This window comes from Lepisma saccharinum, chromosome 18, assembly GCF_977018435.1.
Source record: "Lepisma saccharinum chromosome 18, izLepSacc3.1, whole genome shotgun sequence".
In the NCBI taxonomy this organism is placed as follows: domain Eukaryota; kingdom Metazoa; phylum Arthropoda; class Insecta; order Zygentoma; family Lepismatidae; genus Lepisma; species Lepisma saccharinum.
In genome coordinates, this window is record NC_139246.1 from 53,695,001 (window position 1) to 53,767,089 (window position 72,089).

Here is a 72,089-nt window from a genome sequence, read left to right on the forward strand (position 1 = left end):
TTCTTCTTAAAGTTCGCTTGACTTGCTACTTGGATACTTAATTGGCTTTTTCTTTTTAAAGTTCGCTTCACTTGCTACTCGGATAATTATGTCCCTTTATACTCTAAAAGTTCGCTTGACTTGCTACTTGGATACTTCTAACCGTTTCTCTTCTTAAAGTTCCCTTGACTTGCTACTTGGATACTTAATTCGCTTTTTCTTTTTAAAGTTCGCTTGACTTGCTACTCGGATAATTATGTCCCTTTATACTCTAAAAGTTCGCTTGACTTGCTACTTGGATACTTCTAACCGTTTCTCTTCTTAAAGTTCGCTTGACTTGCTACTTGGATACTTAATTCGCTTTTTCTTTTTAAAGTTCGCTTGACTTGCTACTCGGATAATTATGTCCCTTTATACTCTAAAAGTTCGCTTGACTTGCTACTTGGATACTTCTAACCGTTTCTCTTCTTAAAGTTCGCTTGACTTGCTACTTGAATACTTCGATACGTTATTCTTCTTAAAGTTCGCTTGACTTGCTACTTGGTTACTTAATTCGCTTTTTCTTTTTAAAGTTCGCTTCACTTGCTATTGGATACTTCCATCTCTTTTCTTAAAGTTTGCTTTACCTGTTACTTAGATACTTCCATCCATTATTATTTTTAAAGTTTGCTTGTGTTGGTACCTGGATACTTCTATCACTTTCTCTTCTTAAAGTTCGCTTGAATTGGTACTTGGATACTTCCATCCATTTTTTCTTCTTAAAGTTTGTTTGACTTGCTACTTGAATACTTCCATACTCCTAATATACCCTTTGAAATAAAGATCGAATTTATTTTTATATTGTAAAGCTGTAATTTTTATTTTACCAATGTGTTTATTTAAGTTATTCAGACTGCAGCTTACTTACACAAATTCTGGTAGTTTAAATTTCACAGTGAATATGAATAGCAAACTTGTAATATGAATAGAGTCTCATTCATGCCTAATCCTTAGGTATGACTCATTGTTTTATAGATATCTATTAATACAAGCCACTGAAACATGCATATAACTATTTTGTTTACATTATTTGAATACATATTCTAGATAATCCTATTGTTAGTGTAAGTACCCACTAGCGTATGAAGGATTTTTTGGACTATGGTGTTATCTTGCATGCAAGATACATTATTCAGTATTTAACAATTACCATTTTGATATTTGGGAGGGGTTTATATTTAACAATTTGGTTTTCCCTAGTTCTCTATTGCTTAGATTTGATAATTTTCATTTTCTATCAATTACGAGAGGCATTGTATCCCCATCAGCTGCTCCTTGAGAACGCCAATGTATGACCTGTTCAAAATAGTTGTTCATTGTTATCGCAAAAAAATTTAGTACAGGTTGGAGGTATATTTTAATATTATTTACAGGGTTTTTAAATTCAAGTAATTGTATATAAATTAAATTCCTGTTGGAAAGAGGAAGTCAGGTAACCGGGGTAAATGAGTTCTGGACCTTAAATAACACATTTATCTTTTAAATCACTAGAAATTTGTCCAGCAACCTTTCTTTCTGGATGAATTTAAATTCGGTGCAGGAACCTTCTTTCATAAAACAATACACAACTTTTACCGAATTTAAATTTCGCGACAAAAATTGGAACCCAATAAAACATATTAGACTTCATGGGATCCTTGACCTTATAAACAACCTTGCCTATTTCCAATATTTAAATTTTCTTGTTAGTAATGATAACATTTGCAGAGGAAGAGATGCCGAATATTGGCTAACGAAATATCTCTTTAAAATTCAAACAATCTTGCAGAAGGTTATGTAAAAATAATAATAGATTCCTTTTGTAACGCTTGAGCATAATTGTGAACACCTATTTTTTACGACCTTACACCAAGTATCCGCAGTCTGTGTCTTACCGTCCGACCGTTCTCATTAAATTTGCGAAAACCATTCACGTCAAGTTTTTCTGGTTTATTAAAGTTGATGTTTGAATTTCTTCTTATTGCTTTCACCATGACACATGTACTTACACTTACCTACACAATTATAATATTTTGTCATTGTTCCATTATGTAACTACGTATCAGTCCTGAATACTCACTTTGAATGCATTTCATTTTCTGTATGTTTAGTAGTTCCTAAATTGGTGTTTTGCCTACCCCCTTGACATACAGCCCTCCAAAATCTTCCACGGATTTTACAAAGTATCAGCATATATGTACATGTGTCGGGGTTTACATAAATCCCATAAATACATTATTTTATTAATTGTAGAAAAACAAAAAATGTGATATCTTTCACGTGCATGCCATATGAAAGAGTAAATCAAATAGGTTTTATATTCAGCCAAAGCTCGTAGTTCCAACATATGCAGCATTTGGAATTACTTGTTAAGATGACGGTCATCGGTGTAATTCTTACCATTATATGTGTTGCAACACGACAAAAGCAGATATTCTTTCCACGGAAAAAGTAGTAAATTTACGCTTCATATGACAAATTTTTAAACTCTAATTACTAGGAAAGATATGGCTGATTTTTTTTAACTGTGTGTATATCTCCCAAGTTGATATCTGCCATGTAGAATCTTTGTGACGTGAATTGAATGGATATAAACTAATATTATCTGTTGTTTGTATGCAGCCATTTAAGGAACATATTGCTGGACTTTAGTACACCCTGTATAGCATTTTTGAGTGATACAAATGACAGTATGTGAACTGGTGAAGCAACTTCAGTGCAGAAAATTTTGCTTTGTGAAATTTTAAAATAAGTAGCATGCTTCTTTCTTTCAGCCGAAACCTTTGTTTCTTACGTGGCTACATAGAACATTGATTGAAAGGTACAGAGGGGTAAAAGTTGAGCAAGAAAATAAACTGTGAAAGACTTGCTACAAAGTACGCAAAAATATGTTGAATATCAATTAAATATTTTCTAAAATATCTTCTCCTCACACGCACACACACAAACATTGTTGTCCTAAGAAGTGGTAGTTGTCCATGAAAAATACTTTAGCTTCTCACAATTAATTAATTCATGGTATGGTGTTTAATCTTAGGATACTTACATGCTTGTCGAACTACAAACAAGGTTGTTGTGGTGGACGTTTAATCCTAAAATCTGGTCGCCTCATTCGAGATTCGAAGACCAAGATATCGAAGTACGTTTATTAAATGAAGATAATATCTGCCTGCCACACCTCCCACAAGACTATTGCCTTGCTTCACGGCAAATTTTGCGCAACGGCGACCAGAACTGGCCAGCGAGGTCACGTGGCCTGACACCCTGCGACTTCTTCCTTGTAACGAGTGCACTCCCGGTCCCCGAACTGACGTGTCAATCATACCCCGGCACGGGGCCAAACGTCGTTATGCGTACGGGAAACCGGTCGTGACTCACGGTCCAGTTATCAAGTTCGGTACTGAGACGGTCGTTTATTGTCATACTATTGCGAGGCGGAGATTACTACCTTGAAAAGTTACACTGTTTTGTTTACCTTTGGTATGTAGATTCGAACAATCATAAAACACTAATAGCATAATATCTGGTACCTGAAAAACGTCAAATAACAACACTGACGAACGGTAAAAAGTGAATATATATTGTAACAACAAAAGAATATTGCAATCAACAACTGTTTACAAAGCCTCCTCACTCTCACAACATTCACGCTATCTCTCTTTCACTCACATGAGGTATTTTTACATGTGAAGTATGGATACAAATCATGGATCTCATTAACATATCATTCCTTTTAATTTTTAAACCTTTATGTGAATTTAGGGCATTTGTCTGCCAGCTCCTGTGCTCTTTTAAATTAACTTAAGTGCCAGCCCTCGGAAAGCGGTTAACTAAGACAATTGGGTCGGCGTGGTTAAATCTTTCGTCCTAATGAACGAATGCATCCAGTCGTAAGCACGGCTTTATACTAGTTTCCCGGACGGGGGTATTACACATCAGCCTCTCTCGTCCAATGAGAACAACTACTCAATTACATAGTGATGCAAAAACTTAATTGACTCCAGCTGCCGGAATACACTAATCAATCGTCGGCGCGAGCAAAAATTACCTTAAAAACCACTATGCAACAAATAATACTATTTCACGCACACGACCTTGCAATAAAAACAACTACGCTTTCCACAATTAAAAGGACTCATCAGTCAACTATCGGCAAATTAAATGGCGCGACGGGGCGGTCGGTTACACAAGAAATGGAGCACACTTTGACAATTTATACTAAATATTAAAGAAATGAAATGGAGCTTGTAACGCTGAATGCAGACAATTAAATTAGAATATCTGAACATGAAATTACCCCTTTTTTATAACAATACCAAAAATTATCAGACGCGGGAGTTAGGTTCTGGGTTTTTCCTGAGTAACTTTGCGAATAAGTGAGACTTCGGCGTTAACTGTACGGTGTTGATACTAACGACGCACGTTTACATGTACATGAGACCCTCTGAAGTATACTGTACCAGACTCTGCTACATGGCGTGGTCATTCATCTCTCCTGGACGCGGGACTTGCACACGGTTCCTTTGTGGCGAAATTGTCCTCCAAGGTCGATCGCGACGAAGAATAATTACGACGATCTGTTGTACTTGCACCTCCTCAGAACTTCGGGCGTTCATCTCGTCACTAGCGTCGGGTGTACGTGGTCACGCGTCGGTTCGGAATCTCTCTGGTGACGGGCTTCGATTCGGCGTCGTCCTGGATGCGTCGTTCTGGAGTCGTCATTCAATCTCTCCCTCTGGCTTCGATCGGCGTCGTTCTGGAGTCGTCCTTCAATCTCTCTCTATGGTGACGGACTTCGATCGGCGTCGTTCTGAAGACGTCCTTCGGCCTTTGGTTGGGACGTCGATCTGAAAGCGTCCTTCGGGCTTTGGGCAGTGGTTGGTTTTGGCGTCGTCTGGCTGGCTTCGGCGTCGTTGCAGGCGTCAGGGGAAGCGACGTCCCCCCTTCTCTATCTTCTCTAGCCCTCCATCCTTATGTAGTCCACGCTTGGCAAAAACAAATCACCGCGTAATCTTCACCAAAATAAGGCGCACACTGGTAACTCTCTATCAGCGATTCGCTCACGGTACGTAAGGAAACGAAGTCCACGGACGCAAACAATGATCACGAGAGTGTAGCGCGGAGATGCTCTCTCTATGAAATCCGGGTAAAAACTGTCTCTGGGATGGTAGCACCGCGTATTTAAGAGAGATTCAAATTCGTCCGTTGGGAATGACGCTAAGGTGGCTTCGCTTCTCTTTCTGAGGGGGTGGAAATGACCTCTCTCCATTGTCTTGAAACGCGGTCAAGTGCGCGTCGTTGATCCTTGCAAGCTTGAGCTCCAGCTGGTTTTCCTGGTCATCCGTGAACATGGGTTCGAACGCCTGCTGCGACTCAAGCCCGGTAGCGGCGAAAATAATCCTTCCTTATCTTCGCGTTGGTGCAAATATGTCATGTCCTAAGCCGAAAAGACAGTTCCGCTGTCACTCAAGAAAAACCCGTTCCCAGCTCCCGACGTCTGCCTCGGATACAAGTTTATCCACAAAATAAGATACCTTACACTTTTATATCTGAACATAACCTGAATCAATAAACAAAAATAATTTATATCGAACTGCGTTTCACATGTCACTAGATACCGTGACATCCTTTGGTGGTATGTGAAATTGGAGGTTTATGAAAACAATCTCCGAACCCTACCAGAACTCGAGGAGGATATTCGACGTGTCATCGGTCCAATCGAGGAGCACGCCTGTGCAAGAGCCATCAGAGCAAGTCGTGGGGCACATACGACATATATTGTATTTCATACTTAACTAACAACATGTACCCTTTGTAGTAGAAATATTTTCCGTTTAAATCCGGCGTACTTGTGGGGACATCCTTTACATAATCCAAGAAATTCGATTTGAGACATACATGTTGTGGTGTCAACAATGTCACAATTTGAACCGGAAATTCTTCGAGGTGAGCAATGGATAGAAATACCCTTATGGTTGTTTGTCGGTGAAATACTGTAACTGTATTGCAGAAGTCCGAAAAGTGATTTAACGACTAAGTGTTTATCATTGTATGTTGGCAGGTGGTCGAATGACTTCACAGTAACATATCAACTGAGTTAGAGGGGCTCGGGCAACTTGATACGTGGGTCCCACCCGAAATGTCGAATCAACTTCCTTGCTCACAGACAGTCATCAACAGAGCCCGGATGTCCATGAACAAACAAACAGCAAAATATGCAGGAAAAATATAAAAAATATGCACTAAGATATGCATGAACAATATACATTTTTTTTCCCAAACATCTTACCTTAATGACCTCTGTTGCAAAGAACTATGAACGTCTTACTTAGTTTTTCTTCTGTAAACCCTCTGCGTTTATCAATGAGAAACGTTTTTAGATCGAGAAGTTCCTTTCTACATCAGCAGAAGGCACTGGTGCATGTGAGAAACACCAAACTTCCTCCTGTGTTAGGTCCTCTTCCAAGTCCACATTTTCACCATTCAGTACATTTGCAATGTCACAGACTGTTCTGTACCCGGGATTTTTTGTCTAATACTTGGCAATGTTTTTCTGACGCTATTTTGGCAACACCGTGAGTTTCACTGGACAAAGTTTGTGATAGTTCACCCAACAAGGACAGTGAATGCTGCAAAGGATTATTTCGGGACTCTGTGTAATAATTGCAGGTATACTTGAGAAGTGGTTTTGTATGTACTAAATTTCGTTCTCAATGCCACTTCCTTAGAAACGTTTCTGTGACACACAAATAGCGGCTGCATCCTCTGGTTTTAGTGAGTCTATGACTTCCTTCACTTCATTGAAATTTTCTGCATAATACGACACAGCTTCTAGCCACGAGCCCCATCGTGTTAATACCGGTTGCAGAGGTAACGGAACATTTTTCGCCAGTTCGCGAAAGAGACGTACTCGCGAAGGAGCTTTCACAAATACTTTCTTTACATTTGATACAAGTGCGTCTACTTTCGGGTATTGGTATCTGATTATTTCTGCTACGCGATGAAGACCGTGTGAAAGACAAGTCAGATGGACTAAGTTAGGATACAACACTTTCAAACCAGATGCTGCTTTGACAATGTACGGGGCCGCGTCAGTAAGAATCAGTAACACATTGTCATACTGGATGTGATCTGGCCACAAAAAGTTAACGAATCGTTAAAGAATTTGGCAATTGTGGAATAATTCACTTTCTGAAACACCTCGATATTCAGTAAGTAGGGTTTACCACTCGCCTTCATTGCACCAACAACAGCATTGCAAACACAACGTCCCGCCGCGTCAATAGTCTCATCGATAGACACTCATATTTTCTCGTGCTTCAACGCTTCCCGAATTTCTCCCATGACCTCATTAAAACAAACAGGCACATAGTTTTTACGTAGCGTTGATTCATCTGGCACCTTCTTTCCCGTGTACTTTTCAAGGAAACCTCGTAGATGGGCATTGCTCAGTTTCCACAAAGGAATATTAGCACTCACAAACGTAGAACACAGATCTACATAGAATGTATAACATACTGTGCATTCAGATGTTGAATTAGTGGACGCGGTAGTAAGCAGTTGCTGTTTACTGCGCGATCTTCTCTGAAGGGCTTCCCTGTGTCTTGCTGTATTGACATGTTGAGTAACTTGAAATTTCTTCTCTGCTGAAACTTTTTTCGCACACCACACAGAACAAAACTGACCCATCTTCTGTAAATACACTACTTCCAAATTCCTGTACTTATTTACGCAACAATACAGCCTTACTTGATTTTTCATGTGACATGTTTAACACAACACAAAATAACACTTACACGTTCTTGAACTCCTTTGATACTGACAGCAGAAACCCTTTCCACATAGTTGCCAAGTCGCGAGAAAGGCTTCGCGCTAGTTGACAGTTGTAAAAGCATCAGAAGGCGCTAGATCGCTGTTGTTTAAAAAGCGCTACATGAAATGCTGAAAAAAAAACTTTAAAAATTATAGTGTATATTAAATTGGTATGTATGCAAAATAAAATTCACTGAAAATATGCACTTATATGCGCTATCGTATGCGTCTCAAAAGATTCTTTATAAGTTCGTTGGAAGGAAAAATATATTTTCCATAAGTTTTTGAATGCTACATGAAACATGCATTTTGCATATAAATCCGGGCTCTAGTCATCAATAACCGCATCACACTTTTCGCTGTAAACTTTTAGAGTTCTGTAAATTTGATTTAAATTTCTTTTCAACTCTCCTTTTATGGACATACAGGTTAATCGGGACTGGACCTACAGTTTCAAGTGAGATTCGAACCACTGTGCAATGTGCCTTCACCGGCTATCGAAGCCAGGACCCCTTATTTACAAAGCAAGAAAGTAACCATTACGCCTTCGGTGAGGTCCAGTCACTGGAAACTACTAGAAGCGAATGTGTATTCTGAGTTATATTGATTGATTGAATGAGTTCGTTTCTTAATTCCACTTTATGCACAGAAAGGCTATTCAGGACTGGACCTACAGTTTAAAGTAGGATCCGAATCACTATGTGAATACACCGCGTATCGAACACGGGATCCCTTGATTACAAGGTGACGACGCTACCACTACGTCATCGGTGAGGCCCTGTTCTAAATTATGTTATAGTGAAGAATTTATTTAACCTTTATGTCGCATGTACTTGAATTTTTAATATTTTATCTCACATTCCTGCCACTTTTGGCTAATAGCTACGATGAGGATTAGTGAAAATTAGATGAAATTGATGAAAGAACACCCATATTCAGTCTGGAACTCGAACCCAGTAACTCAACTCGTTGTCCATAATACGTGTGTAGCAGTATTTATGGAGGATGTTACAAAATTATACCTAGATATGCCTATGTAAGAAAACCTTTATTAGAACCTTGAACATTACTTATTACTTCATTTCTTAAGGTTATTTAATGTAATATATGAAATTGTGTAAATAAAGTTGAAAGTGTGAATGTTAGTACTTTTTTTTTCGAAGTATAAAACAGGGGTTTATAATTAAACAATGATAAGTGTTTACAAGAGTTCCAATACGTATCAGTTTGGTTTAATATTCGAATATGAAATTCTACTGTCACACTAATTGCATTATTAAATAATTCGTGTATCGTGTATCAATTATTCAAAATCTGTTTCAATACACGTTTAATGACGCAATTCTTGCTTAATTAGTTGACCAATCGAAGTTGATTAGCGTTTCCCGTTAACTTGAACACGCTTTACTATCGTATTACTATTCCCTACCTTGGCATCGTTAAATGCTTCTATTCATCTGAAGTTAGAGTGTGAAGTCTGGTAGACATTTAAATAAAATTGCAATAGAAATTTAAACCTGAACTTCCTCTACTAGAAATAGGCGTGTGCACCGGCTGTAGGGCAGCAGTTCCCCGTCCTAGTACCCTCACTAGAAATTTAGTGTAGATAAATCTTATAACCATTATTAAACAATATTATTCTCTTGAAAAAATGAAGTATTTTCAAGCCGACAAAAGTTCCAAGCAACTGTGGCGGATTTATTTCCTATATAATTGGACTAGCTCACCGCGTTTTCCAGCAAATTACTTGCTATTAAAACTCACAAATTGTATTCGTTAGTACAGTTGTGTTGCACCTATATGGTCGTAGAATAAATTTGTCACACATTGGTAGCAGTTTTGAATCTGATGTACGATATCATGTTTATATATAAATTAGTCTGAATCACAGAGAAGAAAAATAAAGGTGGAGGGAAACAGGTAACTTTTGTGCCACGGAAGTTGGAATTCTTAGAGTGATTTTCGGTGGGCCCGTACACACTCTATAATATATGTCCCTGTTAAGTACCCACCAATATAATAAAACAGTGAGATTGGATGACTGAACTTTCATCAAGGCTTTTGTCTCCCTTAATCAGAGGGTCTGCGCACGCCTATGATCATAATATGATTGCCAATTTTTAACTGCAGATTCGTGATTTTGGGTCAAAATTAGTGAGTATACCAAATTTGAAAGCAATCAGAGATTCTTCCGTTATTGTGTAATTATACCAGTTTCTAACACAGAACCCTTTGATGATGCTAATGAAGAGAGATCGACTTAATTCACAAGCGAGTGATTTGCTTTTTTCACCACGTGACAATTGCTTCACAATAGCTGGGTGGCTTCCTTTTACTTTAAAACGCAGGATGCAAAGTAGCAAAAGACATGAACTCAAGCACGCAGATTTTTTGTAAATGAACACTGATTTTGTTGTTAATTCAGAATTGTGGTGCAGCACCATCTTTGAGGCCTTGTTACAGTATTGACTGACAAACACTCATGGGCGTAGTTTGGTAGGAGCTATGGAATTTAAGCCTCTCAGAACCAGACATTATTTCCTTCTAACGCGTGCATAAAATAATTAAGGAAAGATGAGCTGTACAAAAATAGAGTAACTTTCATCATGTAACTTTTATGTGTTACTTTTGTGGTGAGGTAGCCACACTTAGAAATAAATTCAAACAATGCTTTCATGCAGAATTCAAGGGAAGGTGCGATTTGTAGAGATGGATGGGGGATTTTCTCCTCCTGCCTTAAACCATAAACCTTCTGGTTATGTATAACACCGGAGTCGGACATTTTGGTGCTAGGACTGTTTGGTGCCAGGTAATATTGGGGCTACACACTTAAGCACCAGCACATTTTGGAGCAAGCAACATGTCACTTTGTGCACAGAAACAAATTTATGTTATTTTAAATTGATTGTTCTTTATTACTTTCCTTACATAGTATATAAGCAAAACTTTATCGTGTCAATAGGTGGCAGATAAGCTGGAAATCGGTAACTTTTCGCTGGCAGTGGTCTTCAGTGACTCCGGAGTTTAGTCCACAAATGTCTGGTGAATATCTATGCTCGTTTACACATTTTTCAGCTTCACCACTTACAGTGTGGGCACTTCCAGTACACTCTATCATTTCTGACCTTTTCTTCTAAGTACGAAAATCCATTATGAATTAGATTCTTACCACCATGATAGCTATTCACTAACCAAGCCATATGGGGAAGTAACTGACATTCAGTATTTATAGTCAGTGAAAGTGAATGCCAGAGGTCAGAGGTGGAAGGGTGTGTAGAGAGAAAGGTACCAAATATTAAGCACTTACATGCTCAGACACCAAAGTGTGCGGCACCAAAATGTTCTGGCAGAAAAATATTCGGCACCAAAATACCCGGCACCAAAATGTCCTGGACCTGAACAACACATCCGAACCAGGGATAATTATTTCCCACCCACTAAGTATTCCATTATTTAATAAACCATAAGATCACCAACCACTGAAGCAGTAGAGTAACCAATGACAAAACCAGAGACGGTGTTAGAATATTGGCGAGGGACTACTTTTAGATGTCGTCACCAATCACTTGGGAAACGCGATTTTCAGAAGACAGCTGATGAAATTTTAATGGTTGATTGATTGATTGATTGATTTGGTGTTTTAAGTCTACTTTGTGCACAGAAAGTCTAATCGGGACTAGACCAGCGGCGTAGTGCCCATGTAAGGCTTGTAAGTCCACCTTACAAGTTGAAATTATTGAATAAAACTTATTTCATTCCCGTATTTATCGCTTGAACGCACATAGCAATATCAGACTGCAAGTAGAACTTTTAACGAAACAATTGAGGACTTGTTTTGATTCGAGTTGTTTCTCTGTAAGGCTTCTTGAGAGGACTTACATGCGGGTGAATGGAAGAAATGATTTGGACTCGCCCATAGCGGGTGTGTTTGCTCACGTAGTATCTTCTCAACCAATGACAGGGCGCCCCGACTCTCAGGCACTGTAAGCAAACTGTAAGACGCATTACAGTGGGTGCTAACTGGCGAGAATTTCTGTCCCCGCTGCGTCTGACTCATGTTTGCGACGGTCCGAAGAGAACCAAGAAAATCGACTCCCGTGTTGTTTCAACAATGCTTGACGGGAGGTGTAGCTAACAAAACGGGTGTCATTTTAAATGTGTAAACTAACTATTAAGTTCACAAAGAGATGGTATAATGTTGGATATTACCTTCATTAGAAGCAGCGAAGTTAAATATAAAAGAGGAATGTCTGGCAATCCTAGATCCGGCAGCGCCCGCAAAGTTAGGCGCGTGCATCCCAGTTGCCCGTAATGTTAAAAGCATACGCGTAATACTTAGCGTTGTGATTTACAGAATGTGCGCAAATATCGTAACCATGATAATGAGTAATATTCTCGAATGCATTTGCAAGTTGTATCCTACGCATTTCTCACAAATGTTTTTTTAGTGAAAGAAAAATAAGAAGAAGAATAAAAATATCGGAGCTTTCCAGAAGAAGGGTTTGTGTCCTTAACTAAGCTGAAAGCGAAATTTGTCGGATCAAGTTACAGAATAAATGAGAATTTTCATTAAGTAATATATATGCTAATATTGTGAACATAGTGTGTGTGCATTTTGTGTTTGAAATTGAGTATGCCCATACATGGCTTAGATTCAAATAGATTCTATTTAGTTAAAATATCTTTGGGTTTTCTTTATCCAATATTCAGGTCAGGTGTATCTAAGGAAGTCTTACACCTTTCATACAATCACGCTACGCCACTGGACTAGACCTACAGTTTAAAGTGGAATCCGAACCACTATGTACCGGTATCGAACCCGGGACCCCTTGATTACAAGGCTACGACGCTACCACTGCGCCAGCGGGAGGCCTGGTGAAATTTGAATACAATAGTTCAATATCTTTCGGGTCTCCCCGATGGCGCAGTGGTAGCGTTGTCGCCTTGTAATCAAGGGGTCGCGGGTTCGATACCCGGTGGAGGCACAAGTGGTTCGGATCCCACTTTAAACTGTAAGTCCAGTCCCGATTAGCCTTACTGTGCATAAAGTGGACTTAAAACAACAAATCAATACAATACAATTCAATATCTTTCATCGACACATACTCGGAACTTTTCACCATCAAGAAAGGTATTCTCAGAGCCGAAATGTTGGTGGCGATTAGCTGTACATTCATTCAAATGCACATCTGTAGCTAAGGCAACATTCCCTAACCTGCACAAAATGTTGAACATTGTACAGTGTCTTCGGGCAGCGCTGAAACGACTTTTTCTTCAATGAGACGGACGTAATAATATGGCTACGGTGCAAGACAAATTTTCTTCCTAAGCACTATAGAACACAGAAAGGGTAGGGTAATTGTAGTGAACCGACAAAAAAAAACTTCATGAATTTATGCAGAAGAACTAAAGTTTATTCACGGGTAATTGCAAATGGTTGTTAGTTGTAGATAAATTACGAAAATGCAAAGTTTCATTATAAAGAAATTAAAGAGATTTAATTTCTTACTATTTGATTAGCTATGTAGATAACAAATTATAATGGTGCAAGGCATTTAAATACTAATTACCACGAACGCATTATTACTCATTCATGTTAGAACATATTAACATTACACGTTCTTTATTCTGTAGAAGAAATGTGTTCATTAATAGATTTGCAACTCCCTTTAAAAATGTATTTATTCATTTGAATAGAAATGACACTCAGGATAAACAAATTTAATTTCATTTGGATAATATGATTTGGAGATCGCCTGTTTTCCAAGGAGAATACCTGTGATGTTTTTCATAATGGATAAAACGATCTCCGTGGCTGAGTGGTTAGCACACCGAGCTACGACGACAGGGTTCCCTGGTTCGAATCCCGGCCCTGGAATGGGTATTCTTTGTCTCTTCATCAATTTCATCATATCATCACTCATCCTCATCTTCTCGATTATCCATATCAATCAATCAATCGTAATGGATAAAAGCAAGAATAGTGTTAGTCCCAGTTAGACCTACGAAACTCAGCCTATCAAACAGCGCCAAGTCTATAGGACTTTAGCACTTTATTAGGTTTTGTGTTACACCAATTATGGTGCCCATTAGCATTACATCACTTTTAGCGGCAACTATTTAGGGTATCTGCGGTGGTTCAGCCGGCAGAGCTCCAAGCATGTTACGTTTCGATGCTGGTGAAATATTTTCCATTTATGTCCCTGCATAGGCTACTCTCGAGCTCCCACAGCCTCTTATCAATGTGTATCTGGGGCCAAGCCTAAGGAGGAAAGATTTCTGGAGCGTGGTGCTGATTACAGTATTGTATATTTTTAATGGCAATTTACGTTTAGTTGTGTTATTGCTATTGAAAATCGATTGTCTCTTTAAGGTGGTTTTGTGGCAAAGACTTAAATGGAGGATATTCGCCTCATATTAGAAAATACATTTTGTTCACTTTGAATTGTATAAAGCTTCTCATAAAGTACGCAACTGTTTCAAACAAATGCTACTTAAACAGTAAATCTCAATAGGAGAAGAATTTTCTGTCAACAAACATTTTACAAGAATTCAAACAAATTATTTTTTAACTGCCATTTATCCAATTCTAGATAAATTACTGTAAAATATATCTAAAGTATACAAGTCAATTCGCACAATATTTGGAATGAAGAAATAGTATTGTGTTAAAATCAATTCACCACTATCATATATGTATCCTATTTGACTAACAAGGTAAAAAACGTTAATAAATATATGAAAAAATAAGTTCATATTGCTTAAATTATTAGATTTCCGAAGTTACACTGTTCTTCTTTGTTGTGTGATAACGTAGGTTATCAGTAAGCACCAATCGTCCAGTTTCTTACCTTCAGTAGCCGTTTCTTCACGTACTTCTTCCACTCTACATTGTGATGGCCTTCATACAGAGTTATAGCATCTTCGTTAATGATTTTTAGTTTTCTCTTGGTGTAGTAGAATGCACTATTATAGCGTTTATTGTTCATTAAGATTCAAAATAACATTTCAAGGAAATCTGCTGATATTACCATGGTTATAACGTCATCATTTATATTTAATTATTGTCATTTTCCTTGACTATAGTTTGATTTTCAGTACATGGGATTCACATAATGAAATACGTTGTCTGTTTCTTTTTTTAATTAACGCTACGAGTAAAGAACCACCACGTTAGATTCTCGTTCAATAATTTGAGATGACTTTCCCCTACTGTAACAAATAGTTTCATTATACGCGTATTTTAAAACTTAATTTTTTTGTGAGGAGAGCATCGTTTCATACGAAACCAGTTAAGTACTAGAAAGCTTCACGATATGTATTCACATTATTATCATCAGAAATATTCAAGAACAATGTGTTTGCTACTCTTGATTAAAATGTTTAATGTAAGTATTAATCATTTTATAGCTAGACATTTATTTATGAGATGAGAAAATGTCTAACATAAGTAGTTAGAAAATTGTTCTCAGTAATTTGTATATAAATAAGCAATAACTGTAAAAGTTTAAAATAAATTTAGCTTTTATAAGAACAGTTAAAAGTTCTGTACAACATGATATTAGTTAATACAGTTTAACAATTCTTGAAACTTTTTTTAAAATCCGAATATAACTTGTACCCCCGGGAAAATTATTTCTGTGAAAGAATGAACGACTCGTTATGAATTTGTATCTTAATGTTTTGTTGTACTTGTTGTCACTACTACTACCACTACTGTTAATAATAGTGAAATAATATACATTTATCTACCTTCAAATACAAAGTGCTTTTCCTTGTAAACATATTTATTTTTTGTTTACACCTGAATCTAGTTATGGACGGTCTCCTCCTCCCCAGGCGAAGCAGACATTTTAGTGGATGATATTCAGCCAACAACGTCCTCTACGGTTCGCCAGAACAATCGCGAAAGGGATTAAGTACCAAAGTGAAATTTTCGCTGTTAATCCGCTTCACGGATGTTCCTTTCGAACTTATTCCTGGGTTCAATTGTGGTTTCGGAATTAATCCGTTTCGCTGTAATTCGTTTAGCGCTTATTCCATTTCGCACTTAAATCTCTCGCGCTTATTCAGATCGCGCTCGTTTCTTTCGCGTTTAAACATTGTCATGTTTCGCGGTTATGCCCTCTAGCGATTGGTACGTTTCGCTTTTAACCCCTTTCGCGGTTATTCCACCACACCACAATTGAATGCGCGAAATGCCCGTTTGCTGCCACATTTTGGACAAACTGATCAGGTCCTGAAAAGAAAACATGCTGAGTAAGCATTGTGCGAATGGTCTTTGCCAAAGTGAATCTTATCATAATCAGATAAGGAATGTGTACATATAAAATATCGCAAATTTATTGTCGTAAAAAAGCTTCTCATACGCTTTCTTTAACATGTGCGAATCTGTTTGCTCGATTTCATGCTGTTTCTTCCCAAAGTTCAAGTAAACTACCTGATGAAGTCAAGTAGAATATCATCCATTCACACATACCCTATACTAAAACATTAAAATACTGACCAAGGCAGAATTTCCGTTTCCATCCATGTTTATATTAACATGGAAGCAAGGCTTAACAGTGATACCATATACACATACGTACATTATATTGAGCATTAATTGTTTCTCATCAACATGTGTAAGCTCGCATGGGTCAACAATAACTGTGACTATGTAAAGTAACACATAAATAATTTCTGGAATAGTAACCTACAAGTAATATATTTACTAAATGAAGGTCTCGGGTGTAAAACATGGTAAGTGACATTTTCATCATTTTTGAGTTACAAAGTAAAATGTGTCATCCTTCAATTTTCAAGTGAAATTGCTATGTCATACAATTTGCATTGGACTCTGTGAGGCTTCTGAAATTAGTAAACACAACATGAAAACAATTTATCTACAGTATAGCTTCTAATAATATTTGTTTCTTAATACGCTCAGAAATGACCAAAATGTCACTTACCATGTTTTACATCAGAGCCCATCAAATAGTACATTGTCGAAACTGTAGCCAGCTAAAAATATAATGTATGCTTTAGACATGTGTAATATTTAAACACTCTCTCTATTTTCAAACTTTGCCTTGGATATCTGTCAGCACGTGTGAATCTGTACACAATGCGATTAGTTATTAAAGAACCATGGTTAACTAAACGATTTGAGGTATGCCGATTGGGCGCTGTTAATGAAGCTTTGAAGTCCTTAGTTTTGTCTAGACAAATAATATTAATCAGATAACTGTATATTAATTGAATAATTTTACTTCCGCTCTAGTTATATTCGAAATAAATAATTTTGATGTATATTTAGTTGTAGCTACATTCTAATTGAATAATCTTGATGTTTAGTTCTAGCTGCATTCAAAATCTTGATGTACAGTTTATTTAGTTCTAACTGTCTTCGAAATAAATAATCTTTATGTATATTTAGTTGTAGCTTGATACGCACCCACTTATTGTATTATTTTAAGTGTTTAATATGTTTAATATGTTAATTGTCTATGATGACGTAATTTGTTTTGTTCAATTGGGTAGTCTGTTATGGTTATGGATTAACCTTAAAACATTTGATTGTGGGTTTGTTAGGAGAGAGATATTGTGAGAGTTGAACCTGAACTAATGCGTAATAGAGTTAGATTGAGTTTTCATGGTGGTATCGTTTGGATTTTGTGTGAATAGCGTGTTGAATTGTTTGTTTTTCTAGTTTGAGATCTAATTAATTGAAGTTTGATTTGAGAATAATAGTTCTAGAGTTACAAGATTAAATCTCTCTATACATTTTACATTTGATATGTGAAAGAGAAAAGCGAAATAAAAACGCTTGTGATTTCCCAAGATGACTCAGGATGTGAAGATTAATGAAGAAAATGTAATGCAAGCAATCCAGAGTGATATGAATGTGATTGTACCTGAACAGTTAGCGGAAATGGAAGTTAGTGATAGGACTTCTTTCAAAAGAGGTCGATCTAATGAAGAATGCTCGGAACCTGAAGTGGAGAAAAACCCAAAAAATCCGAAAGTAAGTGCAAGTACAAAGGTTGGTGTTGCTAAATATAGAAATGAGGCATATGATATGTCTTTATATTATGAGGGACATCAAGGCCCATATATCGTGTTGGTGGACAGTACATTACCTGGATCACAGAGCTTCAATACGGTAAAATTAGGTTATAATTTATGTAAGGAAAAAGGTTGATGTTGAATTCGTTAAACAAAGTGGTTTGAAGCAGGCAAAATTGATATTTCGCACAGCATATGATGCAAATAAATTTGCTAAAAATGAATTCATTAAGGAAAAATACCATTTAGAAGCCAGAATCCCTAAAAGGTCTATTAGTGAGAAAAGGATTAATATATGGTGTACCTACCGACATCCCAGTAGACGAGATAATGGAAGACATTAGAGCTGAAGTTCCAATAATAGATGTAATAAGGATGAAGAAAACTTTTTTCAATGAAGAGGGGGAAGTAAGGCAAGAACCTACTAAACTGATTAGTGTAACATTCCAATCTCAACAGTTACCAAAAGAAGTGAAGTTGTGGAGCCAAATATTTGAAGTGAAGCCGAAAGTAAGATCTGTGATTTTATGTAAGAAATGTTTCCGTTTCTCACACACACAAACACAGTGTAAATCCTCTCCCGTGTGTTATAGATGCGGTCAAGCGGAACATGGAATCTGCAATGCCAGTCCTAAATGTATTAATTGCAAGGGAAACCACTTATCTACAGATAAGTCTTGTGTAAGATGGGAACAAGAGAGAGAAATACAAAGGCTGATTGCTTATAACAACATCTCCTATCAAGATGCAAAGAAACAAGTACTTTTTGGAATTGATCCACGAAATGAACAGCGAACATATGCGATCTCTGCTACAGACTTTCCTAAATTGTTAGAGATAAGAAAGGAATCAATAAACAAGGAAAGCCCTTGCACATCAGAAAGTTCTACTACAAACAGATTTAATTCTGTTATAGATTGGGAAAATAGAAGAAATGACACATATCTAAGTAACCTCTGTTGGAATCTGACCGGTGTTATGAAAGTTTTAAAAAACAACACGGGGAAAATTTTAGACTGCATTCTGCTTCACAATTGAGGAAAACAATTAAACCTGTTTAGATGAAGGACAAAAATAAACACAAGGATCCACAAATCGCGTCAACATCATCAGCAGTGACTAATTCAAGTGAACCTGTGAGCACGACGTGTACCTCTAAGGAACAGGATAGAAAACCAGATTCGATTGGACGCCGGACAACAGCAGAGAGTCCTTCTCAGAAAGAATCGCTAGTAAATCTGCTACATCTAATAGCAGAACTAACCACAACAATTTCAGTGAGTGATGATTTATTATATATTAGGAAAATAATATTAAAATGTAACGAAATTTCTGTACAAATTTTAAAACTAATTCAAGACTTACAAGATTTCGGGGACACCCCCTAATTTAAAACAACAATGTGTTACCAGCAAAGAAAATTCTTGCCATTAATAATACAATTTAATTTAAGATCCTTTTCTGCAAGGAAACTTCAATTAATTAAATTAATAGATGAGTGTCATCCGTTAATTATTTGTGTTAGTGAGGTATGGGGTTTAAAATCAGAAAATATTCATATTGCTCACTATCATACTATATTAAATTATTATAATGTGGGAAATAAGGGTGTGGGAATTTTTGTTCATGAAAGTGTACCATTTCAACAAATTCAGTTTAATTCAACACATGATTTATTTTCTAAATATAATGTAGAAGTGGTCGGTATAAAAATGCAGTTAAACAACTTACTTTATAATATTATTAGTTTGTATATTCCATCTCATTATACTTCTCAACAAATACAGAGCTCTCATCTAAAGTCTCTTTTTACTGGCTTTCAACATCCCTTTATCATAACAGGAGATTTTAATTGTCATAATACATTGTGGGGTGATCATAGAATTGATACTTTGGGAAAGACAGTTGAAGATTGGATGGATTATAATAACTTGACAGTTATAAATGATGGATCTCCAACACATGTACCACCAAATGGAAACAGTATGATCTAACTTTAATATCTGATAATCAGTGTTTTGAATTTGTGTGGGAAATAGACTTCGATTTACGAACTAGTGATTATTTTCCATGTTTCATCACGCTAACATTATCTCAAAAATTTCCAAAATTAATAAAACAAAAACAATTCGTAAGTGGAGCGTAAAGAGGGCAGATTGGATGAAATATAATTCAGTTTTAGACTTAAAATTTTCAGCTAAAGAATATCAAAACCAATATACTGTACAATATGAAAAATTTGTGGATATAATAACTCAAGTTATGGATTATTCCTGTCCGCGACTGAAACCGCAATATGATCGAAATTTTCCTAAAATAGATTGGTGGAATGAAGAATGTTTTCAAGCAAAAAGGAAGCGATTACAAGCATTGAAACAATTTGTAAGTGCTCCTTCACCTGCAACTTTGATAAATTTAAAAAGAGCTACTGCAAAATCTAGTAAAGTATATATAAAGGCTAAGAGATTTTCATGGCAAAAATATTGCGAAGAAATAAACCCTAACACAAAATTAGACGTTATATGGCGCAAGTTCAGATCACTTAGAAAAGCACATGTAAGTCGGACTTTACCTTTGTCCACGGAATGGAAAACTGATTTTATTAATAAAGTAATTCCTACACCCTTTACATCAGCCTGCGAACCTCCTAATATATTCTACACGTTCTCATCTACATCAAAATACTCAAAGGGGTTCACATCATCTATCACAGTAAACGAAATTCATGAAATTCTTCAAGGGTCTAAAGATTCTGCTCCTGGCATTGATGGAATTACGTATTCTATGGTACGAAATCTTCCACAGAATGCACTAATCATTTTATGTAAAATTTACAATCAAATATTCCTATCGGGTAAAATTCCCGTTGCATGGACCTCTCAAATTATTATGCCAATTCTAAAACCAGGAAAAAACTCTTCGTTGGGTCAGTCATATCGCCCAATAGCTCTTAGTTCCGTATTGGCAAAAATTTTCGAGAAGCTTTTATTAAAAAGATTAGAGTGGTTTATGGAAGGTCAAATGGTATTTTCTCCCAGACAAATGGGATTTCGTAAAGGTTATGGAACCCAGGATGCATTAGTAACATTATCTTCTCATATTTATAGCGTTATTAAAAGAAACCAATCAGTACTTTCAGCCTTTATCGATATTCAAAGCGCATACGACAACGTAGATATTACTGTTCTATTGAGACAACTACAATTACTAAAAGTGCCACATTGTATACTCATATTGACATGGAAATTGTTATCTAAAAGACAACTTTATTTTCATTTTGGTTCAGAAATGGTAGGTCCAATATATATTGGACAAGGACTACCACAGGGAAGCCCTCTTAGCCCATTATTATTTAATGTTTATTTATCAGATATTAAAACAATAATAGATTCCCCATTTCAGTTTCTACAATATGCTGATGATGTATGTATATATTTAGACTCAAACAATCACTTGAAAGATTTTTCAATGTTTGAAGATAAATTAATAGAATTTAACCAATGGTTAAAGCAGAAAAAAATATCAATATCTTTAGAAAAGTCCAAAATATTAGTATTTAAACATAAGGGTCTTCAAAGTATTTTCAACATTATTCCTAGGAGATTACAAATTCCAATTGTTTCACAAGTAAAATATCGAGGTGTATACTTTGATACATCATTATCATGGCAGTATCAAATAAATATGATGAAAAATAGATCCGATAAAATATTTCATTTATTTAAAGCTATGGCGAATACCAAATGGGGAGCACATCCTACCAGCATGCTTATGTTTTATAAGAATTATTATCGAGCAGTATTAGATTATGGATTAATGGTCTTGTGTAATCTTCCAGTAACAAAATTTTCTCCACTAGAAGTCCAGCAACGAAAAATCCTAAAAAGATGTTTGGGATTAATGAACAGTACTCCTAATGTAGTGGTATATATGGAGTCAGTAGAATGTTCGGTTTCTGTGAGGATAAAGTTAATTGCAATAAAAATGTTATTTAAAATACAACATTCACCATGGCATCCATTCAATGATGTTTTATTAAATCTTTTAGAGCTGCATGATTCAGGAATAACCAATGATAAATCAGCTACGCTTTGGGTACAAATATTTAGTAAATATCACCATGAATGTAGTCAAGTACTCATAGCAAGAACATTGCCAGTATACTCGTTAGAATTTCCTACACAACCAATTCAAAATATAGATTTTCCGAAATATAATCATTCAACTGAGTTTAGAGAATCTTGGGAAGACTTTTATCATATATATACAGATGGGTCTAAAACTGAAAGTGGAGTAGGAGCAGCTGTTTATGATACTGAAAGAAATATATCAAAAATATTTAGGTTACCAGTGGAGGCATCCATATTTACAGCAGAAATATATGCGGTATATCAAGCTTTGATGTATATTGGTACAGTTCCTGAACAGAAATTTCTAATACTGGTTGATTCGCAAAGTGTTTTACAAGCAATACAATCTAATTATAAAAATTTATTTAAAATATCACCATATGTCATCAATTGTACTCGTGCAACTAATAGCTTAATTAGCAATGGAAAGGTAGTTCATTATGTGTGGGTAAAATCACACATTAATATTTACGGAAATGAACAAGCAGACAGATATGCAAAACAAGCTGCTCAGATGAATGAAACAATCCAGTTACCATTGCATTACACAGATCTTCTGCCGAGGGTTAAGAAGAAAATTTTTGAAGAATAGAACTTATGGTGTAATAATGCATTAGAAAGCGTTGGTGAAAGTTATCGTCCTTATGTTGATTACACTAGGAAAAAACCTTGGTTTTATAATTGTAAAGGTTCAAGAAATGCAATTGTTTTAATAAATAGACTAAGAAGTGGTCACGCGAGAACATATCATCATTTATTTAAAATACACATTTTAAAATCTCCGAATTGTGACTGTGGTGATTTAAGGGGTGATGCTCATCATATTATTTTGGAATTTCCAATTCACTCAGAGAGAAGAAAGACTTTATACAAAACATTGTCAAAAATTAATGTTCCTTTCCCCATTAATATGACTTCAATGTTGTATGCTCCAGATATTAGAATTGGATATGTTATACTTGCTTTTTTGAGAAAAGCTGATATAAAATTATAATGTACTTCTGTTACTGACTGAGTTAAGTAGTTACACAAAATTGTATTTAAGAGCGTTTATGAACTTTGTGTGTAAAATTTATATTAAAAATGTATCTTATGTACTTATAATGTATGCTGGGCATAAACAGCCATCTGTAAAGCTGTAAGTCCAATAAATATTTGTTGAGTTGTTGAGAGATATTGTGAATGTTGCTGGATAATGGAAGTGATTTTGGAAATGTGAATGTGTTAATTTGTGTAGCCAAGAACTATTATGATCTGAATACAATTTTGTTTGTAATAAGGAGTTTAATTGCGAGTGCAAGTGCAATATATTAACATTAACTGACATCTAAATATATTTTTGGTGTGCGAGAGTTAGCAAGGTTTACGTTAACATATCCTTATTTGATTTCCCACTACCTGAGGGCTTCAAAGTAGGCTGATAAGTCTCAGGCTCGCCGTTGAGGAATAAAAGTAAGTAGAACAATTGAGAATAAGCCGGGGAACGTAACAAGCTGCATCCTAATTGAATAATCTTGATGTTTAGTTCTAGATGCATTCAAAATATTGATGTATAGTTTATTTAGTTTTGTGTTCAAAATGAATAATCTTGATGATTAATTCGTTGTAGCTGCATTCGAAATAAATAATACTGGTGTATATTTAGTTGTAGCTGCATTCGAAATGAATAATCTTGGTGTATATTTAGTTGTAGCTGGATTCGAAATGAGTAATATTGATGCATATTTAGTTCTAGCTGCATTCAAAATGAATAATCTTGATTTATGTTTAGTTCTAGCTGCATTCGAAATGAATAATCTTACTGTACTTTAAATTGCAGCAGCATTCGAAATGAAGACGTATGCTCCAGTCACCATTGTGAGCATAGGGACGCTGATTCAGTTCTGTTTGTTGATCTTTATGGTTGAACGTTCCATGGGCCAAGATGAAATAGAGCCAGAGATAACCCCAAACAGACAGAACACAGATAGTGATGCTGTAGTGAACGTTCTGAAGCAAGAGTTTTGGCCTTTTGTCAAAGTTGAAGTTCTGCTGGAGCAACTTGACAAGCACGTGAGTAGCAAAATAATATATAGACTTGCATGTTCTAGTTTGCGTGTGTGGATCGGTTGTTTCGGTACATTTTTAAGTGAAATCTAACTAACTACCTCTCTAGCCTTCTTAAACCCGAAGGTTTATTGCTGCAGCAACACAGACTTTCGATCTGTCCCTATCCTTTGCAAGAAATATTCAATCTTTTCCATCCGTAACGATTTCCTATATATCCATCTCAACGTTATCCTTCCATCTTCGTCTTGGCCTTCCTACAGTTCTCTTACCATCAGGCTCCCCAACAATAATCCTGTAAACACTTCTTTCCTCTCCCATTAATGCCACATGGCCTGCCAAACCTAAGTCTTCTTGATTTAATTATTCTAATAATATCTGGACATGAATACAAATTATGCAGTTCTAAATTATGTAACCTTCTCCACACCCCTGTCTCCTCATCCATTTAGGTCCAAATATTTTAAGAAGGATTTTATTTTGAAATACTCTTAATTGTATATTTACGTGAAATCTAGTGTTAGTAAATGTAGAGAATGCATACAGGAGGAAGTGGAGAGGTGTTTGTTTCTGATTATGTTAAAAATTTCAATTTTGAAACTTTTCATACCAAATATAATTGAAACCATTATCCTCGAACTATATTTCATGAAGCAAGTGCATTATAACAGCTTTTACTGTTTTTGTGAAAAAAACATTTTTACGAATGCTATGTACGCGCTGTACCAATTTTCTAGTTGCAACACATTTTTATATAGGCTAAAAACATAAAAGAAAAACATATTGACATCATTAGAATATAAATTTAAAATATACAGGGTGTCATTTTAATGACGCCCACGGATCACGGAAACGTGTAGAGGACATCAAAACAAACAACTTTTCTCAGTCACATTTTTCTCGTTGGTTCATTGTTTCGGCGCTACAGTCGTTCAAATAAAAGCCCGTTTTGCCGCCTGAATGCTGACAATCACACACAACATTTGATTGCACTTGTGACGTCATATCCCGTCGTGAAGCTATGCGTTCCAGGGTTGCCAGGAAAACACATATTCTGTGAAAAATGACATAGCCACAATCAACCACATTATGTACCGTAAAACAAAACGAGAAAACACGTTCTGTAACCTAACAGGAATTGAACAAACGATACGAAAAATGGTAGAAAGAAAATCCAATTCAAGTAAAAGTGGTAATATCGAATTTTGTCTCAGCTTACATTTCAAATATTTGCAAATCTAGTTACCAAGTTGGCATCTACAATTTAGTCTTATCGACTTCGTCCTTCTGATACTAGTTGTCTGTGACACACTGAACAGATGACAAAATAGAGATGAAAGAACTCAAAATTCCAAAGGTAAGCAACACAGAGGTTAAAAAAAGGTAAAGTGCTCCCCTGTGCTTAGCACCACGTCATGAAGGCGGTGTGGGGATAACGCCCGACACTTTCTTGATCCGGTCGTGAGTAGGGGTGATGGGATCAGCACCAAGCCCCTGAACGCCTTTACCTCCCAGGGTTTCCCCCAGGTACCCATGTTAATCGACGCTGGGGCCGCTTCCAACGTTAGAAAAGTTCCCGGATTTGAACCGGCCGGGGATCGAACCCGGGACCTTTAGCATGGTAGTCAGACGCTTTACCGACTAAGCCACCGCGGCCACAGAGTTTAATATAATGTATATTCAGGGCATTATGAGGCAAGTGGCAAAAATGGTTGAAAATAAAGGGATATAAGTAGTAGTAATACAAGCTCTCCAACGACAGTGTTTTTCTATGTACCGGATACACATGTAATAGTTTGCAACTGTGAACAGGACAGTATATTCTCTACTGATTCATCATTATATTGTTACTGTGGTTGTACGTGTTTTAGCCGTAATGTAACAACGTGAACCTCGGATATTTCCCTTATCAGCAGAAAACTACCACATGGCATCTGGACACAAACCTGTAGATATCAACCTTGCAACGAGATTTGCAAATATTTGGCATGTAGCTGGGCGTAGACAGCCATATGTAATCTGTAAGTCCAATAAAATTTATTGTTGTTGATATTTGACATGTACCAGGTGTATAAGCTTAAATCTGCTGTTTGCTCATAGATGGCGTTAGTGAGTGTATGAAGCTACCATGGGCACGCCATACCTGGTGTTTGTATGAGTTGGACATCTGCCAACACAAATCAGTGCACATCGCCACCATGTGCAGACAACAACAGACAGTGTTCCTGTGGTAAGCATGTCTAGTTTTGTGCCAGAAAAAGAGCATATGCGGGAAGCTATGCTTTTCTGCTTCCATTTGAAGACATTGGCTGCCGAATCGCATCAAATGCTTGTGGAGGCCTATGGTGACAGTGCTGTATCGGAAACAACGTGCAGGGATTGGTTTCGTGGGTTCAAAGATGGCAATTTTGACCTGAGGGACAAGAAGTGTGAAAATCGGCCCAGGAAGTTTGAGGACCATCAATTGCAGCCTCTTTTGGACGAGGACGATACCCAAACACAAAAGATGCTTGCCGAGCAATTGGGTCTTACTCAAGCAGCCATTTCCATGCGTCTACGTGCCATGGGAAAGGTTCAAAAGATCGGAAAATGGGTGCTGCATGAATTGACCGATCGGCAGCTGGAGAGACTCCAAAACACATGCGAAATCTTGCTTGCCAGACATAAAAGAAAGTCTTTCCTGCATCGGATTGTGACTGGCGATGAAAAGTGGATATATTTTGAGAATCCTAAACACAAGAAATCGTGGGTTGATCCCGGCCAACCATCAACATCTTCCTCGAGACCAAATCGCTTCAGCCGGAAGACGATGCTGTGTGTTTGGTGGTATCAACAGGGTATCGTCTACTTTGAGCTGTTGAAATCTGGTGAAACTGTCCCTGCCCACGGCTACCACCAACAACTGATGAAATTGCACTGTGCTCTGTGTGACAAAAGGCCGGATTATCAACAAAGACATGGCAAGCTGATTTTCCTCCACGACAACGCCCCACAGCACACGTCAAGACTGGTCCAAAACTACTTGGAGACACGCAACTGGGAGGTGCTACCCCATCCCGCCTATTCACAAGACCTGGGCCCTTCCGGCTGTCGATGGGCCACGTCGTCGCTGAGCAGCACTTCGATTCATATGCAGATGTCCGAAAATGGCTTGATGAGTGGTTTGCCTCGAAAGAGAATTACTTTTTTTGGCGTGGTATCCAAAAATTGCCCGAGAGGTGGGCAAAATGTGTATCTCGCGAGGGCAAGTACTTTGAATAAATTTCTTGTTGCTTTCTATGACCAAACCATTTTTTTTTTCTAACTACAAAACAGCAGATTTAAGCTTATACACCTGGTAGGCTGAAACAAAATCCAATATTGACACTTCATTTTGAATACGTTTTTACCATTTCTCATATCGTTGCTTCACTTCCCTTTTCCCCGGAGATGACTGCTCATCTTCTGGCTGGTAGGCTATAATGTTCGGTCTTCTGGTCTTCTCGCTTCGTTTTACAGCTAATAATGTGATTGGTAGTTTGTCATTTTTCACAAAATTTGCGTGTTACTTGCCACCTTGCCGTGTGCTGTTTCACCGCAGGAAATGACGTCACAGATACGATGAAAGTTGTGTTGGGTTGCCAGCATCCAGGCGGCAAAACTATTTTTTTTTAATTATCTGTAGCGTCGAATAGACTCACCAACGAGAATAATGTTACTGAGAAAAGTTGTTTGTTTTGATGTCCTCTATACGAATCTGTGGTCCGTGGGCGCCATTAAAATGACATCCTGTATAATATAAAGTAACAGTCTTTATTGAAAAGGCGAAATTTAAATGATCAAAATAGCAGAGATCAAAAACAGAACGTTAACTTGTACCTTGCAATATATATATATATATATATATATATATATATATATATATATATATATATATATATATAATATCATGCAATATTAACTGGTTATTATTCATTGTCTAGCACTTCTACTCCTAAAATTTTATAATAGATGTGTATTCTGGAATAATCTTGTGAGCTACTTCATCTTCCTTGCGCTAACAAACTACTCCACGTTGTGGTTCTCGATGGCGTATTAGCCCATCGCGCTACGGCGCCAGGAGTCCCGGCTTCGAATCCCGTCATGAGCATGGATGTTCGTGAGTGTTTATTCATAAATTTCATCACATCATCATTAATCCCCATATTCGCAAATTAGTCAAAGTGGCACAAAAAGCGAAGTAAAATGAAGCCAATCAATCAATCAATCAGTCATTCAATCGATGGCGTAGTAGTGACATGTGAAGGCACATAGTGGTTCTGATCTTACTTTTAACTGTACGCCCAGTTCCGATTAGCCTTTACGTGCATATAGTTGATTTATAGAGAAACTCGAAGTCACATCTACTCAACGGCGTCCTCCGGAATTATGTACTATATACAGGGTTATTAAAAAAGAAATAGCAGATTTCAAATGTATTTCTCAGGAACTATAAAAGATAGAAACACGTGCCATACATCAATGGATAGAGGAGAGTTCAAAGTTTTATTGTTGGAAGTTTCAATGTATGCACTCAACATGAGCACCATGTGCTGCCCGAAAAACATCATAACGGTACTCCATTTCTTGCCACAGACGAATTAACTGGTCACTAGTTATTCAATTGATAGCTACAACAATTCGATGTGTCAGATATTGAAGAGTAGCAGGCAGAGGTGGTACATACACTTTGTCTTTAATATATCCCCACAGATAAAAATCACAGGGGGTAAGATCTGGTGACCTGGGAGGCCATAGACAATGAAGAAGATCACCTCTTCAAATCCATCATCCTGGAATGGTGTTGTTCAGATAACGCCGGACTTCCCTATGGAAGTGAGGTGGGGCACCATCTTGCATGGAAATGAAGTCATTCCGATCTTCTTGAAGTTGGGGAAGCATCCAGTTTTGTAACATGTCAAGATACTCAATTCCAATCACAGTTTTCTCGGCAAACAAAAAGGCCCATAAACTTTGCTTACAGAAATGGCGCAAAACACATTCAGCTTCGGCTAGTCTCTTCATGTTCGATGACTACGGAAGGATTTCCACTCCCCCAAATTCTGGCATTGAGGCGATTAACTTTACTAGAGAGATGAAACGTTGCTTCATCCGAAAAAAATTAGTCGTTCAGAAAAATTGTCCTCTTCAAGATTCTGCTGAATTGCAGTGCAAAATTCGAACCTTCTTTTATGATCGTCAGAATGCAATGCTTGAAGTAACTGCAACTTATACCGCTCCATGTGCAAACTGTTTTTAAGATCACGCATTTCCAATGCTTGTGGAATTCCTAGTTCATTGCTTGTTCGTGTTGTGGATTTCCTAGGGCTTCGTTCGAACGCAGCACGGATACGCTGAACATGTTCCACTGACGTGCGAGGACGACCTGTGCTTTTCAGTTTGCATATGTAACCATCTTCTACAATTCCACTTGTACTCGTAAATCTGTTTATGACGAGGCAGCTCTTTCTTAAATTGACTGCGGAACTCACATTGCACTTTAACAATGGATTCACTCTTCGCAAACTGTATCACACAAAACGACTTCCCCTGTGGCGTCGCAATTTTACCTGTAAAGATAAAAAACGGCGTTTGCAGGTATTGTATGAAACTACTAGGCAGGATTATAAAACTTTGAACCTTTCTCTATCCATTGATGTATGGCACGTGTTTCTATATTTTATTGTTCGTGAGAAATAAATATTTGAAATCTGCTCTTTCTTTTTGAATAATCCTGTATATACAGTGCGTCCAATTCTTTTCGAGGCTGAGAGATCGAGTGTATTGTGCCGGGCGACGCTAGAGGAGATGCCGACATTTTCGACCGGTAAAGTCCCGCTTAAGTTTACCCTCAAAACAGTTTTGCTTCGCTCGGAATAGTTTGGAGGTTTCGAATGTGCAACACTGTATCAAGATTACGTTGCAGACTAAACCGTTAAAAGTCAATGGTTTTCGTAAGAATTGTTTGCAATCTGAAAGCTCCGATCTTGAGTTGTTCTTTCTTTCGCGATTACAGGTGCCCTGGACAGAGTTGCGAATGGAGTGAGGAACAGACCTTGAACCAAGAGCGTGTTAATTTCGTACTGTGTGAAAGAGTCAGTGGCGTAGCATGGGCATTTCGGGTAGGAACGCCAAGTCTGAAGGAAGTGTCGGCCCTCTTTTGCTTAATACGTAATTTTCTTATGGAATTAGTCGCCACAGGTATTATTTGCTTGATGTCAGCTGGGTTTTCAATAAAACATCATCCAAGCATGTTTTAACTAGAAAATTAGATGCCTCACTATGCCATAAATGTTTTGAACTCTGGTGTTTTATACCTTTCTGCATGACGCAAGTCATTAAAAACCTACCTGAATAACAAGCGCCTCTGCACAACAGCAGACGTAGCTAATTGTTGTGGATGATCCAACTACTGCTTGATTTGGTTTATTTTACTTCGCTTTTCTACCACTTTCGGTTAGCGCGAATACGAATATGAGTGATGATGTTGAAGAAGGGACACTCACAAAGAACACCTATGCTTACGTCGGGATTCGAATCAGGGGCATCTGTCGTCTTGGCGCGCTGTGCAAAACACTCTGACACGGAGGTGGGTGGATGATCCAACTATCGTACGCTCTACTGACGTAACAGTGCCGATTAGTAATTCAGACCACTGTTTATTGCATTTTGGAGTGGTGATATACATTTTAAAATAATTTGTCCACAGACTATTCGATGTTAAGAGTTTTCAAATGAATGCTAAACATTTCCATTGACACAATATTAAGCAGTTAAATACTAACGATATAATAATAATAATAATGAAAAATAGTTTTGCGGGTTAAGTGGTAGAGCAGGCACAGGCTGAACTTCTACCACGAGGACTTTACCAACTTATTTGACAAAAACTGTGTTGATCTTTTAGTTTTAAATACACATCGCTGTTCGTGCGATAAATTATACAATGCAATGGTCATTAAGAAATGGTATATTTGAGTTTGGTAAAGTTACGTCAGTCAATATTGCGTATTGTAGCATCACATAGCACGAGTGGCACGAGCGCGAACAACCGGGTAGGAATTCTACCGCTGTCGTCTGCTTCAGAAGGCAGGAAGGGTCACATGAACCAATCACGTAGCTCTCTGCTTCATACGCTGGCGTAAGAGAGAGCATTTGCCAGCGTGCTGTAGATATCCAAGCTTTCCCTCCAGAAAGGCAGCAAGGAACATAGAGTTCTTTATGCCGAACCTGCCTGGCGTCCAGGCAGGAAAGGCATTGAAAAAAATGCTGGAACGAGTGTTGTTAGTGGAGCGTTGCAAGCGGATCGCGAAAAATAGCTATTATAATGCCATGAAGGTCAAACATATGCTACGTCCCACGTAGCGGTGCACTTCACCAGTACACTTACCTTATAAGCTCAGCAGAGCATGCTGGATAATCCCAGGGATCGGGCTGAATTACTGCGTTCCTTCCCCTTGGATCCACAGGTGAAGTCCAATGACAACCCACGAGGTTCCTCCTGATGCAGGTATCCACAAGTACGAAATACACTTTCGAAATAAAGAAAAACCGCAATATGTTCAACTTTACGTTTATTTTATACACGCACGTATATCATGTCCGACTAAAAATTACAATTCAAATACTTTTGAACGGTATAGCACGAGATGCGTGAGCCTATCTTTTCCGTAACGCGAAGCACCTCTGGCTACTTCAAATCTCTCCGCGCGACTCCTAACCGTTTTCCTGGAAGGCGAAAACACCTCCTCAGTTACACAGTGTTACCAGACACAATAACCTTTTAATACTAGGAAGTTCTATAAAAGCCAACAGTAATATATTAGAAAAGTACAGTAATCTGGCACAGTGAATTTAGGTATGTGGTGGCAACAATGCAATGAAAAGCACGTGATCTTCTCACCCCACAAAAGTTTAAATACATCAACAATGGCTTTCAAAATATAAGAGAAACGAACGGCGTTTGCCAGAAACATGAAACAACAAATAGATATAAGGAATTTAACTCAGAAATTATTAACTTCGGCTTCAATTCACTGATCAAAATGAAACTTATAACACTCCTTAGAACATTTAAAAGCAAATGAAACGATTAATGTTGGAACTATGTAAATTGCTTAAATTTGCCGCTATTCATACTTGTAGATATGTGAATTGATTATAAAGGTGGCCATATTTATGAATATATATATATGAATTATTAACTATATAATACTAATAATAATAATAATATAAAACCACGAAGTAATGGCAAACTCGGGGTCATTACACATATATGATATTAGTCAAGATTTACTTTATATTAACAGCATTTACGTATTTTTGAAATTTTAGATCAGGGAACGCCGGGCGTATGGGCGTACTGTTACTTGCCGTGCTACTTCTTTGTGTAATTGCAGTGTATGTGTGTGTTGTGTGTTAAGTGAGGCGATTGAAATGCCAGCAGCAAAGTTCACGTTAGAACAAATAATTTTTATGTATGACTCTTACCTACCTGAAAACAGACTCGTGTTGAGACGTGTGTAGGTAATTTTCACAGAAATTCGCTGGCGTTTTACCTCCAGGTAGAGAGATGGTTAGACGTCCTGTCCTTACATTACGAGAAACTGGATCTTTCAATTTTTAGACCCTTAAGCAAAAATTTGCGTGTAACTGCAAAAAGAATAATAGGGCCTATATTTTTTGAATACACAATAAAATCAGAGAGGTACCGCACACAAATACTCGCGCCGTTTTTTCAGTTGTTATCATATAATGAGAGACAATATGGGCATTTTCCACAAGATTCGGCCACGGAAGAACAACTTTTGCGTGTGAATCAAAATTTCATCAAACGATGCCAGGAATGTGTGAGTGTAAGTGAACATCACTTTGATCAACTCTCATAACACAGGTTACTGCTAGTTTTGCAATATTAATATAAATATCTGCATGCTAATTATATGTCCATAAAAATAAGCAAGACGTTACTGGTCGAAAATGTCGTCATCTCCGCTAGCGCCGCCCGCCACACTTCACCCGATCTCTCGGCCTCGCAAAGAATTGGACGCAAGGTATATGTATGCTTCATTTAAGTTACTGTTTTTATTTTATTCATTTAAATTACTGTTTCTATTTTCTGTTGAAGGAAAAAGCAGTATAACATTCCGATGGAGTAGCTATACGACGCACGGTTTTAGAAGCGATATCGGGCGGAGTTACGGAGAGCGTGTCCTTGGCGACCAGCCAATAGCAGGAGTGTAACGTTGTACAGTTAGGAAACTGCGGCGAGCAAGTTAAGCGCCGTATTCTCTAATTTTTTAAAACTCACCACTTTTAGGTTCATCGTTGAATGGGACACGACATTATGAACCTGACTGTCCAAGTCCCATGCATTTCCGTCGCCTACAGCCGGAGATATCGTTTCTCGAAGAAACAAGGGAAACATCGCGTCTCTATACATACACCATGACCCTTCGTTTTCCTTCAGTGTTCCGTCTGTTTTTTTTTATTTGCCAACTTGTTTTGAACGCCGCTGAGTTGGGTCTTGGTAAAGCTATGGGTGTCAAATTTTGCTGAATATGAACAATGGCCCTTCATTGTCTTGAGCTTTTACGAACATTGCGAGTCTGAGTCACTTTCAGTTCAGCGTTTTCGTAAGAAGGGCGGTGTAAGATAATTGTACTCGTACGCCACGAAGAACAGTTGTGAGACGATTCAATATGGCCCTTATTGATTTATTAAATGTTGGTTTATTTTACTTCGCTTTTCTGCTACTTCTGCTAATCCCAAAGATGAGGATGGATGATGATATGATGAAATTGATGAAGGGACACTTACAAACACATATGCCCGGGCCGGGATTCGAACCCGGGGCCCCTGGCGTCGTAGCGCGCTGTGAAGTCCAGCCCTTATGTTCGATAGTTATGCAATAGTGTGTGTTCCACGAGTGTTACTTAATAATTTCGCGCCGGCTCCCATGGTGGAGTGGTTAGCATATCGCGCTACGACGCCAGGGATCCCGGGTTCAAATCCCGGCCTGGACATGGATTTTGTGAATGTCCATCCATCAATTTCATCATATCATCACTCATTCCCATCTTCGCAATTAGCCAAAAGTGACAGAAAAGTTAAATAAAATAAAGTAAATCAAATCAAATTAATAATGTCGCTCTCGAAACCTATTACAAGTAGTACAGGCACCAAGGGTAAAATATTACGTTCACAAGACAGAAATCTAGTGTATTCTTGCTTGAAGGAATTGGCGTTCGCAAGACGTGATTGCTGAAACAGTGTTTTCTCCGAGTCGAGAACTTACGGCTAAAGCGTGTGGTGTACTGTGTGCATACTGTGTTGCTTATTAAAAAACAGGGCAACATATCTACCACAGAAATCGGTGAACCCGTATCCAAATCTCCTGGGAAACATGCCAGAAAACAGAAACGAGAGAGATGATGATGGTCTTGCAGTTCCTCTATAATAAACACCTTCAAACTTCTTTCAGGTACGAGTTTCTCTTATGTGCTGCAGTGATATGATAGAATCCTGTAGAATTCTTTACTATATATTTCATTCCACTCAAATATCACGTGCATGCATTACATATAAAAAGCTGAATATTGGACACGGCGAAATCTCTGCGTTTCCTTTCCGCTAGCAGTTGGTTTGGCAGCAGCGCGACAGCACTGGCTGCTTATTGGCTGAATTCATGTTCCTTCTAAAAGCGTACGCCGTATAGTTGGTTAGCGTAGCGGATTTGTTGTATTAACAAAATCCCAGATCCATCGTAGGTTCAATTCCCATCATCGGCAAAGTTAAACTGTTCACTTAAGACAACCTAAGAGGTACTCTCTCCTGTTATAATCGGTGTCAGCACTAAGCAATGGAGAATGCCCACTTAGTATTGCATTCTAACAATGAACCATCATCACTAACAATTCGAGAATTACCTAAGAAATATCACCGTATCTTAACATTACAAGAAAAGTATTTTTCATTCACAAAATCTTCTTCCACGATGCGGTTAGTAAAATAAGCGTTGAATTTTATAATCATGTCACTCCATCCACACGAGAGCAGTCATGAAATTATTTTTAATGATCATGTTTTTGTAATTATATACATATAATTAAGGAGCTTAGTGGACAAGGGGCCCATGCCAGTCACCGGCGGACTTACTGGATTTGCTCGTAGTCAACAGCCTAGGCCATCTATCGTCCATTGCTCTAACCTCCAAGATTGTGGCTTTTACAGAAAACACATTGTTTTAAAAATGCTTCTTTTTTTTTGGAAATATATGTTTTGGGACATGGGCCTCTTTTAGACTGAGTTGCTCAATTGTAGGCCTACGTTCATGAAAGATAATTATATTTACATAACCAATTCTTCATTGTTGTTTGATTAATTGTGATGAACTAGAGTAATTTGTTTTTATGAAAAGGTCAACGAATAACAAGAGACTTGAGAGATGTATATGCTGAAGCTTACATGTTACAAACACTTCTAAGTATTTAAGAGTGTGGGAATTAAGCTTTTTGCTCTTTGGGGGTGGGGATGCCCACTCAATGGCGAAAGTTTATTTCTGATTTAATTTTTGTGGTAGGTTTTTTGAATATGCAAATATGTATATGTTATCAGTTAGTAAACCAAACTATTGCCTTGCAGTTCCAAGTGCATTAGAAAGTAGTTCTAACGTGGGACATTAAATCTTACGATAACATATGCACTTAAGTTACACATCTGTTACCTATGGCACTTCGGCTCGTTTTCGGGCCATGGCCTCCCCAACTTTCTTCCTCCAGAACGTCCTCTCTTAGGCCATTCTTCTCCAGTGTCTGATGTGAAAGATGGAGTCTGCGTCTTTATGGATACCATCCTCCCATCTAATCGTTGGTCTTCCTTCAGGTCTTCTTCCTCCCATGTTTCCTCCTAGCATCTTCTTCGGGATCCGGTACTCATTCATTCTAGCTGCATGGCTAGCCCAGTTTAATATTTTTATTCTTATGTATATGGAGAGAGGTACTTCCTTATAAAGTTTGTAAATTTCGTCATTATATAATTCTCCACACTCCTTGTGACTGAATAGGGCCAAAGATCCTTCGGAGAATTTTACGCTCAAATGAGTCGAGTTTGTTAGCGGCTTGTTCCATGCTTCACATCCATATACTACAATACTACCAACGACTGTTTTGTATAGCATCACTCGAGCTCTCCAATTGACATCTCTACATCTGATTGAAGGTAAGATCGAGAAGTAGCCCTTATTTGCTGTTTGAATACGTGCTTGTATTTCTACTATTCTTCATTTTTTCATTCGGGTTTGAGGTGTTGGTCATTTCGATGTTAAAGTTTTCTATTGCCATGTTCTGTTCACAGTCTCTTCTTTTCCTTGACTGGATTAATATCTTTGTCTTATTCTCGTTTATTTTTAGTAAAACTTTCTTGCCTTCCTCATTCAGGTCCTTAAAGACTTCCATCACTCTTCTTAGTGATCTATCCATGATGTTAATACCATCTGCATATTCAACTATTTGTGTAGATTTGTATTGTAGAGTGCCTCTGGTATCAATTCGTAGCTGCCTGATAACGTATTCCAACTTAATTTACACACTATACACAAAAAGGGCTATTGAACTAGTACCACTGATAAACTTGACAAAATGTACAGGTAATGGACAAAATAATATGAACACCTTGATTTGCAAAGGCCTATATACGCCGTCGTGGAAAAGGAACAACACTCAGCAGACATTTCAACCATCTAGTGGCGATGAAAGCAAACACATTCTATCAGAAGCTGGTATGAGAGTTGCATGCGAGCAGTCAGCTATCCGTCAAATGCAGGTATGTCCGACCTTTCAGACTTCAAAAGAGGCATGATCATAGGAGCCCGCCTGGCTGGAGCATCTGTGACAAAAACAGCTACACTTGTTGGTGTAGCACGGAGCACAGTGTCAACTGTTCTGACAGCCTACAGACAACATGGAAAGACAACGTCTGCAAAGGAGAATAGTGGGCGAAAAACAAAGTTATCCAACAGGGATCGACGTGTGTTGAAGCGAATAGTGACTCGAAAGCACAAGACAACACTGTCCCAGATAACCGCAGAGATGAACAATCACCTCCAGGACCCTGTATCAACGAAAACCATTCAAAGGGAACTGCATTCTGTGAACATTCATAGCAGAGTTGCCATCCCCAAACCGTTGGTGACTCCACGTAATGCAGTGACAGGAAGAAGGTGGTGCCAAGAGCACAAGAATTGGACACAGCAGCAATGGGAACATGTGATATGGTCAGACGAATCGTCTTTCACATTATTTCAGACCACAGGACGTGTTTATGTGTGGAGAACTCCTGCTGAAGCATTTGATATTGACTGCTTAGTGCCTACCGTGAAACATGGTGGGGGGTCTGTGATGGTTTGGGGGGCTATATCTTGGAATGGTGTTGGCCCACTTGTCGTCCCGCGTGGGAGAATCAACGCAGAGAAGTACTGCGCCATTCTGGGTGACCACCTCCATCCCATGGTTCAGACTTTGTTTCCCGATGCATGCCCCATCTTCCAAGATGATAACGCCCCTATTCACACTGCTAGGTGCGTTGATGCATGGTTTGATGATGAGGTAGAACATCTCATCTGGTGTCCACAGTCCCCCGATCTTAACATCATTGAGCCTTTGTGGGGTATTTTGGAGGCCAAAGTGCATAATCGGTTTCCACCTCCAATGACACTTTCGGAACTTGAGACTGTTTTGTGCGAGGAGTGGCTACGTATTCCAGTTCACACTGTACAGGACCTTTATTTGTCTATCCCACGTAGGATACAAGCTGTCATTCAGGCAAGGGGGGGGGGGCCCAACCCCCTACTAATACAAGTTTTCTGCAATTGTATTGGTGTTCATATTATTTTGTCCATTACCTGTATATTGCCCGTTTAACTCAAAACTCAATGACGGCGTACAGTGAGAATTGTGATGTACCTCCAACGAACAAAAGTGGCAAAATCAATCATTGTTGCCATGGGAACAAGTTTTTGTAGTTTATTTAACAATAGGCAGAGAGAGGGCGCTAATGTGGAAGCTTTTTGTAAAACTTCTGACGCGGAGTGGGATGCAATTGTTTTAAAGGTTAAATATAATTGTTTTCCCGAATGCAATCTCTTCTGCCACTTCGGTCTACTTTGAAGTCCAGATATGTACTCCAAATGCCATCTTCTCCAAAAATGCTGCACGATTTGTTGACACCTTGCCAACGCGATAATCGGTTAATCTTGCTCTTGGTGAAGTCCTCTTCTGGGATGTATACTAGGTTGTTGCCCATCAGGAAATGCCCTGGCGTAAGTGCTGTCAGGTCATTGGGGTCACTTGACATGGCTGTGATTGGACGAGAGTTCAAACAACCTTCTATTTGCACCAATTGTATGCCTTTATTACATTTTCTTTGAGAGGGGGGGGAATAAAAACATCCTTGGCAGGGATTAAAGAAAAATATTCTACCGGGGATAAAAATTTTGGTGTAGGGAAAATCCCCGGCATCCCACCGCCCGTTAATTCGTGCACTATATTTACGTGTTCATTTATTAGATAAAAAGTACAAATGATCATTCTCTGTGGTCATGTTCCATCTTAAGTGACTACTAACGTACTATGAACAGCTGTTGGAAATAACTTACTTCAGCAGAGATGTCTTAGGTTCTACGGGTATTTAATTAAATTTGTTCCATGATTGGCAATTTCACCAATTACCTCATCGCGGAAATTAACCTGAAGAGACCGTGGCCATGCGGTCTAAGGCACCTTGCTTTGGACGGCGGCTGCGGGACGGCATGGAGTTCGATCCCGGGTTCAGTCTCCGGGGATTTTCGGCCTGCGTATATAGGGTCGTGAGGAAATTGATGATCTCCGAGTGAGTGATAATTCGGTCGCGAAGTAAATAGAACGGCTGGGGGTTTGTCGGGCCGACCACCCGTCCCCCTAGTCTGGCTGCAGATCTCCACGCCCCTCTGGTGGCCCGCGTGGGAGGGAGGCCAGCAGTCGGTAGGTAAGCCAGGGTCCAATATTGGGTTGTAGCGCTATAGGGTTAGGGAAGCGAGAGATCATTGGAACACGTGGGTATACCTACGGCCCAATCAGTAGCCGGATGCTTTGGTCACGTGCTTGCATTCAACTATTACTGAATAGCTATGTATTTCACACTGGGGTTTGGGTACTTAATGAACAAACATCTTAGTGTCAAATTGTTCTGCTAACTTTTGGTGAATGCATTTTCTCAGATAAAATATAGAATGCTCTTACTTTCTAGGTTGACGGGTTACAACAAAATGCAATAAGACTGGACGTTAAAACCGACCAAACTGAAGCAAGTTTGAGTAAACTAGGTAAGTTTGAAATAGCAACTACCGACCTGTCTTTTCATACAATCCTTTTATGTGTGATTTCTTAAATAATATATCGATTCTCATTCCCTTTGATTACCACTAAAAGAGAGAGAGAGAAATGAGCGAGTACGTTGTTGGCCATTGCGTAGTTACTTGTTCGATCAGCTCCAATAAATAAGTACCAATTTTAAAAATATACTGCCGGTATGCTTTTTGTATGCCATACCGGCTCATACCGGACAAATTCGATCACTGGACTGACTATAATAGTTGATAATCTTTTCAATCTAAATACATTTGCAGGTACAGTAAAGCCTCGTTAATCCAGACCTCAATAACCCTTACTTCGCTTAATCCGGACAGGCAAAAGGCAATACACACACACACACACACACACACACACACACACACAAACACCACCACCACTGAAGATGTCCAGTTTTTCGTTACTATGAATCTGACCACCATATTCACATGAAACTGAATATATAGGGTGAGGCAGTCAAACGGGAAGATTTTTTAAAAAAATCACAAAAATAGAGAAAGCAAATATTAGTTAAATTTTGAACATGGATGTACTGTACATGAATTGAAATTACTAGTGGACCTGAAAAATGTTCATTTTTCTTAATATGGTGTCAGTAAGATGGCGTCCTAGGTGTTGCACACATTGTCGGAGTCTCAGAGTAAATACGCCCATGACGCTTCGTAGCATCTCCAACGGAATGTTGTTGATCTCTTGCCGAATTCGCTCTTTCAAACTATCCCTGGTTCTTGGAGGGTTGTCCTTGAATACTTTGGATTTGAGGTAACCCCAAAGGAAAAAGACAGGAACCTCAAATCGGGTGAACGGGTAGGCCACGGAATATCGCTGATGAGACGACCAGGAAATGTGAGTAAGCACATCCATAGACACTCTGGCAGTATAGCTACTTGCACCATCTTGCTGGAAGAGTGTTTCTTCATCTGGGCCATAGTTATAGAGGACAGGCAGGAAAAAGGTTACCAATATGTCAGCATAACGTCATGGGCGGATTTACTCTGAGACTCCGACAATGTATGCAAAACCAAGGACGCCATCTTACTGACACTTATTAAAAAAATGAACATTTTTCAGGTACTCTAGCAATTTCAACTCATGTACAGTACATTCATGTTAAAAAATTAACTAATATTTGCTTTCTCTATTTCTTGTGATTTTTTTAAATCTTCCCGACGCAACTCTTATCGTTATCCGTGGGCTTGTATTACAATATTCAAAGTCATCCATGTGGAATGAATGAAGTGTTTTGCAGCCTTCGCTTGATGAACACGTCACTTTAGAGATGCTTCCAGGCCAAGTTCAAAGTTATTGCGAGAACATTGCTTTAGGCCATCTAACAAATATTGAAAGCGCGGTGTCAAGGACACTTCCGTTGATTCTTTAGAAACTATTAAACCGTCCAGGACCTTGTAACAATTCGAAGAAAAATTGTTAGTTACGAAGATGTTAACGCACAAGTTGCACAACTCAATGATACAGTGCAGACTTCAGCTTTGCAAAAATCAAACAGTGCAACTGTACATTATTGGATGTCTGCTGTTTGATTATTCCAAGTCAAACAAGGCCATGAAAACATTTTTTTGATTTTCAGTCTTCATTTTCTCTCATTTACTTCATTCTCTTCAAATCCTTCACTTCATTCATTTGTATGCTTTTCCTTTCCCTGATGTTCTTTCTACTGTTCGGCTTCCTGATGGGTAGTGGTAACGCTGTCACATTCTAAAGAAGGGGTTCCGGGTTCGATCCTCAGTTGATGCACAGTGCTAACGCTACCGCCTTGTAATCGGGGTCCTGGATTCGATCTTTGGTAACACCCGTGCATTGTAATCGAAGGGTTCCAGGTTGAATACTCGATGGAGGCACATTGGGCCGGATTCCACTAAACCCCTCCTGTTTATTCTGCCATGATTATAATGCCACATTGCAATTTTACTCATAAATCAGATGAGAAGTTCCCTACTTCATGCACGCGACCGACGAAGCCTACTTTCTGGCTCTTCATTCCTTCTCCTCCTCTTAATGCTCTGCCGATGATGTGGTAAGGCAGTCGTCTTGTAATCAGAGGGTTCTGGGTTCGATGCCCGATGGAGCACCTAGAGGTTCGGACCCCAGTTTAAACTATAAGTCCAGTCCCGAATAGCCTTTCTGTGCATACGAGGTTTGACCAGGATTAGTCTAAGTTTAGCATTTTCTATGCAAGGATCATTCAGAATGCTGTAATTCTTTTTACTCTCCTTCGTGTGTAAGGGAAAAGGGTGCATAGGTTGATCTATGCCCAAATTCGTTTAAGCCTAATTAAAATATTACAAGATCCAGTATTTCAGTTTAAACTATTATTATTGTTTAAAAAATGAACAGGACATTTTATCTCGAGAAGTAGCAGACATTACAAAACATTCAATACACTATAAATTTTTTCTCAAGAGCTCAGAAAGTATCACATGCGAATATTCTTATTAAAAAACACTACACTAATATGCAACAGACTTTGTCCTGAGGACATGCACCGAGTGGATCCCGTACTGGTTCTCCACAAATGGACACTTCCCTACATATTCCGCCTCTGCCCTCACAGTCACTTTCCTTGGTGGACACTGGAAAGAGAAACAAAAACATGTTAGTTCTGTAAAATGCATCGAAACATTTGTCGAACTTTCCCTCCTGGTCTCTCGGACAAACTTTGTTATCTCCCGGAATGACCAGAGTTAATATTAGTATATTTTTCATTAATCACTTTATTTCCTTGCCGGCCTCCGAGGCAGAATGGTTACCACACAGCGCTACGACACCAGAGGTGCCGGGTTCGAATCCCGGCCTGGGAATGGGTGTTCTTTGTGGGTATTACTTCATCAGTTTTATCATATCATCACCCATCCTCATCTTCGCGATTAGTCAAAAGTGGCAGAAAAGCGAAGTAGAGTAAATCAATCAATCAATTTTTATTTTCTTTTGGTATGAATTTGCCGAGCGAAGAAATTTGTTGTTGAAAACCAAACAAACATCACCAATATTTTTTTGAAGATTCGTATAGTATTTAATTTTGAACTATTTTGTTATGGATTCATCTGTATATTTATTTTGTTTTATTTACTTACAACTTTTGGTTGCTAGGTTGTTTTCATCAAGTTCATTCAATTTTGTATTCACAGTAGCAAGACTATAAACAGATAACGACTGATACCCAGGCCATAGTCTTCCAGGACATTTTAAATATAAAGCATCGGGATGAGACCCACTGCTGGGTCTCGAGAGGATGTTTGTTAGGTCGCGAAGTCGAGCTCGAAAATGTATTTACTGCATCTTAAAAAAAAACCTATTACATTTAATTACAAAGAAATATTGTTTCAAGAATTTAAATTCAACCCTTTTGTACGTAGTAAATTTCTCTGATGTTTAAGTCAAGGGAATCTTAGTTTTCGTTTCGGTCACTGGAATGAGTCTTAATTATCTGTGCGTCACATGCATGTCGACTTAAGGTGGCGCTTTATACTACGGACCGCCATTCGGATGAGGCATAGAGTTTCGCATGCTTTTCTCCACCTCATATCTGTGTGAAACGGGATTTTAGTCTACGATTCAAGTGAAAAGCAAGTACAGAAATAGACTCAGAGTTACGACTTCAGTTAACCACCATTGAACCCAACATACACCAGCTTGTGCGGGGGGTGTAAAGGGTGACCTTCCACGTAGTACACCTAATTGTCAACCTCACTTCCAAGTAGTACACCCTGGACTGCAGACTAACGAGGCTCTGGCGACTGGCCTTATTGCCAGCATAATTCTGTGTGTTGTCCTTATGTGTGCCTCATCTTTTAACCAGTCAGAAATGTTTATTATTTTAATATTATAGTTACGACACACTTTACAATTATGTTATTTTAGTTCTGATAAGGGGCTGAACCCCGTATAAAGTGACGGGTTGCAAATAGCCTAAGTGCTGACGCACCCAAAATTTTAAATTCAAATTCAAACAACAGCTTGTGCGGGAAAGCCAGCCCACAACCCCCACATTAATTCGGTGAGTAAGAAAAAATGTTTACAGTTTCAGCATGTATGTTTAGTTAGATGTTAGACTAGAGTAAGTTAGACTTTTAAATAACATTTACTTTTCTAGAACGAAGTACCAGGTGGTTATAATTAAAGTGACGGTGTTCAGAGTGGTACAGCACGGGCTGTAATGAGAGTAGCAGTCTGAAACTTCGTAGATATGCTAATGAAGCAATGCGCTCGCGAATTATGCAAAAAAAAAAAATAGTTCCAATTCTCGCCACCAGGGTAAAAAATGGCGCTGTAAGCAGTCAAAACGTGGAATTTTCCGTAACTCTGACGTCAAAGTCGGTGACATTGCCTAACCATTGTGTGAGCTCCCTGGTTGTTGTTGGTGACGCTTGTTGCTTTTTTTTTCCTTTAGTGATGTGAATGTTCGCCGAACATTAAAAGTTTGATTTTTCCCGTGTAAAAAGCAATGGCTATTGCGAAGAAAGACCGTGCACTGCTAGTGAAGTTGTTTTACCAGAATGGGAGCAATAGTAACGCTGCACTGCGGAAATATCGCCAACAGAAAGGGCTGAGAAGAGGGCCCATGTCAATTAATGGGCTGAAGAAGATGATGAAGAAATTCGAGGAAACAGGTGAATTGGGTGTTGCACCAGGGAGAGGAAGGCGGCCCATCCCCGTGGAAGTTGTGGACGAAGTTGCTGTAGCTGTAGCTGACCGTGCAGCACATGCCTCAACTTCTGCAACCAGTGCTAGAGCTGTGGCACGTGAATTGTCACTCCCCTGGTCAACAGTTCGCAAGGTATTGCGGTGCATTTTACACTGGTGTCCCTACAAGATTCAAATTGTGCACCAATTGAAACCCCAAGATATTCCACAACGCCGTGAGTTTGCCCATCGGTTTTTGGCACGCATGGAAGTGGATGACATGTGGCCGGGGAATATTCTGTGGACTGACGAGGCGCATTTTACTCTGGTCGGTACAGTGAATACTCAGAACTGTCGCATATGGGGTTCCACTCGTCCACATGTTGTGCAGGAACAACCATTGCACTCAGTTTACGTGACTGCATGGTGTGGGTTCACTGGCTCCTTCATTCTTGGTCCGTTTTTCTTTGAGGAGATGACACCTCGAGGGCCTGTTAGGTGTATAGTGACATCTGCACGTTATAGGGACCTCCTTGTGCAACACGTGATTCCAGCTTTGCAAGAACGGAACTGTGAACACACCACAATTTTCATGCAAGATGGGGCAACACCACATGTCGCTCGCCACGTGAAAGATTTGCTGCGAGAAACCTTCACTAATGACCGCATCATCTCTAGGCAGTTTCCAGATGATTGGCCTTCCAGATCCCCCGACCTTAATCCATGTGACTTCTGGCTGTGGGGATATTTAAAAGATCGTGTCTATCAGGGACATGTCCGGTCTCTGCCTGATCTGAAGGCTAGCATACAACGACATGTCGCTCAGATTTCACCAGACATGCTGCGAGCAACCGTCGACCATGCCGTGTTACGAATGCAGCATGTTGCTGAATTGGGAGGCCATATTGAACAGTTCTTGTAACCATAGTTCCTAATAAACATGCCAGAGCCATTGTTCTCATGTGTTTGATCTTTCCTGCCTTTTTCCTGTAACTATACCACGTTTTGACTGCTTACAGCGCCATTTTTTACCCTGGTGGCGAGAATTGGAACTTTTTTTTTTTTTTTGTGCATAATTCGCGAGCGCATTGCTTCATTAGCATATCTACGAAGTTTCAGACTGCTACTCTCATTACAGCCCGTGCTGTACCACTCTGAACACCGTCACTTTAATTATAACCACCTTGTATGTGTAATTTGTTTAACAAACGTAAAAAGAGAGCTTCTTAGAGTACTCTATGCTATCAAAAATATGATTATGAAGTGAGTAAACACCCCTGAATGTAATTCTGCCAGCGCTCATGCTTATGGGCCCCATGAAGTTTAATATCCTTCAAGGTGGGTCCGGCACTGAAAAAGTTGAGAACCACTGATGTAAAGGGTTTGAAGGCTATACAACTCTCCCGGAATTTTATTCTTTAAAGTTGGCAAGCCTAGCTCAAACCCAGCCTATAATTTTCCGTGCTTATGTTATTATTACATATTTGTTATCGTGATTCGTGGATTGCTTATTGGAATCTGTAAATAACAGATTATATAAAAAGTTGAGTGAATTTTATGAAACAACTCTCACAAGGAATGTATTAGTTGAAAGTTTTCGTTTACGTGAACATTGGTGTAGTGTTATTTATCACGGATAATTTTGTAATCAAGCACCCGCGTGTGGACTCTCTCGCCAAGTGTTTCGATGCTGTAGGTTTAAATTAGTTTCTGAAATCGGCTGTTACTGATTTACCAAGCTAGTCTTCAAATTATTAGTGATTCTATTATATCAAGTGAACGGGAAACAAAGAATGCTGGTGGTAGAACTTTCAAATTCATGGCAGAGCAAACATCTGTGGATTTTTTTACGCAGAAAATAAAAAGTGGTGTTTTGTAAAGTATGCAAATAAGCTAATGATAAAATATTAAGTTTTTTTCCATCAAAGGAGATTCTTCTTTAATTTATTATGACATTTCCAACTGGAAACACGTTTGAAGAAAATTAATTTCCCATGAAACTTCCCAGTGTTGGAAAGTATATATATTCTCGCCTAGTGTTTGGAAGGGATGATTTGTGACAATTCTTTTGGTGAATTTATAACTCAAGTGTTTGAGCCCATTCAATGTTTTTCAAAAGTTTCCGCCCCTATTTGAAATATAATTGCATTGATGAAATTAACATGCTAAAAAAAACTTTAGCAAAGTTCAAATTTACGGTAATGAGATCAGTTTCACATAAGGTTCGCACTTACTTGAATCACTTCAAGCCAGCAAAGTACGAAACCATTGTAAAATCATGTCGCTAAAACAGTATACACACAATTTTTGAAGAAAGACGTTTACCACTGTGCCAGTCACTATGTATTTCCACGCATACTAAGTCCAGCACACTCTCCGCTTTGCAGTAGTGTTTCCCGTCACAGTGGTCAATAGACTTTGACAATAATTCTGCAAGGTTTTGAATGAATGTTTTACTTCGCGTTTCTGCCAGTTTTGGCTGATTGCGAAGATGGGGATGAATCGTGATAAGATGAATGAATGAAGGGTACCTTGACCCTCTGTATCCCTCGAGAAAGTGAAATATTTTGCATGGTTTATCAAGTTCTTGTTGTTTATGAACATTTCCGATTGGCTTTAGCTCGCGGAAATTTGTTACTAAGTAAAGTACGCCTGGTACCTTAGCGTGTTGCTTTACCATGAAGTAGAACAGCCAGAAGGCTTCGCGCAAGTGAAGCACCCAACACTACAACAGCACAGCAACTAATTATAATTTTATGTCGTTACGTTAGGAGTGCTAGCTGTAGGGTTGATCGTTCTTCTCCACTTGTTCTTTCACTATTTGAGTGTGCATACAAATGGTTTTTACTAATAAGCTGTGAAAATACTCCGAAATGGCAGGTTTTTACTTATGCGAGCCATACTTTGCGATCATATATCTCTCTTATTTGTGTTTTTCGCACGCTGGAAGTAATTTTATATTACGCAAAACATCAAAATCTTTCGATAGAAAAAGTCAACATAATTCTCGAGGTGGTACAGTAGGTCAACGGCCCCGATGAAGGGACAATCAAAAACACATAGGGAAAGCACACAGGGCATGATCTTTGCGAGTGCCCCTTCATTAATTTCATCTAAACATCATTTCTATCGTTGCGATTAACCAAACGTGATGGAAGAAAGACGAAAAATAAAAATACTCCCACTTTTCTCTCTCGCTCTCTTTCATTTGAACGTTGTACACTTCTCCAAAAGTTGCCTCACCGCCCTAAAACATGTTAAAGTTCAGAAATCGTTCATGTGACAAACAGTTCCTGAGGCCTGAGCACCAGCAGAGTAGCCAACTTTATTGGAGGTTCCTTTACTGGACGAGAAACACTGGTTAAGTATTTACGTTCTTGCTTACAACGTGAAGTCAGAAACTATATGCACCAAACATTAATAGAGAACAAAACGGATAACTTAAGTATTAGAGAATACTTGCGATTCGGCGTGATAAAATTGGAAGCAGAGAAACTATTGTGAGGTTGAAACACTACACTCGCTAGTGGTCCACAAGGAGGAAATTGCTGTCACGTTTGAACTCAAAGAGGCATGATTACAATTAGTTTAAAGAAAATATATTTAACAATACCTTGCAAAGTATCCTACTGTGCAATTAGCGAAAATTAACATTTTTCACAATTTCTTGGAACGTATTTAAATTGACCCGGAAAAAAAGTTCTTGGAGCGTATATAAATTCAACCGGAAAAAAAGGTTCCTGGACCGAATTGAAACACTTTACAGATAAAAAGGTTCTTTACGGTCCAGAAACCCATTTATACTTGATGATTTTTCTCTCCTGGACCGGAATTGAATTTATTTAAAATTCCTGTACCTTTAAGAAATCTGCTCAATACTTAACTGCCGATTCACCTGGTGAAGAATTGCAAAATTGGCATCATACTTACAACCATAGCAACACCGGACTCCTAAAGCTTTTTGCTGAGGGCAGAGGTCATCGTTGTTGCTAAGTGCTCTGGAAGGGCACTCGTCCTCCATCATGCACAACCCTCCACTCCTAACACACGGGCGCTCCATTTGATTCACTGAAGACTGGCTCTCTGAAAGAACCACAAGATTGTCAATTTAAAACAGTTCGAATCAAGAGAAAAAAGAAATATGTCGATCGATTTTAAATCTCAATGTATTTCATACAAATGACAGACAAGAAGACTGTTGAGACATATGGACGTCGACATATATTTGTAGGGCTGGTGAGACCATTGATAAAACTTTAATAATAGTAGAAATAATTATTATCACTGTCATTATTATTATTATTATTATTATATAAGCACTATTATTAAACTAATAAAATAAAACATTTTCCTTATTATTATTATTATTATTATTATTATTATTGGGCCATTGATGGATAAAATTTAAATAATGCTACTCCCACTATATTTTTCTACATGTTATACATATATTATCCGCGTACTTTTGTACGTTTTACTAGACAGTGTTGTATTAGGTTTTATACTGTGCTCAGCACTTAAACCTTAGGGACATTTTCTACTCTACCAGGTCAATGAATATCAAACACAAAGTTTTTCAATTTTTAATTTTTTTTTTTGACATTTCATACAGTTACTGTACTGGAATGCGTAGTTATTCCATTTTGTTATTAACTTCTGCCTCCTCATTGAAGAAGAATTAAAACTTGGGGAATTTTTTTAGTCAAAGTTTAGGTTGTGTGGGCTCTCGCATAGAAATCTCATTTTTTGAATTTTGATAACTGAGGGTCCATTTACACTTTGCTTTCATGGTAGAATATAAAATAAGATAACCTGGTTCCTGCATTTTTACAAGCTCGTGCATGAAAATAAATGAAGACATTGGGAAATTGTGATTTTCTGGAAGGTTAGCGTTTGCAACCCTAAATGATAACCGTTTTCTAGTTTCCGTCAATATAGCGGATTCTGCCATGTGACGACGGCATATATTTTATTTTTATTTTAAACTATTTATTTCAAAATGAAGAGTCATTATTCTGGAATCTACGGAGACATTCAGTCATTCAGTAAGAATTTTACGAAAGTCACAATTCTATTTTTGTGCTCCATTACGAAACCAACGTGTACTTGTAAAACAAGTAAAGCCCGACAATTTTTATTTTACAAAAATTACATTTACTGATAAAGTTAAATGAGAGGACAACCATTGACTTATTTTTAATAACCTGGATGACTGATGTGGAGGGGGGGGGGTACCTCCTCTCATGTGACCCCCTGGCTGTGACAAACTCTTCTTTCTTTAGGATTTCTATTATTTTCCCATCGCATATTCAGTGTCAACTTTGCGATTCTGTTTGCCAAAGTGTATGGGGAAGAGGTTTATTTATTCTTCAAGCCTTCTCCTGGACTAGGATAACACTATTTCCGAAATATTTATTTTGCATTCATTTTCAGGGATCGCAACAGCACTATTTCTGTCTCGCTTATTCTTATTGCGTTTTTTCCTTTTCGTTATTTACTGTTACTTTTCTTCCATTTTCGGTTGATTGATTGATTGAGTTGGTCTTTTAAGTCCACTTTATGCACAGTAAGGCTAATCGGGACTGGACCTACAGTTTAAAGTGGGATCCGAACCACTTGTGCCTCCACCGGGTATCGAACCCGGGACCCCTTGATTACAAGGCAAAGACGCTACCACTGCGCCATGGGGGAGGCCCCTTCCATTTTCGGCTACTCGCGACGATGAAGAACACCCAAGCTCAGGCCAAATTCGAACCCGGGACCCTCGCTTCTCACTAATTACATTAATTTGAAAGCAATACGCTTCATCAGATAGGGTTTATATGCTGTACACCTTGCTGACAAAATACAAGTGAAGCTTGTGATAACTACTTCGTCACGAACATAAAAAAAAAGAGTTTCTTTTTAAAATAAATTTCCGGAATATTTCACATTTACATTACTTTGATTGTAAACGTGGAAAATCCAGTTAATTAATATTTACTCTGCAATCTTTCCGTTAGCCCTTTTCTTTGAGTCTGCATATGGTTAAACTAATTGATAGTAAGCAACACTGCTGCTTTCCGAACACTTACTTTGGCTGTACTTCCGGCCACGAAGCTGGACTTCAACTCAAACGAGTGTGCCACTTTTTGTGAACATAAGTGTATCTTCTGAACTTGAACACCGCTTTCCGTCTACTTGGTAGAACGTTATTTCCTTGCATCACTGACACTGGATACACCTGCACTGCACCGAGTGTCAAAAAGTGCAGCGAACTAGACGGGGCTAATGTTATCTGTTTTGCAATTTCAAACTAAGAAATAGAGGAGATTTGTGTAAAATCCGGGGCCCGTCGCCGTCTGTACACTATCAGAAATTGTCATCTTTAATCGATAGATTTTGATATTTTATGAAATATATAATGTATTCCAGGGCGCAGAAACAATATACAGATATTTACTCCCAAAGCATGGCCAGCGTATTAACTTTCGGAGTACTTTCACAATTTTGTATTCGTAAGAAACTGTTGTATGCACACTCAAATAGCATAAACATGCAAATGATAACGTCACAAAACTTAGCGAAATTTACTACCAGCGTCAAACTTTAACAGTACTAACTTACCAACATAAAATTATAAACACCAATAAACCTGCACTCCTAACGATATCGTAAGTTTTCAGTCCTTCATGTTTGGTTTATTTGATAATACATTTTAATGTACAGTAATTAATATTTACTGTAAATGTATTGACTTGTCAATTTGTGTTTATGAAGCGACATGAAATGCACAGTCTAGTGATTTGGATTTTCGTGCTAAGTGCTACATTCACTTGCTCGAAGCTTTTGCGCTGGATTGCGTCAGGCTAAGGTAAATTCGCAATAACATCTTCGCGAGCTAAAAACAGAAAACGTACAAAAACAAGACCTTCATAAATCTTGCAAATCTTTAACATTTTAGAGGGGGTACAGGGGCCGATTACCCACTGTACCCCTCGAGAATTACGTCGTTTTTTTTTTTTTTTTTTAAAGGACAGATTTCAATATTTTACGTAATGTGGTTTCAGCGTTAGGAAAGCACAAACAACGGATATATTTGAACCCAAAGAATGGCACACACAGGGGTGCTCATCCCCCCCCAAGGCCAAAAGCTCATCCCCCCAAAAATCATGTCGTGAATCCTCCCCCAAATCATATCATGCATAACCTCCCCGAAAATGATATTTGTCGCGCCCTCAAACCATATCGTAATTCCCACAAAGTATTTAATTACGACAGCGTGTCTACAGAGTAACAATTTGCTTAGCTTTACTGAACAATACTTGATCTGCCCCTTCTCCCTAAACATGGGTTTCCATCACGCAAGGCTGTCCCTAAAATCGTTCATCATAATCTCCCCAAAATAGTTTGGATGAAGATTTAACAATTGATGTCTATTTGAATGAAATACCATGATAAACTGTCCATATTTTTTAATTGTTCGATTAATTTATACGTAAAATTTTCCTGCGAGAAGAAGTTAGAAGTGTGGATTACATATATTTTGTTTCAAATGGTCCACCTGCTTTAAAATAAGCAGTATAATAACACTAAGCGTTATATTTTAAGAAGTGATGTTATTAATGAATATCGCTCATGTCTTGCAATGCAGCTATAGTATAAAACTTCACATTCACTTCAGTAAAGCGCCAAACACGCTTCCTCTCAACACAGCCTCCTGATTCCGATCCCAAGATCTTGTGTCTTTTCCAGCTTCTCTTTTGACACGTTCGGGGTCGAAAAGGTGTGGATACCATATCGCTAAATACAGTCTCCAAAATTTAGTGTTCGAACTCTCTCTCCACTACAGAAATCCCTTGAAAATCTAAGCACTTTATCAAGAGCTTCCTATCTCCCCTTTAAATTTAATACTCAATCCAACCAACAAAATTTCCATGCCAATTTTAGACTTATTGTTGACATTGAAGAGTGGATATTGCCTTCTCCAAAACATTAATTCTCAGTCTCCACACCAGAATTTCCGCAACAGTCCAAGACAATAGTAATACACAAGAATTGGATCCCCCCTAAATTTAATGCTCAATCCCCCCCTACGTAAAATACCCGCCATAATCTGAGACCTAGAGTATGATACTGTCCCCCACAACAATGAATTCAGAATCCCCCCCCAGAAACCACAAGTCAAGTAAGGCCTAATATGCTAGAGTTGGATATTTCTCCACCTCCCTTCGATAGTACCCTTAACCATTTTTTTTTGTTCATCTAATGGATTAAATAATGGTGCATATAAGGTGTAAAATATTTGCATATATTTTGGAAAAATATATAAATGTTGAATTTTATATTATTTGAAGGAAAAAAATCCGCCCTAAAAATCTCGCTGGCGCAGCCTGCGCCACAACCCCCCCCCCCCCTGTGGACACCCCTGGGCACACGTAAGTTAAAACCTTCAATTTCGGAGTACTTTCGTCACTTGTTGTTAGTAAAAACTGTTTATTTGTACACTATAGTAGCGAAAGAACACTCCGAAAATAACTATCAGTACCAAACCTAACAATCCTAACCTAACTATGTAAAATTATAGCTGCTGTTGTGGAAAGTCGTTTTGGGTGCTATATTCACTTGCGTGAAGCCTTCGGGCTGTTCTGCTTCACAGTAAAGTAACGTGCTAATGTAACAGACTTACTTTACTTCACAACAACACACTTCCGAGAGTTAAAATCAACTGAAAACGTTCATAAACAACAAAATCTTCATAAACCATGCAAGATATTACACTTTCTCTAGGGGGTACAGAGGGTCAAGGGCACCGGGGTACATAGAGTACAAAATATTCACAGGGTATAACTGTTTCGTGAAATGTTGTAGAGACCATGCTTTCATTAAAATTGATTTGTGTTTCCATAGAATATATAGATGAAACCATTTAACTTATGCAAGATAGACATTCATGATAGACTACTGATAATGATATACTCAGGTAAAATTTTCGTATTCGCAAAACGTATTTCTTCAATTTTACAGGAGAAATTACTTACCGAATGCAGTTAACTTATAATTGTGGAAGTTCGGGGAAGTGTTTCCTCGCATGGTTCATTGAATTTTGCCGGTAAATCATCTATTTTTCGATTTAAATGTGTGACCGATGCACGAAAGCTCTTGCATCCATTTACTTCCAGGTGGATGTAGCCTGTGTGTGATGACGTAATCCAGGTCAGTGTTTCCAAATACGTGTTTTTGTAACTGAAGAAGGTACGTTTCCGCAAATGGTTTGTGGGGCTGTGTGTCAATGGTTCGTGGGGCTATGTGTCAATGGTTCGTGGGGCTATGTGTCAATGGTTCGTGGAGCTATGCGAGAATGGTGTGTGGGGCTACGCATATTTTTTTCGAAACCAATATTTAACTATTGTAACCTATACCTGACCCTATCTAACCTAACCTTACCGAAAATTGTTCGTGGGGCTATTTATGAATGGTTCGTGGGGCTATCCGTGAATGGTTTATGGGGCTATCCATGAATGGTTCGTGAGACTATCTGTGCATGGTTCGTGGGGCTATCTGTGCATAATTCGTGGGGCTATCTGTGCATGGTTCGTGGGGTTTTCGAACCTGAAAAAAAAAATACAAAATCAGTAACACGAAACTAGGTATTTTTCGATGAAGGAGGTTGCAACACTCCATAACCACTGATCATCGACAACGCTAGTCAAGATTTCTCCGCCATATTGCGTGTAACGCAAGCGAAAGCGAACATAAAAAAATTACTCGATATGTCTAAAATTGAGATTATTTGCGTGGAAAAAACGAAATTCCACCTTCAAGAATCCTTACAAATGCAGAATACGTAAGTATCAATGTGAAAAATAAGAAAATAAGGGAATTAGAGACGTTTGGTGGTTACTGAAATTTTCCCAGAAGGCCATCATCTTGCCAGGAAACCCCATTCTTCAGTGGCAGCAAGCTTCCAGCACGTTATCCAACTTCTTCACCGCCGGTTCTGCCGATTTTCGCAAAACTCCAGATCTTCCTACCGTGTGCTATGACGTGCTCGATGACATCATATCCGATTCGAGTTAAAGGCAGGAAGTCGTAACGTAACGAAATGGAAGGGTATTTTCAATTACGGTTTCCGTTACGTTACAACCAGAAACAGAATAACTTTTTTCGTGAACAGAAACGTTACCTCAGGTATATGAACATTACGTTACAGGTGTGCATAACGGTACCGAACCATAACTGATCTCTAAAGGAGTAGGTTTTCACGTGACACTTTAACGTTACATCCATTGCCGGCAACCAGTAACGTTACAGGGTAAGAAAGAGGTTCGTCACGTATTGACTAGTAACTTTAGTGTGTGTGGAAAGTGATAGTAGCGTTACAATTAACCAGTAACTTAATTGAGGTCACAGCTGTAAAAACGTTACACTCCTTTTTTCAAAGCAACAACGTTATTTATAGCTGGTATGATACAGACGTTCCGATGTGCAATACCGTGTCCGATGCCGTGTTCCGGAGAGAATAACATAGGTCCCTCGTATAATTGTGCTCGTTACTTTTGTAACGTTACAGTTCTTTTCCTCCACAAAAGTCTGTTTCGAAAAAGTGATACACATATCCGTTACGAATAGCAAATACCGTTATCGAAAGCGTTTTCGAAGAAGCCTCATAATTATGATCGGCAGCATACTAACATTACAGTACTTTGACCCCTTGAAATTCACTAAGTTATAATACGTATTTTCGTTTTGGATGTCAGTGAAAAAATTAAATTGTAAAACAAAACGTTTGAAAACATCCGTAAACAAGATCTGGCGTGACAAAAGTTCTTGTTATTGGAATTTACTGATTAACTATGTATTTATCACAAATATATTTATTTTCTGCATACTTAATCGCTTTATGTGAATTTGTTCTAATTTGATTATTTATGCTAGATGAATTTTAACATGTACGTTCACTTTATACGATAGCAAAGCAAACGTTTGTTGAGGGAAAACGTTTATATCTATCTATCTATATATATATATCTCTCTCTCTCTCTCTGTTTACATGTATTACATCATTTTTTTTAAAAAAAATACAGTTGAGGTGATATGAAAGGCACTTTTGGCAAGTAGAAAATACGTAGAAACGAAATGTTAGATGGAATTGTTGTACGAAACAAACGAAACCGCGTTTGTGCAACTGGTCTGTAGCTAGACAGGGCCATTGGACTCTCAAGAAGGCAAGAATTGTATGGAAAGTGATTCTCAAAACTAAGCGAATAAAAGGACAGTATATTTTATCATTTACAAGGGCCCTCATCAGCTTACAATTTTGAAAATTACTTTCAGTATTCTTGTCTTCTTGGACAGGAGGTGCATTAAACTTTTTGGTGTAGAAACAGACAGAACGCCCGCCTACCTACCGCGTTTGAAAGAAGGGCATAGACAGACAAAAAAAAAAATTTAAGAACGCAAGAACGGCAGTCGACATGCACATTTAGCAACGTGTGACTGAGATATACAATCGGGACAAAGGACAAGATTATTCAAGAAACCGTAATTTTATAAAACTTCCTATCATTAACTCAAACTCAGTTCATCCTTTTATCCTCTTTTGTTTGTTATACTTTTGTATTATTCATGTTTTATATCGCTTTTCTGCCACTTGTAGATAATCGCGACGATGAAGATGAATGATGATCATATTAAATCTATGAAGGGATGCTTACAAAAAAAACACAACCATGCCCAGATGTCTACTCGAACTTGAAATGTTTGGTACCGAGTGTATGAGTGGATCACTAAACGACTTCGGCCTTCGAGGCTACGGTTTCAGTTGCAACATGCAGAATAATTACGTTTCTACTACTCTGAATTGACCAAAGCATGTGGTATGTATCCTTCATTTTACTTAAAAAGCCCCCTTGATACATGAGATACTACAAATAATTTCAGGCATACCCTCGAATTCTGATTGCCTGGCACTTTTTTTTAACTAAGTAATGAAGTGACGTTTATATTTATATTAGGCCTACGACTAGCTCGAACTAAAATCTCTTGTGAAATACTGTGTATATGTTATCCTTGTGAAGTGAGGAACTTCATATTTTGCTAAGAAAATATGTATGAAAAATTATATTTGCAGCTACTACTTGAAGAATTCAAATTATTATTATGATGGAATTTCAACTTACGTACACTCTGCATATAACGTGTTATCGGAGAGGAGTTTTTGTCTCGCAGTCAATTTATTTTTAGTTGAGGAACTCGAGAGTAAGTTGGAAATATATAATGACCCACGTTGTGGTGTGCTGTTCGATTAATCAGAATTCGAATGAGAGAAATCTGTAGTTAACTTCATTCAACACGTCAATTTGTAACTGTGAATGCAAGTTTTCTTTGATTTAGCAGGAAATCAGTCTGCTATTGTTGTAAGTAATAAATGGAAATATATATATTTTCTGCTCGAGTAGGAATCCGCAGACGTTATCCAATCAATCAGTTTCTGTGTGTGAAACTTCTGTCTAGGAAAGCTACATACAATTTGCTTTTAATAACAGCAGCTTCAAAATAACCTATCCATTCTTGTCATGCCAAGTAATGTTTGATTTTGATTTGTTATATTTAACTTTGGTTTTATGCCACTTTTGGCTAATTACGAAGACGAGGATGGGTGATGAAATGACAAAATTGATGAAAGGACATCACAAAGAAAATAATGCACAGGCTGTGATCCGAACTCGGAACCTGTGGCGTCGTATTGCACTGTGCTAACCACTCCGCCACGGAGCTCTGCAAAGTAATGTTTGACCATACATCGTTCATGAAATAAAAACGTAACATATACAGTGGCTCACTTTAGTAATCAAATTCGTAGCATCTTGCTGCATTTCTTCACAATATTTGAAAATTAACAACATGTACATAAATATAAACGATGATGAAATATTTATACGCATTTCTTAAAGTTATATGTAACTTTTTTTAAAAATTTTGGGTGCGTCAGCACTTAGGCTATTTTGCACCCGCCACGTTATACGGGGTGAAACCTCTTACCATAACAAATAACATAACTGTAATGTCGCATAACTGAAATATTAAAATATTCTGACAGGTTAAAAGCTGAGGCTGTAAAGAGGCACTCAGCGCATATGACAGGGCCAGTCGCCAGAGTCTCGTTAGTCTGCAAAGAGCAGTCCAGGGTGTACTACGTGGAATGAAGTTTAGGATTGGGTGTAATACGTGGAAGGTCACCCCTTACACCCCTGTTACATTTTCAAATCTGAAAATAGTTATTTATGTTTGGGTGTGAAAAAAGAGATCACTTTAATATTCAGACAAATCGTGAAAGCCTTCTGTTTCTGTTAAGCTACGTTTCCATTCTGACAAGTTCCAGACCCATGACGCGCAACATGTGCCGGCGCATGTTGCGCGTCATTCAGTGCACTGTTTCCAATTCAAAACTACTTCTGCAAAATACGCCCGCAACAGCACCGGAGTGCAGGACTTGAGTGTAGCGTTGTTCCATTGTACTTCTCTTACATTGTAATAATTTGGTAGTGATTTAACTTGTGTAAAGATGAACAATACAACTATGGCGGGTTTTGTGGTTATGGCAGGCGCGTACCATGAACTTGTAAAAATAAGAGGCGAAAACGACCTAGATGGTGGATTAGAAGTTTTCTAGCGAAAAGAAATTCGGAAGGAGCGTATAAGTCGTTGATGAGAGACTTACGTCTTCATAGTGGATACGAAAACTTTGTAAGAATGACTGTAAGTGATTTTGCATTATTATTAAATCTTGTTGGACCACAGATTGTAGTCGCGTCGTCTGTTTCTACTCTAGTGCTCATGCCCCAGGAACTTGCTGCAGGCTGTTTCCATTGTGTGCGGCGCATGTTGTGCGTCTTAATTGTTGGGGCAATTTTATCCCCGGCACTTGCGCCGCGGCATGTTGCAGACAGTTTCCATTTCAACAAATGCCTGGCACATTCAGCGTCGCTTGCCGCGCGTCATGTTGCACGGCAAATTTGTGGTAATAGAAACGAGGCTTTACATAGTTTTCTTTTTACTGGTCAACTACATTGCGGGGAAGGAACAATTTATGCTACTCCCTGACTACATTTGTTACCAGTAGCTGCATTGCTCCCTGACTGAAGTACGAGAAAAATTGGTAACAAAAACAAAAATACAACATTTGACGAATGGCAGCTATTTATTTTTACCGTACCTAACCAAAAGGTACAGGGAAATTGAAAATGTTAAGTAGTACATTTAAGCGTACCGTGGGTGATGCAATAAAACGTAATGAAAAGCAAAATGAGGTAGATTCCGTATCTCAGAAAATTCAACCAAGAGAAATAGGAGAACGAAATGAACGATCTTCAGTATAAAAAATCAAGACCCTTTCCTCATCCTCACCCCCTTTCCAAACCAAGAGCTCCGAAAGCAGCTGTGCAACTTGGAGCAGGCATTGGGACTGCTATACGGTTCAGTAGCGTTTTGTCCGAAAGAGAAATTTCTAGAAAAATGCTACAGTTCGTCTGCGACGGTTTAATGAGTTGCGTTTCGTTCGAGCCTGGCTGATGATGAGTCACACCTTGACTAACCACTGGCAGCGATGGAATTGGTGACTAGTATACCTCGGTTTACAACTTTTAAAACTACAATGCATAGACAGCGGAGTGCAGACTCAAGACAAATTGTCGAGAGAGAGGTCCAGGTTTCGATACCCGGTGGACGCACAAGTGGTTCGGATCCCACTTTAAACTGTAGGTCCAATCCCTATTAGCCTTAATGTGCATAAAGTGTACTTAAAATAACAAAGCAAATCAAATCAAAACAAATCGTCGAGAGGAAGTGAACTTGGATCTAGAAATTTTAGTCATGGCAGATGGCAACACTTTCTTACTATCTGACAACTACGAAGGTGAGATTTGCAATTTCCAGAGGGAAAGAAATATTAAAACAAAATATATATATATATTTTCTTCGATGGAGCATTTAAGAGTGTTAGCAAGAGTTTGCTTCATTAAACACTATTAGGATGGTAGCCCTCGGACGAAACGCTACTTGGTCAGGTAACCGTAAGTTGCCTGTTCCTGGAATTCGGACGCGAAACGCTACGCCACGTGCTGTACACCTGGCGGTTCAGAAAGCGAACATGAGCATGAGCGACGAATGCTGAAACTGATGAACGGACACTCACAGAGAACACTCATGTGCAGGTCGTGATTCGAAACCGGGACCCCTGGCGTCGCAGTGCGCTGTGCTAACCACTCTGCCACGTAATATTTTTTATTTACTCATTTTTAGCTACTTCCTTTTAAACTGACTAACTAACTAACTAACTCTGTAGCTTTCTTAAACCCGAAGGTTCATGGCTGCAGCAACACAGGCCTTCCATCTGTCCCTATCTTGAGCAAGATCTATATACTCTTTTCCATCCCTACCGATTTCCTTTAGGTCCATCTCAACGTTGTCCCTCCATCTTCGTCTTGGCCTTCCTATAGGTCTCTTACCATCAGGTTTCCCAACAAGAATCCTGTAAACTCCTCTCTCCTCTCCCATTCGTGCCATATGGCCTGCCGACCTAAGTCTTCTTGATTTAATTAGTCTAATAACATCTGGACATGAATACAAATTATGTAGTTCTAAATTATGCAACCTTCTCCACTCACCTGTCTCCTCATCCCTTTTATGTCCAAAGATTTTCCTAAGAACCTTATTTTCAAATACTCTCAATTTATGTTCCTCTTTCAATGTAAGGGACCAAGTTTCACACCCATATAATACGAGCACTACATACAAAATTACTGTTTTGTATATTTTAACTTTTAGTTTCTTAGTTATTGAACTAGAAGACAAAAGTTTATGAAGAGAGAAGTAACATGCATTTCCTGAATTAAGCCTACTTTTTATTTCCTCTTTAATATAATTTAATATAATATAATATAATATTACTCCTAAGTATTTGAATTTGGAAACTGGTTCAAACGAGTTGTTATCAATAATTAGATTTTGATTATTACCTAACCCTTGGTTTCGGCCTGTAAGCATATATTTAGTTTTCTCTTTGTTAACCTATCTTCTTAGCAGTTTTGAAAAATATTTTAGCATTATTCTTAATTCTATTTATATCATCCCCTAATAAGTCTACATCATCTGCATATGCTAACAACTGAGTCACACCATTTAATTTTAGTCCTTCGTTAGTTTCTGTTACCTTCCTAACAGCATATTCTAAGGCAAAATTAAAGAGGAATGGATATCCTTGTTTTAACCCATCATGAATTGTAAATTTGTCAGACACATAAATACCCACACGAATTTTACTTTCTGTTTCACTGGTGCATACTTTTATCATATTAACAAGCTTCTTAGGTATTCCAAATTCGACTAATATATTATATAATTTATGTCTTTTGACCGAATCATATGCTTTTTTGAAATCAATGAATACCTGATGGACATTTTGATTATATTCCCACTTTATTCAAGTGACTTCCTTTTACCTACGCTAAAAAAAGACATTTAAAAAAATGAATATTAGTCTTTTTTTCAACATGTCCATTGAGAATGTAAATGATCTGTCCATTTTTTATTTTGTCAGGAAAGCTTTAAAGTTTGACATTATAGTTATTGGACCTTTGTCGCCATTGCACTGAAAGTTTACATCATTGCAAAGGTTGATATATCTATCTACCAGATACAACACTGGAATTGAATGAGATTAGGTAGTTGTTCTGTAATGGAGATAACACAATTCCATTATAACTTTGTCATTCGGTAAAATAATCGATTACTTTGATTTCACTATTATTCAAAATGTATCTATCTGTTAAAAGCAAAAGTAAGAACCGAAGTCCACCATGCCGGCAACACTACTACTTCTAAGCAGCTCCCACAATTGACTGAGGTTAGAATGAAAGTTTGTCTTGTTTTAAGTTCACTTGTATGCACAGATAGGCTAATTGGGAGTGGACCTACAGTTTAAAGTGGGAAATGAACCACTGTGCCTCCACCAGGAATCGAACCCGATTAGAATGCAAGTGGTTTCTCATACTCAGATGGCAATTGTAGTTCATTGAGGGAAATTGTAGGCTGCAATTGTTTCATCTCTTATCGTCTGATGTCTACATACAAGCAATTTGGTATATTGAGTGTGTTTTTCGTTCATCTACGCAATATGGCAGCAGCCACGAGAATGCAAACTCAAGACAGGCGCACAAATTTGGAAGTAGTAAATACTGTATAGATGAATGAACAGGGCAAAATTTAAATTAACACACAAGTATTGCTTTCGAAAATCTTAGCATGCTGTGGAGCAAATTGTGGTTTTGCATTAAAGGGAAGACACGCGAATACCACTACTCACTTGTGCATGCAGTGATCGAAGTGGTAGTTTGTAGCAAGGGTGAAACGAGCCTTGGAAATCGGTCGGGAAGTTGTTTGTTATTGTTTCACATAATTTGAAGGTAGTCACACGTAGTCTGAGAAACAGAAAAGTCACACATGCAAGAACCTTGCTTGCAGGCCACGGATAATAATCCTGGGGAAGTGGCGCTACCAGCTCCTATTTTCCAAAATTTGGCACGTTAGGTATTACACCAGATGTGTCATTTGGGTATGATACATTTTTATTATATTCCTGTGGAGATTCGAACAGCGTTCTCGGCTTGCGAGCCAGCTTAAATCGGCGTTAGCGTCCAATGTTTCGAGCGCATACATTGCTCCCATCTAAGGAAGAGAGCATCCTGCTTAGAGCAATGTATGCACTCCATTAGTTTGAGAAAATCTAAAATAAGAGGAATTCCTATCCCTGTTCTCGTGTTGATATTTCCTGGCAAATAAGAGGCTGTCGCGGTCTATTGCCGCCCTATACATTGAAGAAACAATGCTTTCTAACGACCGCCATGTTGGGCAGATTTCAGTTGTATATTGGCATTTATCTTATTCGCATATTTTCAAGTTAAGAACTTGGATTAAATTATTTATAGTTAATTGTTTTTATAATTCATGTATATATTACGTTTCTTTATATTTTATATTATTCACGTATTTTTTTTACTTTCTTTTTCGCGTATTTTTGCAACATTTATTCAGAATTTATAGGATCCTAAATAATAGTATATGCAACGTTTTCATTGTTTTTGAAGCACAAGTTAAATACATTTCTTCTTAATATCGATTTTTGTTCAACAATGTACAAGATTGAAGTAATTTGTCTTCCTTATAAACTAAATCTTTATTTAATCATTTTTTTTATGTACAAGGGCAAATATGATTTATTTGATAAAATCAGTTTAGTTATTTCTATATAGTTTAATATTGTAATATTATAGCTACTCAGTGGTGATTTATTCATCATGGAGTTTTGGACTATTAACCACTGTTAATTTTTAAAAATAAAATATTTTACCTACGTTTCGGAGGCTGAATCTGCCTCCGTCTTCAGGGTATCGTGTAGTCTGTTACATAAATGGTTGCCTAGGAGGAATTGTTCAAAGTGACCTAGGCTTCACCGCGTCTGCAGTTACAAGGACCTCTATATACGAAAAAAGTGCCGGGTAGATTATGAGTGGTCCAGGCTCCACTATGTCAAATGACCACGTCGAGGTCACGACTGACCACGTGAAGGTCACGACCAAGGCTTCGTGTGGCACCGTTAGGTTTCCACCTTGATCTCCGGGGACTGGATTGCCCCGGATTGCATGATGACGTGAAGCGGGGTTGATGTGCAATATGTATGAACAGTCTATAGAGAATATACGTGAGATCTTGTGTGTGTGGAGAGATAGTGTCTGAATTGTGAATTCTGGCCCCGTTGTTGTTAGTGATTTTTGCAGTTTGTGTTTTTGTACAATTAGTTCACTGTTTCTTTAGTGTTTCTGCTGTGTTCTGTGGGTAAATGTATGACATATGGATGCGTTGGTGTAGTGCTGCCATCTATTGTTTTTTTGAAAAAATTTCTGACTAATGGTGTCCATATTGGTCTGATCTCTAGGCTGGGTTGGCTGATCGGTTCTGTTCTTGTTGTCATATGTGATGCTTCCTTGAATTTTCTGCTGTAGCCGTTTTCTTCCCTGTTTATTATCTGTGTTTTATCCCATTGTATTCTATGACTGTTTTCCCAGGCGTGGGTCGCTAGTTTGGATCTTTCAAAGTATCCAAGCCTAAGGTTTGTTTTGTGTTCCCCCACCCTCGCTTCAAGTGTTCTGCATGTTTCGCCAATGTATTCTCTCCCGCATTCACATGGGATGCTGTAGATTACGTTTTTCATTTTTATATCGGGTGTGTGGGGTCTTGTGTGGACCAGGTTGGATCGGAGTGTGTTCTTGGAGTGGAATGTAGTTCTGATGTTATATTTCTTGGTTATTTTTGGATTCTTTCTGATATTCCTTTTATGTATGGTGTATGGATCGTGGCCAGTGGTTTATCTTTTGGAAGTGGTTTTGTTGTTTCTTCTGTCCATATTATGGGGTTTATTATTTTGTGTGGATAGTTATTGGTTCTGAGATCTTTGTAGAGTGATTTCTTTTCATTGGTAAGATCCTGTTTGGTCTTACATATGGTTTTAGCTCGGTGCACGAGTGTTTTTACTATGCCGGTTTTTATGGATTTGGGGTGGTTGGAGAAGAAGTTAAGATATTGTCCTGTATGGGTAGGTTTTCTGTACACTTTTGTGGAAAGGGTGTGATCATGCCTTGTGACTAGTACATCTAGAAAGGGTATAGTTCTGTTTTTTTCCACTTCCATGGTGAATTGGATTGTGGGTCTTAGGCTGTTTAGGTGTTGCAGAAAGATGGGCAACGTGTGTTCCCCATGTGGCCAGACCACAAAAGTGTCGTCTACGTACCTGAACCAGGTGGACGGTTTGAGGTGGTGTGTGGTTAAAGCTATTTCTTCGAAATGTTCCATATAGATATTGCTGACTATAGGGGATAGAGGAGATCCCATGGCCATGCCTTCTTTCTGTTGGTAGAATATGTCATCTATTTGGAAGTATGTAGTGGTCAAGCAGAGGTTGAGCATTTCCATTATTTGTTCGGGTTTTAGATTTCCTAGTGTAGTGTTATGTTCTAGGAGTTTCTCCTGTATGATTTGCAATGTCTCATTTATTGGTACGTTAGTGAACAGGCTAACTATGTCAAAGCTGACCAGAATTTCTTGTCCAGTGAGTTGTATCCCTTGGATACGTTGAATGAAATGTTCTGTGTTTTTTATGTGTGTTGTTGTGTTTCCTGCGAGGGGGGTAAGTGCTGGTAGTATAAATTTTGCCAGGTTGTAGCATGGTGAGTCCCTAGTGCTAACGATAGGACGGAGTGGTGTGTCTGCTTTGTGAATTTTTGGTAGTCCATACATGTGAGGAGGTTTGCTGTAATATGGATTGATTTTCTTTCTTATGTTTTCAGGTATGTCTTTCTTCATTTTTCTTATAGTTGCTTGTACCTTTCTTTCTATTGTTGGAGTAGGGTCCTTTTTTAGTTGGGTGTAGCTATCATTGTTAACTAACTGTTTGAGTTTTTCTTGGTATGCTGTTGTGTCAAGTACAACTGTGCAGTTGCCTTTGTCTGCTGGGAGTATAGTAATCTCTCTATTCTTTTTGAGGTTTGTGATGGCAGTTATCTCCTGTTGAGTGATGTTATTGTGTGAGAGCTGGGGTGGTTTTTCGATGGCTTTTCTGATCTCCCATCTGAGTTCCTCAGCTTGTTCAGGTTGTATTTTTGTAGTGGCATTTTCTACTGAGGCAATTATGTCTAGCACGGGAAATTTCTTGGGTGGGAGAGCGAAATTGAGGCCTTTGCTTAGTACCCTTTCCTCTTCTTGCGACAATGTGTAGTTTGAAAGGTTCCGAACAGTGGTTTTGTGCGTGTGGGGGGGTTCTTGTGTCTGTCTGGTTAGTAGTTGGAATTTTCTATCATGTGTTTCCTTTTGTCTGTGAATAACTTTCTGTTGTGTATTCTGGACTGATTTTGTTATTCGTTTGTAGTCTTGCTCTTCTAGAGAATGCAATAAATTCTTGTTGATGTGGTTTATTTGAGAGAGAAGCCTCTCTTTGTTCATTCTGTGAAAATTGATGCGTTCCCTTACTAGAGCCTGGCTGGCCCTATATGCAATACGGATAGCCCTAGGTGATCCGATGGGTGGGATCAGTCTTAAGCCTTTCGGTATGATATTGGACTGACGGCATGCAATGAGGAATGATATGTGGCTCTGGGCTTTACCTAGTTTTATGTGTAATTTCTCTAGTTCTCGGAAAGTATGTATCAATCCGGGTCCATACCGGTTGTTTAATTCTTCTTTGTAGCTACTCAGTGGTGATTTATTCATCATGGAGTTTTGGACTATTAACCACTGTTAATTTTTAAAAATAAAATATTTTACCTACGTTTCGGAGGCTGAATCTGCCTCCGTCTTCAGGGTATCGTGTAGTCTGTTACATAAATGGTTGCCTAGGAGGAATTGTTCAAAGTGACCTAGGCTTCACCGCGTCTGCAGTTACAAGGACCTCTATATACGAAAAAAGTGCCGGGTAGATTATGAGTGGCCCAGGCTCCACTATGTCAAATGACCACGTCGAGGTCACGACTGACCACGTGAAGGTCACGACCAAGGCTTCGTGTGGCACCGTTAGGTTTCCACCTTGATCTCCGGGGACTGGATTGCCCCGGATTGCATGATGACGTGAAGCATGGCATGGCATGGCATGGCATGGCATAAATCTGACGTTTTGAAGTTGAGTGTCGAGCTGTTTTGGCCCTTGACTCTATGAAAAGTGTATAAGTGAAGTGTGTGTGGGATTAATGAAAAGTGCCTGTGGCTATACGTGGATCTTGTGTGTGCAACTGTCGCAACACAAGGAATGCTTCATATGGAAATTATGTTTCATGGCCGTGGCATTGCATATGTGTGTCTGAAGGGATTTGCTGTTCCCATATGTTCTATTTCCGGATTTGTATGTCTCGGCAGGGTTTGCCAGAATTTTTGGTGAGCGTCTCGAAGCTGCTGGATCACTGGAGTTAATTCCAGATCCTCCAAAACTTGGGTGCTGCGTGTATAGATGTCGTGGCCTGAGATTATCCGAGCTGCTTTGCTTTGCACCCGTTCCAATCGTTTAAGATGTGAATAGGCGGCATGCTGCCAGGCTGGGCCCGCGTAGGTCAAAGTTGGAATGATGTACATCTGGAGTAGATGTAGCCTCGTCTGTAGTGTGAGTTCCGGACATGTGAACATAACGAAAAGTGCAAATACTTTTCGTAGTCCTCTGTTGGCCACATCTTGGATGTGAGAGGCAAACGTGAGTCCTCGATCTAGGGTGACCCCTAGATATTTGACTTTGTCTTCATGTGGCACTGCTTGTCCGTAATATGAAAGACGTCTGAGTTCATACTTTCTTCTTTTTGTGTGGATGACACATACACTTTTCCCGGTGTTCACCTTCAGACGCCATTTGCGAGCCCACGCTTGGAACTCATCGAGTTGTTGTTGAAGGTAGCGGTAGCATAAGGCTATTCGACGACTGGCTGCAAAGAATGCGGTGTCGTCAGCATATGTGGCTTGGAAACATCTCTCTGAAGTTGGGACATCTGCTGTATATAGCGCGTACAATAGTGGAGAGAGTACTGCTCCTTGAGGTACACCTGCTAATATGAGCCGGGTTTGGGACGTTGCACCTGAGAAGGAGACAAAGAAACTGCGTTTGCTCAGGTAAGATTGGAGGAGTCGGACATAGCAATCCGGGAAACCTTGCCGTAATAGTTTATATATGAGACCAGAGTGCCAGACTCGGTCAAAGGCCTTGCTTATATCTAGGTAAACCCCTATTGCGAACTGTTCTCTATTGAATGCCGTTGTGATGTAGTCTACCACACGGACCAGTTGAGAGGTGGTACTGTGGTAGGCTCTAAAACCAAATTGGTGGTGTGGTAGGAGCGAGGAGGTTTCTACGTGTGTCATGAGTCTTGAGAGAAATACTCTTTCGAAGAGTTTTCCAAGGTGTGAAAGGAGACTTATTGGCCTATAATTCTCCGGTTTGAGAGTACTCTTTCCAGGTTTGGGCAATGTTGTTACCTTTGCCTTCTTCCATGCAGTGGGAAAGTAGCCTAGTTGTAGGATGGCATTGAATATGTATGTAATGTATACAAGTAATTTGCGAGTGGGATGTCGCAGCAGTTCGGGTCGTATACCATCTGGCCCGGAAGCCTTGTTTTTAGGCAGTCTTCGGATTTGGCGTTCTACCTCTCGAGGTGACGTCAGCTTTGGCATGTGCTCCATTTCTCTGGTGGTAAAGGTGTGTATCGCCCTGTTTACATGTGCGATTGTATGTTCATCTGATGGATCTTCATTTGGGGTGAATTGTTCTTCGAGAGCATTTGCAAAGACTTCAACCTGATCTTGTGGTTCATGTAACAGTCCGGTTAATCCTTCTATGACTCTGGTGTGTGATGAGTCCTTGGGACGAAGAAATGCCCTGGTATATATTTCCATATACGCTGATCATTCACTGAAAGGCCGCTAAGTGTGTCATTCCAGTGATGTGCAGTTTCTTTTTGAATGAGGGTTTTCACCTTGGAGCAGAGAGAGTTCCAAAGAGTTTTATATGTGGGACTCCTAGTGTGTTGCCACCTTCGTCTCGCCCACCGTTTTAACTGAATGTACATTTGGAGACGAAGACTGCCTGTCATTTGTGACGATCGGTGTAGCTGTGTTACTTTTGTGCTTTCTGCCTCAGCTTTGAGCAGAGAGTGGGTGAGATGTGATACTGACTGATCGATTTGCTGGGTTGTCTGAGGCCTATCATGAAGATCGAGAAGTGAGTTCACATTCCCTCTGAATTTGTCCCAATTTGTCTCGCTTCTTAGAAGGAGTGGTACTCCTTGAGTAAGAGTACGGTGGGAGACTTGGAACATGACGGGATCGTGGTCTGAATCCAAAGCAGAGATTACGTACGGGTCTGTGAGGAGTGGCACCCCTTTACTCATGACTACGTCTAGCACGTCAGGTCTGCCACCCATCTTCGGATAGTGAGTGGGTTCCCGGGGTGCTTGTATAGTGAAGGTGGATCGAAGTATGTAGTCATGCAATAGGGCACCTGCATTATTGGGATACCGTGAATGCCAAGATGTATGCTTGGCATTGAGATCTCCGGCAAGAACCACTTTATTGCCTAGTTTACTTATGTTGTCATAATCATCTGGTACAAGTCCCGCAGCAGGAGATCTGTATCCAGCCACGAGAATGAGTGAATCTCCGGGAGTTAGAATGCGCACAGCTAGCGCTTCTAGACCGTACAAAGGTGGTACATGTACTTGCTGAGATGGAAAGTCCCTTTTTACTACTACTAATAATCCGCCTCTCGGCCTTCCAATTCTATCCAGTCGGTATATGAGATAGTTGGGCAATTTCCAGCCTTTGACTGTGTGGGAGAAGTGTGTTTCACTGATCAGTGCTACGTCTACTTTGTTTTGTTGAAGAAAGTGAATGAGGGTATGTCTCTGCCCTCTTAACCCATCGGCGTTCCACGCCATGATGGTAAGTGAGTGGTGAATTTTCGACAGACTAGAAACAGCCATCGTCAATCATTTCGGCAATGGCATCGATATATGCGGCTGCTTTTGTGGCTGTGTCCGTAGCAGAGGTAAGACGAGCAATACCTCTTTTAACATGTGGTATTATTTTACTTAGATTCATTCCTTTGAAGAATTCAAAAATGAGTTTAATATCTGAAGCTGATGTGTCATCCCGAGTCGATTCTGATATATTTGTTGTGGAGGGGGCCTCTTTGGTGATGGTTTTGGTTGGGGTGTGTCTGGACGGAGAGGCTGCGCCTGCGTATGTTGTCGAGGTTTGTTGTGAAGAAGTGGTTTCTGCAGAAGTTGCAGGTGTTTGTTGAGAAGTGATGATTGGGGGAGATTTTTGGGTCTTCTTGTTGGTGGAAGTTTGAGCGTCCGTGTATGCTTTGAACACTGGACATCCTCTGAAATTTGCGGGGTGATCGCCCTGGCAGTTGGCACATTTGGCTGGGGTAGTGGTGTCTGTTTTGAGACAAGCCCTTGTCAAGTGTCCCTGTCCGCATTTGAGGCAGCGGGGCAGTGCTTTACATTGGGTTTGACCATGTCCCATTCGCTGACAGCGGTAACACTGCAGTGTGGTGGGTGGTTTGTATACCTGTACTTTAATTCTGTAGTCAAGAAGATATTCTTCTTTGTATATTTCGTGAGTAGTGGAGTTTCTTGAAAGCGACACCAGAAAGAGTGGCATCAACACTCGTTCATTTGAGTCCTTCTTTCTGCGAGACATTTGGTGAACTGATATAGGTGTATAGTTCTTGTCTTTCAGGTTCTGCTCCAGGTCGCCCAGACAGGTATCGATGGGTAGTTTTCGTATTACCACCTTCACAGGCCGTTCACTGCGAACGATGCCGGTGGCATATTCTCGTTTGGTCTGGTCGCAAAATGCAATTATTTTATCATAATCTGCCCTGGTTGATACTTGGAAGGTGACCTTCTCTCTATTGTGCTGTATGTGAGGAGGTTGACTAAGCGTCTTGCTTATAGTAGAGGTGAAGGCGTAAGTTTCCTTAATTCCGAACACGGAAATAGGTGGAGGCCTTGGGACTTTCTTAGGTTGAGTTGTTGGAGGTGGTTGCGTTTCCTCTTCTTGGGGGATCTCCATGTCACCTGAGGAATCTTGTGCCAGGGGCGCAAATGTATTTGAAGTTGGGACGTCAGTTGATAACGGCATGGTTTTTTGTAGTTTTGTTGGATGTCTCCCTTCATATAGTTGGGCGAGACTGTCCAGGTCCGTAAGTGACCTTTGGCGGCGATGCCGGCCAACAAGTGTAAATTCTGCTGAAGGTTGGTTGGAAGATTCCCCGAATGTGAGGGCTGCCTTATCTGTGGTGGGTGTAGGTTGCGATAATGAAACGCCTTGTTTTCCCAAGGGAATCAGAAAATTCTCTGGTCGGTAATTGATACGCGTAGACTGCGTCATTTTGCCTGCTGAACTGGCTTTGAGGTGCTCCATCCCTCTAAAGGGAAGGTTCTTGTGTCTGGCTGACATTGCAGTAGTTCGTAGACGTTATAAAAGAGGTCTAGGAACCTGCGTTTCTATGTCACCACTCCGAGGGGTGGGACAAGCAAGAACAGTCAATGCCCTCCTATCTCTTATAGAGACCAGTTCGTATGAGTGTCACTGCAGAGCAAAAGCGAAGCCTTGGAAGATTACTTTAGGCGGTGACAAGACTTCACCGCACTCGTAGTAAGGGTCGATTTGAACTATCACCCAAAAAAAATGGAATGGTAGTCAAATATACCTACAGCGTCGCACAATCAAGGCTTCAGTTGGCACCGTTAGGTTTCCACCTCGATTCCCGGGGACTGGGCCTCCCCGGATTCCATGATTACGTGAAGCGGGGTTGATGTGCAATATGTATGAACAGTCTATAGAGAATATACGTGAGATCTTGTGTGTGTGGAGAGATAGTGTCTGAATTGTGAATTCTGGCCCCGTTGTTGTTAGTGATTTTTGCAGTTTGTGTTTTTGTACAATTAGTTCACTGTTTCTTTAGTGTTTCTGCTGTGTTCTGTGGGTAAATGTATGACATGTGGATGCGTTGGTGTAGTGCTGCCATCTATTGTTTTTTTGAAAAAATTTCTGACTAATGGTGTCCATATTGGTCTGATCTCTAGGCTGGGTTGGCGGATCGGTTCTGTTCTTGTTGTCATATGTGATGCTTCCTTGAATTTTCTGCTGTAGCCGTTTTCTTCCCTGTTTATTATCTGTGTTTTATCCCATTGTATTCTATGACTGTTTTCCCAGGCGTGGGTCGCTAGTTTGGATCTTTCAAAGTATCCAAGCCTAAGGTTTGTTTTGTGTTCCCCCACCCTCGTTTCATGCAGAACACTTGAAGCGAGGGTGGGGGAACACAAAACAAACCTTAGGCTTGGATACTTTGAAAGATCCAAACTAGCGACCCACGCCTGGGAAAACAGTCATAGAATACAATGGGATAAAACACAGATAATAAACAGGGAAGAAAACGGCTACAGCAGAAAATTCAAGGAAGCATCACATATGACAACAAGAACAGAACCGATCAGCCAACCCAGCCTAGAGATCAGACCAATATGGACACCATTAGTCAGAAATTTTTTCAAAAAAACAATAGATGGCAGCACTACACCAACGCATCCACATGTCATACATTTACCCACAGAACACAGCAGAAACACTAAAGAAACAGTGAACTAATTGTACAAAAACACAAACTGCAAAAATCACTAACAACAACGGGGCCAGAATTCACAATTCAGACACTATCTCTCCACACACACAAGATCTCACGTATATTCTCTATAGACTGTTCATACATATTGCACATCAACCCCGCTTCACGTAATCATGGAATCCGGGGAGGCCCAGTCCCCGGGAATCGAGGTGGAAACCTAACGGTGCCAACTGAAGCCTTGATTGTGCGACGCTGTAGGTATATTTGACTACCATTCCATTTTTTTTTGGGTGATAGTTCAAATCGACCCTTACTACGAGTGCGGTGAAGTCTTGTCACCGCCTAAAGTAATCTTCCAAGGCTACGCTTTTGCTCTGCAGTGACACTCATACGAACTGGTCTCTATAAGAGATAGGAGGGCATTGACTGTTCTTGCTTGTCCCACCCCTCGGAGTGGTGACATAGAAACGCAGGTTCCTAGACCTCTTTTATAACGTCTACGAACTACTGCAATGTCAGCCAGACACAAGAACCTTCCCTTTAGAGGGATGGAGCACCTCAAAGCCAGTTCAGCAGGCAAAATGACGCAGTCTACGCGTATCAATTACCGACCAGAGAATTTTCTGATTCCCTTGGGAAAACAAGGCGTTTCATTATCGCAACCTACACCCACCACAGATAAGGCAGCCCTCACATTCGGGGAATCTTCCAACCAACCTTCAGCAGAATTTACACTTGTTGGCCGGCATCGCCGCCAAAGGTCACTTACGGACTTGGACAGTCTCGCCCAACTAT

General features: G+C 39.1%; 1 protein-coding gene across 1 annotated transcript; it reads left to right on the top strand.

Moving 5' to 3' along the window:
• The first annotated feature begins 23,816 nt into the window (after nucleotides 1–23,816).
• Nucleotides 23,817–41,493, top strand: LOC146002259 (uncharacterized). Its single transcript, XM_083139974.1, has 3 exons — nucleotides 23,817–24,038; nucleotides 39,333–39,408; nucleotides 41,396–41,493. Exons 1-3 carry the CDS (start codon nucleotides 23,817–23,819, stop codon nucleotides 41,491–41,493), a joined length of 396 nt encoding a protein of 131 aa, XP_082996100.1.
• Nucleotides 41,494–72,089: the final 30,596 nt, after the last annotated feature.

What these genes read in the sequence shown, in the direction of transcription:
- LOC146002259 (XM_083139974.1), top strand. Translation starts at nt 23,817, where the DNA reads ATGAAGACGTATGCTCCAGTCACCATTGTGAGCATAGGGACGCTGATT. An exon ending in TGGAGCAACTTGACAAGCAC is followed by an intron (nt 24,039 to 39,332) that starts GTGAGTAGCAAA and finishes CTTACTTTCTAG; the next exon opens with GTTGACGGGTTACAACAAAA. An exon ending in AGCAAGTTTGAGTAAACTAG is followed by an intron (nt 39,409 to 41,395) that starts GTAAGTTTGAAA and finishes CTCATAAATCAG; the next exon opens with ATGAGAAGTTCCCTACTTCA.